The following is a 72,089-nucleotide window of genomic DNA, read 5'->3' on the forward strand; positions in this document are numbered from 1 at the left end:
TTTGTATATGGTGTTAGGTAGTGTTCAAATTTCATTCTTTTACATGTAGCTGTCCAGTTTTCCCAGCACCACTTATTGAAGAGGCTGCCTTTTCTCCATTGTATGTTCTTGCCTCCTTTGTCATAAATTATGTGACCATATGTGGGTGGGTTTATCTCTGCGCTTTCTATCCTGTACCATTTAGCTAGATTTCTGTTTTTGTGCCAGTACCATACTGTGTTGATTACTGTAGCTTTGTAGTATAGTTTGAAGTCAGGGAGCCTGATTCCTCCAGCTCCATTTTTCTTTCTCAAGATTGCTTTGGCTATCCGGGGTCTTGGTGCATTCTTAATAAACAGCACATCTTTAAAATCTTCTCAGACCATCATCATTCCTCTTAATATTCTCCAGCACCACAGCTATTCCCAGAAACTCTAACTTTTCAGAATTCCCTGCCCTCCAAAACTTCTCTGACAGCTTCCCCATATGCCTTTCCTCTCTATCTTCTCTCTTTCCTTCTTCTGTAGCTTATTATTATGTAGCTCCATGTAGCCTTTCTGGTTTCATTTGTTTTGTTTGTTTAGACTTACAATTGAATTTTGGATAGCAAACAATAGCCCCAAGCGGCCAAAAAGAGAGAATCCTTTCTCTTAAGTGTAGGTGGACTGTCAAGAAGAAGAGGGAGCCTATGAATGTCCGTAAATTAGTAATTATGGCTTCCTTACACAATTAGTTAATAATTTTATCTCTGTTACACTAATAAGAATAGTGTGCTTTATATTGGAGTTTCCCTATTAGATGTGGAGGATTTTCTTAGGGGTAACTGGGGTGTAGATCCACCTGTGAATTCTGAAATAATAGATATAGAGAAGCTTTCTGGAACTGCTTTGTAGACTATTATTCCTCTAAATTCTACAGAGATATAGGACAATTTGATGCTTAGTCCTTTTGAGATTAGAGGAAATATGTTTTTAAATCTGTATCTTATTGTTAATTTTTAGCTAGACTCACAGCACATTTGGCCCCCTACATCTAGCTTGGGGGGTGTTATTTACACCATTTAGAAGACCTGAGGTAAACTGGACATCATCAAAAACACAGCCAATAAAAATAACATATGACTAATTGGGGATTACTGTGGGCCAGGCAACACCATGGAGAATTTAAGGGTAGAGAAGCCAAAGGAACGTTTTAGGGCTCAGGGGGTTAGATATTTACCGTAATGAGGGACCAGCTTCCTGAAGGGAACAGTTACAGAAAGAATGGTATGCTGGTACGGCAGGCATTGAGAGAGCAGTTGGAAAAGGGCATTATGGATTATTGTTATTTCTAATCACTGCGATCCAAGCAATCCAGAATTATGTACAGTTCAGGCATGCAATATACGTCTTCACAGTAAATGTTTCTATAAGCATATGTTATAAAAACTAGGAGTATAATTGTGGCATCAACTAATTTCATAATTTTTTTACAAAATAAAGCCATCACATGCTTCATTCAACAAGTATCTGATGAGCACTCACTGCTTGCCAGGTGCTGAGCTAGGTTTGGAGTTGCAGTGGAAAACAAGCAGACAAGGCCCTAGAGGTGGGAGACAGACAGTAAATAAGTAAACAGATATATAAAGAAAAGGGATTGTTTCAGATAGTGTCAAGTGTTATGAAAATAATAAAATAGAAGATGACCAAGAGGTGGCTACTATCTTAGACGTGGTGGTCCGGAAGACACCTCTGAAGAGATGACATTTCAGCAGGGACTAAAACGATATGAAAGAGTTGGCCAAGAAGATAAGAAGATGTCAGGCAGAGGGAACAGCTAGCAGAAAGGCCTTAAATTCGGTACATGTTTAGTGTGTCAAGAGAACATCATGAAAAAATTTTCAGGGACCAAGTCATGTGAGGCTTTATAGCTCTGGATTTTACTCTAATAGCAACGAGTAGATATTGGTGAATTTTAAGCTACAAAAGAAAATAATCTGATTTATGTTTTCAAAGGATCCCACAGGCTACTCTGTGGAGTATGAACCAAAGAGGTCAAGGGTGTAAGCAGGAATCAATTGGGAGGTTTTTACTACAGTCCAGGCAGAGGATAAATAAAGGTAAGAGTGAAGATGGTAAGAGGGTATTGGAACTGGGCAATATTTAGGAGGTTTGGCCAACTAGATTCTTGATGGATTGGATATGAGAAATCAGGAAGAGTGGAACTGAGGTTGATTCTGAGGGTTTGGGCTTCATCAGTTAGTTATGATGATTCTAATAACTAAGATGGGGATAACTGGGGAAAGATGATGTTATGGAAGTGGTGGGAGTTGGGGTCCATAAACTACCTATGCTTACATGGATGAGTTTTGCAGGAGCCTTGAATGCCCTTAAGTGGAATGAAAATTTTTGGTATATATTCACAGGGACTTCAGGTTGGGAGCATACACAAGTTTCATCAAATTCTTAAGAGAATTTGAAAAGTTATCTCCAGAAAGCAAAGTTAGGCAATTCCTAACATATTACCCTCTGGATTTTCTCTTTCTTCTTCCTTCTTTTCTGTTTATAATTATGTAAAAGCAGAAAAGAGAGTAGAGACTGAATTGTTAGTAAAGAAAAATATATGTAAAGAAAAGGACACATTTTGAAAGTTAGCTCTCTTTTTAATTTTACTTCATTGAGAATATAAGTACATATACAGGGTAGGCTTGAAAAGATTTCTGGATTCCATTTTAATTTCCTTGCTACATTTAAGATCCGTTGGCAGTCCTAGGTGTAGGCTAGTCTGTAGCATTCCTGGGCTCTCCTACTAGGCCAAACACGTATCTTCTCCTTCTTTGCCATGTCCAAGGGACATCTTATACCTTGGGTGTTTTGAGCTCTCCCACTGAGGTACAGCTAAGGGTAACTCTTGCACTCCTTTCTATAAATAGGCATTTTATCAGATGAGGTTCAGCCAAGGAAACAACACTATGAATAGAATGGAGTAAGGGACTAATATGGGTATTAGAACTTACACGATTGTGTGAGAAGCTGAGGAAATACAGGTGTGAATGTGAATACCTGGAGGATTAGAGAAAAGCCAATAACAAGGGACCATAAAGAGAGCTGTGGAAGGCTGTTGCCCCTGCATCTGGCAGTGGGCCTGAAGTCACCATAAGTTAGTAAGTCAGAGAGTCAGGAAGAAAAGTTGGACAGACAGTTGGGTAGAGCATGGGCACATTTTTCTTCCACAAGGACAAACTGGAACCTACACTGGTCACTCATTATGTCAAACTCCAAGGATGCAGGCCACCTGCAGAAAAAGTCGGTGCTTTTGACGGCCTTGCTACACATGCTACTTGCCCAGGAACTGGAAAAACTGAAGGAGGAGATCTTATAGGAATAAGAGAAGCTATGGGCCTGGGTGCTGCTCCATGTGAACAAGGTGAGCCAGAACATCAGGAACCACACATACACACACACACTCAGGTGTGTGCACATATGCAAGCATGTGTTGAGCAATGCCTGGGACGCTGCAGTAACCTCCTGCATAACGACTGCTGCTTCTCCCTTCCAAATCTCGTGCAAATTTCTCTAATGGCCAACTCTAAACTGAAACTACTAAAGGGAAGGGAATTCTGGGAGCCATAGTTCCTGATGAATTGACACAGTACTAAATTACCACAGTCATGTTCTTCACCAAACATACCATGAGAAAGAAGGCAGTGATTCACTTTGACCCCAATTATGGCCCTATTTAAAAAGACATGAAGTGGGCTTCCCTGGTGGTGCAGTGGTTGAGAGTCCACCTGCCGATGCAGGGGACGCGGGTTCGTGCCCCGGTCTGGGAAGATCCCACATGCCGCGGAGCAGCTGGGCCCGTGAGCCATGGCCGCTGAGCCTGCGCTTCCGGAGCCTGTGCTCCGCAACGGGAAAGGCCACAACAGTAACAGGCCCGAGTACCGCAAAAAAAAAAGACATGAAATGAGGTTGGATGTATTTAAGTATATGGAGTGTGATAGGACAAAATAACTCAATGAACTCAACTTTCTGGTTCCAACAACCCAACAATTTCATCTGAAGTTCTCAGACATTATGACTAGCATTAACATAGCAGTTTTTATAAACTTGGGCTACAGTTGTTAGTAAAATGCGGGGCTGGATGGACCACAGTGGTAATTCCTATGTGCCTATATAAATAAAATGGGTCAAGGTTACTCAATTTTATATCCTACCTAATTCTGCTACAGCCTATTATATCTAGCCTCACAGTAATGTTTTATAAGTAATCTTTGTTTGCTTTCTTGTCCCAACACTTTAATATCTTAGGAGGAAGTAATACGAAATTGATGTAGTTATTGGTTTTTCTACTCTGTGAACTGTAATTTCTATACATCATAGATCTCATCTTCTTTTAACAAAAAGAGTATTTATCAGCTAATAAGACACCATTTTCCTTTGATTAAGAAAAACTACCTTTCATCTGTGAGAGAATTTTCTGTCAAAAATATTATATGGCAAGATTGATAATATTAACATTATTTTCTAAGATGACATTTCATGTGAGATGATTTCCTTAATGAAGTTATGCAATCATTCCTATCTGTTGGAAAGACAATTTACACAGTAGCTAAAGAGAAGTCCAAATTTGAAATGAATGGCACACAAGAGAGCAGTTTTCACAGTCCAAGATCAGCCCTCAGAGGTTTACTTGAAGGATTATTATTATTTCTTTTACATATCAGAAGGGGAAAAATAATAAAAGAGGTGGGAAATATCATCCCCCAAATATATATCAGTTATTATAATACAAAAGTTGTAAAGAGAAAAATTCATATTAATTCCTTCTCCAGCTCCCCATAACTAAATTATTAATTAACTAAGAAGAGAAATGACAACTTTTGGATCACTCAGAGAAGCAAGAAAGAATAGAAAATAATGTGTTAATGTTTTAGTCAAACTCAATTCCAGCCCCCAATTTCTTATTTTTCAAAGAGGGAATATCTTAGGATATTGAATGACAAGTTACAGCTGACACATCAAGGGAACGGAGATACTTCTTACCAAAGTAAGGTGCCAGACCCAAATTCAGATTTTTAAAGGAAACGTTCACAAAATTCCTGGACCTCTCAGGTCCTCCATCCCTGATAGGCAGGGATTTGAGTGTGCCTGTTCCCTTTCCTCATACTCATTTGGATGTGCCTCCGAGAAGCCTACCGAGAGAACTTACTGCCTTACCTCTGCAGTGGTCAGGCAAAATGGCTGTAGTCTTGACTCAAGACTACAGAGAAGTCAAGCAGCCAAGAGATTGGCTCACCAACTGCTTTGATGGTAATGGCGGAGAGTTTCTTTTCTTTGGGGATTGGCCTGCACTCTCAAATTTGCCCAGGTAAAGTCTACATGAGGGTTTCCCATGGCCTGGAGGTGGGTAGTATATAAGGAAGAGCTCACCTTGGATTCAGTCCAACAGGGCTACAGAAAGGGATCAAGGGGCCTGATCCACAAGGATAAGATCTGTGTGGACCCCGATTTCTAGAGGTAGCAAGGGCAAGAAGAGTCTAAATCTACCACTCAAATAGAGATCTATCCATTAGGAAACCAGAGGTGAGAGGCTCCAGTGATGGGACTCTTCCAAGTACCCACAAAAGCACCTATGAGAGAGTCAGCCCTAAATATTTCTCGATCCCAGGACCTCATATCTAGCCCACCAAACAAAGTTCAAGTAAGGATTTTCTTATTATCTTTTTCTTTCTCCCTTTCATGGTCCAACCAAACCTGGAAAGGTCTAAAGCCAAGGTTAGCAAGCTGGCAACTAAATCCAGCAATAGCTGAGAGAGGGGAAAAGATGTAACTCTTAAGTTAAATGCAGAGTTTCTTTTTTTTTGCGGTACGAGGGCCTCTCACCGGTGCGGCCTCTCCCGTTGCGGAGCACAGGCTCCGGACGCGCAGGCTCAGCGGCCGTGGCTCACGGGCCCAGCCGCTCCGCGGCACGTGGGATCCTCCCGGACCGGGGCACGAACCCGTGTCCCCTGCATCGGCAGGCGGACTCTGAACCACTGCGCCACCAGGGAAGCCCCAGAGTTTCAATTATTATACAGGAACCAACACTCTAATTTCTGAATCCAGACAGTGTTTTGGGCCTTCAAATGTCTTCAGGAATGCTTATTATCTAAGAGTGAGTGGAAATCTTAGAACTCTAATTAAATGGTGGGGGGGAAGCTTCCATCATTGAAAAACTTTAAAGAGATAATGGGAAACAAAAAAAACCCCATATATATATATATATATATATATATATATATATATATATATATATATGTTTTATTAGGTCTTATGCTTAGGGCTTGTTCAATGTAAAATGTAATGAAAGCGTAAAATATTTAATTTAAAGAGATAATGGGAAGCCAAAAAATGTGTTTTATTAGGTTTTATGTTTAGGGTTTGTTCGATGTTAAAGTAATTAAAAAAAATCATTCACATATAAAGCTTATACCAGCTCTATCCTATAATGCTCCCTAGAGTAAACAACTTATTCTTTACTCTCTCTAGACATAGCCTTATCCTCTCCTTTGTTCAACTACTGCCATGTCCTTCTAACTCATCAGAAACTGTCTTAGCATTCTGTTAGGTCAAGGGATAGTGGTGGGGGGGGCTATGCTTAGTGTAATTGCAAAACATTGTGGGTTTCCCCCAGCCTAAGTATTGTCACATACAAGGTTTAGAGCCTAACCTTTCTTACTAAGAAGTATGTAAAAGCATTACACAGAATAAAAAGTTCTATGGATTATATTAGCTTTTGATACCTTCATTTTTTTCTCCTTTGTTAGCACTGAGTTTGGTCAACAAAAATGGGGTATATCCAATATATCTAATATCCTCTCTAATAGATATTTCCAAGTCAAATAAAATACGGTCTGAGAAAAGGACCTAGTGACTGCAATTTTTGTGAAATAGTAAGAACAGAATTAAAGTTCTAGTGAATTAAAGACTGAATGGGAGATAAGGAAATAGATATAAGAAATTAATACTAAAATATCTGGGAGCTCTGCAGTACCAAATGAAAGATTTAGTGCTGTTGCAAGAACTAGACTAAATAAGTAAATGGCCAAAGGAATTATTACCGATTTAAGTTTTTAAAAGTATATCTCTTTTAAGTGTCTATGACCCTTAAGAAAGGTTCAAAAAACTGTATATATTTTATGCTCTATAAAACTCTGTTTTTTTAAACATCTTTATTGGAGTATAATTGCTCTACAATGGTGCGTTAGCTTCTGCTGTATAACAAAGTGAATCAGCCATACGTATACACATATCTCCATATCCCCTCCCTCTTGCGTCTCCCTCCCACCCACCCTGTCCCACCCCTCTAGGTGGTCACAAAGCACCAAGCTGATCTCCCTGTGCTATGCAGCTACTTCCCACCAGCCATCCATTCTATATTTGGTAGTTATACTCTATAAAACTCTTGAACAAAATGAGTTCTCAATAAACTTCATTTCCAACCATATCCTCCAATAAGTTATGTGTTCTGCACCATCTCAGAGTATGTTCTGTGCCATGAGTCTAAGTAGGCTATATAATGAGTGCAATGTGTACAAATGCTGTTCCATTCCAAAGCTGTAGCTTAGCTTACCATGTACAGAGTGATAGTCTAACACACATGCCTAGGACAATGATTTACATATTCTTACAATACCTTTTTCTAGAAGAGAATATTTTAGCTGATTAATTTATGATGTGGTAGTAATAAACAAAATAATACAGGAATAAGCTAATATAAACATTAATTTCCTTATTTTGAATTACTATTCAAATTATCTAAGAATTCTATTTCTCAGTAAGTGATTACTGCTTTATGAAATATCAGTAATAAGTAACAAAGAAAATGGTTTAGGTAAATGAGAATTCAATACACTACCAACTTTCCTGCTGCATGAGTACCCTTGTTTTGGACAAGCAGGAAGCATCATTATCAAAGGCCCTTCTGATAATTCCACTGCCATTCTTATACCTGTAGATGATTAAAAGAAAGTATAAAAAAAAGAGCACTCAGTGACTCATAGTATAGCAGAAGCCCCTTAAAATATTTTCTTTCCTCTAGTACAAATGGTTGACAATGGGGGTCTTCAAAACATGATTCAACTATTTCTTAGGATTTCTATATATATATTTCTAAGAAAATAACCTTTCAGTGATACCCTTCAAATTAAAAACAGGGTGCATTAAAAGCAAAGCAAAATCATGTTCAACAGAAATAAGTTTTTTCCACTCACTATGAATTCAGGTATCAATAATATTAAAATTTGCTTCTTTCATTAACACAACTACTGTTCTTAATTATTCTTACTTAGTTATTCCAGTAACCAAGGCAGTGTTCTAGCACATACCTGAGTGTGTGGGACAAATTAGGAACTTGGTAATTGTTACATGAGTGAATAAATGAAGAAACTATAAATCCTTAGGAAGAAAGGCAATAAATCCACTTTTTTTTTCTTCACATAGGCCTTGTTTCAGGACAATAATTACATGATCTGAGGCCCTTACTTTGACAATACAACATTTTAACTTAGAGATGAAGAACTTAGATGGTGTATAGCTCTCATTTGTTCAGTCCATTTACTTTTATCATCTAGGAAAACTTCATTTTATCGTAGAGTGTAAGACCCAATTTATAATGATTCTCAGAGTAACAATATTTTTAACAGTATGAAACTAAAAGAATATTTGACGTTAGTTTTGGGGATTATAAGGCTGTGAGTGAGAATAACTTTATGCCCCACTTCAGGTAATTCATATGTCATAGGAATTAGCAATCTAGCTATTGTCTTTCCTAAAAAAAATAAATTAACTAACAAATATTCAGAGAGTATATATTGAGCCAAAGGACCTGTTAGGAAATATAAAAAAGGGTAAGGTGTAGACATCTGAATAGTTGATGGTAACATATCCCCTTAAAAAAAAATCTTTTCAAGATCAAGGTGGCAGTAAGATATAAAGATGGAATGTCCAAGAAAGGAACTTTATAAATGTGTCCATCTGAAACATGGATACAGCAGTCATGCTGAACCCATGAGGGGATCTTGAATCCAGTGATCTGATTAAATCTGTATGTTTAAAGGGAAAAAACCCCCCCAAACTCCTCTGGAGATCATATGGATAAAGGACTATAGTGAACAAGACCGTTGTGTTGTATTATTTTCTTTGTACATGAAAGCTAGTGAAACCTGCTAAGTTGGGTTATAGAATCAATAAAGTAATTAAAGTTAGACTGAATCTTATAGAAACAATGTCAGCTGCTACCTTCTCTTATACAAAGGATGACAAAAAGCCTCCGCTTCTTTCACATATTCCCCCCCATGGAAGGATCTCCCACACTCACGCTTGAATTTTTTTAGTAAAAGCTAGAGCCTTTTATTTATTTCACAATTAGAGATAAAAACTAAAAGTAAATGCCCTGAGAATCAACACACTGACTTAAAATCACATCAGCTTGTAAAATGCAGGTATCGAAGCTATGCCTGAGATCCAGTTTTGATAGGTACTGTGAGGGGAAAGCAGAAGGGTACTTAGTACCTGTAGTAAGAAGAGGCAATTAAAAGAAAGGGAGTGGGGGATGCAGAAAAGGGAGGTTAAGAACTAAAAAAAAACCCCAATTATTTCAACGTTCTATCCTTGGGGTGGCTCCAGAAGAGGAACTGCAGAGAAGAAGCATTTTCTTAGGACGTACTAGTAAATCCAATTTAATGATTACTTCTTGCTAACCTATATCATTATAACAAAAATTATAGATGATGAAGAGTATCAGAAAGTTAATATCACAGCAAATGCTGAGGTAAATTACCTCTTGAGTAACTATATTAACAGAGAGAAGCAGGATGATTATAAAATAGCATTATAAAGTGCTAGACTTCTTAATTATATTTGTTCATTTTATGCTTAAAGTAATAAACTACACTAAAATGTTTATTAGATTAAATGTAATGTGGTATTCAGGATTGAGTCCTGGAACAGAAAAAGTTTATTGTTGAAAAACTAGTGAGATCAAATAAAGTCTATAGTTTGGTTAAGAGCACTGTAGCAATATTAATTTCCTAGTTCTGACAAATGGTTATACAAGACGTTAACTTTAGGGCAAACTGAGTAAAGGGTATATAGGACTCTGGGCTATCTGTAACTTTCCTGTAAATTTAAATTATTCCAAAATAAAATGATTATTAGAATGCTTATTAGTTATTTTTATTAGAATAACTCTAGTTTACAACATTAAAAAAATCAAACTGTATGTATGCCACTGGCTCATTTGAGACTATTGCTTATTATGCAAAATTCTCTAGTGACTGAGTTTAATGGTTTGCCTGTACTTTAATCTTAGCAGCCATGGGGAAGGCATTCTATCCACTCAGTGGCAGAACTAATAATAGTTTCTGTCAGTAATGACTTATGCATCAGGGTCATTTCACCTCATGTTCATTTTAGCCCAACATTTAAAGGGGACGATTTACATTTCGTGTTTCTTTTACTATCTGGTAACCAGAGCTGTAATAAATATTTCAGGCACTGATGGTGTCTTGTTCAAGAAAAATATTATGTTTTCTTATTTGTTTATAGTACCTAATGTTCCTCAGTATTTTGAGATGTTTTTATATCAACTTCCCATTTATTTTTATCTGCTGTTATTATGCTCCCACGTAAATGTTATGACAAGGAAAACAATTTGGGCTTGTGTTCACTAATAAAAAAAATAAACCTTAGAAAATAAACAGACTGGGCTCAGCATAATTCTGAGATTGTAAGACCTAGTAAAGATAATAATCCAAATGGCAGCAAATGTTATTAAACTAAACACCTACTTAGTAACAACCTAATTTCTTCCTTCCTTCCTTTCTTCCTTCCTCCCTCTCCCTCTCCCTCCCGCTCCCTCTCTCCCTTTCTTTCTTTCTTTCCCCTGCCGCGTGGCTTGTGGGATCTTAGTTCCCTGACCAGGGGTTGAACCCGGTCCCTCGGCAGAGAAAGCGCCGAGCCCTCACCACTGGACCGCCAGGGAATTCCCATCCTAATTTCCTGATTAATTAATCATTACAGGTTAAGTGACAATTATAGTTTTATTGATGGGGGTGGGGTAGAGGGAGGTTCAGTAGCAGGAAGGGAATCAAGACTGAAAGGAATAGTTCTTACACCGTGTATTTCCTAACAATCACTGTCATAAGTGAGGGGTAGAAATAGGAGAAGGATTCTCAGTTTTGAGTTCAGAAAGATTATTAGGCTGGCAGCGTAGTGCAGGGCCGCCTAGCAGGGCTGTGTACCTGTCCACTGCGCGAGGGCAGGGGGAGACGGGGTGGGTGGGGCGGACGGAGACCCAGTCACTCTGCTGGTCCTGCCCAGCTCGAGAAAAGGGAATCTAATTCTCACAAAGGCGCGCTGCAAATGAGAGTTGAATAATGACCCATAGTATCTACCGGACCCCTAGAAGCTATCTGACAAACAGTTGCAAGATTCCTTCCCCACAGAACACAGTGAAATTCTTACAGATCTCAGATCCTGACCTTTGGGTCCCAAATTTTAAATTCATTGTCTCTTGGAAGATTTTGCTGGATATTACTCAGCTGGTCAATGAATTAACAGCTTTCTTCCCAGTTGAGTTCCTGAGTCTTTTACGCGTTTGCTTTTATTGTCCGTGGGAGGTGTTTTGTTTTGTTTTTCCACTCTGCTTCGCCGAGAGTAAAGATTGAGGTATCTTGTGGTTTCCTCAATTAGCATAAAAACTCCTCCAAGGCAGTAGAGTCTCCAGTGCCATCCTATTCAAAATATTCCTGAGGTACCTACTCCGCACCTGACTGTCCCCTGTCACATTGCCGCTCAACATTTCCTCAGCGTTTCACTCAGCTTGCTTCTTAACAGACACCACCGTTCCCTCCCCGTGGGGCACAGCAAAACGCATGCGCACGTTTCCGTGAGCGCGCGCGCCTTACGGCCGCTGAGGCTAACCTGCGGCATCGTGCGGATACAAAACAGCAGCGGCGGGTGGTGGTGACGTTAGAAGAGCGCGCCGCACTTCGGTGCGAACAGCTTCCGCGGGAGTGAATTCTCGACCTTCGCGAGCATGGTGTGCTGCAGTCGGGTGTTGCTCAGAAAGGTCCGTGATTGGTGCCCCTCAGCCCGATGTCCGACACCTGGTGCCTCTAGCCCCACTTGAGGGCTCTGTTTCTCCTTTGCCTCCATCCCTCCCCACTGTTTTCTTCCTGGGGGCCTCTTTCGTGCTTCTTTTCTACTATAGTCCTCTCCTTTTCGCCCCTCAGGAAGTCGGGCTTGGCCTGTAAGGGGTGAGAAGGGCGTGTCTAGTCTACCGGGCATGGTTAGGACGGTGGTTTGAGATTTTTCGGGGGAATTGTGCGCACGTGGGATGAAGAGCTGGGGTAACTGCCTGTTGTTTATACATGCAATACGATGTATGTGAAGTGTAGGTTTGACTTTTTCTTTTGGCTCAAATAGTGTATTTTCCTCCTTTTAAGTAATAATATCCATAACTTGTTTTTACATATTTTTTCATTGAGTGCATTGTTATTAAGAGCTTTCTAAAGACAACTTCATCAGTAAACGAAAATAAGTAACTGACTTGCCTTCTTTCAAGAAACTAGGTCAGCTTTTGTGCAGTGCGGGTTTTAGAATCGTTTCTGTAAAAAATTTACAGTTGCTTTTCAAATTTAAAAACCTCTTTAAGATCCTTACTAGCAATGTTTTTTGAAACCTGCTGTCATCAGGTTTGGTCATTACCTTATTACTAAGGACAAGATTGAGATATTACTTTTAAGTTTGAGTTCTAAATCTATGAACCTGATAAATGTAGAGCAGTAAAAAATGTGTCACGTATTGAAAGGAACTTCAAAAACAGGAGGTTTCTTTTTGTCGGAGGAAAGGCATGGTTAGTAATACCATGGTTAATAAAGTTTTACTTTATTCAACCCTCTATTTTCCAGAAAACAGGTGGTCAGAAGAAGAGAGACTTGTGAAGGATAGTACTTGGGCATATAGGATAACTAATCTGTAAGCTAAAAAAATGAACTACTGCAGTTTTTGCTGGATACGTTTTTAAATGCTAGCTGTGTACCTTACTGCCATAACAGTCACTTCCAGTCAATGTTGTTTGCAAGGTGAATCTACCTCTTCACTTACCTGTGATGCATTTCTGATCTAGCTCTACCCAGCCAAAGCACAAGTTTGTCAGCCTCCAGAGAAAAATACTCTGGCTAGCCCTTAAGTTCATGTTTTGTGTATTTCTTCCACCCTTACAATACTCTGTTTCGTGATTATATTTGCATACTCAAATGAAAAGCTGTGCTTTGAATCTTTGCTGTGTAACTATCCACTGCAATCTCAAGTCTAGACAGATTTATCAGAATCAGCAAAGGAGCTTTTGATAAATGTGCTGCCTTACCCTATTCTCATCCCCTCCTCCAGAGTATCAGAATGGTCAGTGGAGTGTATGCATTTTTGAAAAAAGTTCCCAGATGTTTTCGATACTTAAAACTATCCTAAATGATTAAAGATGTGAAGATTATGAATTTAAGAAATTACTTTGTGAGGAATTTTGATAGCCCAGGGGGTTAAGACATAGGATCTTACCTGCAAGAAGTTCTTGATTTAGTGAGGGAAACAGAAATAAACCCTAAATACAGTGTATGATTTCTAGAGATCTAATAATAGAGATATAATCCAATTACTAAGAGCCCAGGAAAATCAATGGTAAGTGTTGGTTAAAGGAATTAAGAAAAACATAGGAAAAAATGACATTCAGGTGGGTTTATGATAGAAAAGAACAAATGACATTGTAAGTAGATGAAAAAGCATGAGCAGAATGCCATGGAGAAGTGACAGTATATTTTGTAGCATAGAGCAAAGAGGAAGAGGATATAGGAGGGGTTGAATGAATGGAAATGAAATGTGAAGGGTAGGTTAAGAGCTTTGAATATAGCACTGAGAATTTTAGACTTTATTTCATAAACAGCAAAAAACCATGAATGGTTTTTGAGTAAGGGAGAAACATGTTGAGAGATCAGATCCATTGTCAGAAAAATCGCTCAGGCAGTGAGACAGAGAATGTGTTGAGGAAGGAATGACTAGACATTGAAAGACCAGTTAGGAGCTAATGTAATGATCAAGATACTAGGGTAGTTAGTTGTGCCAAAAAAGGAAAGATAGTAGGGCTTCGGGAAGAGAAGCAGGTATAGTCTAAGATCCCCATATGTGGTCTCAGTGAGTAGATAAACTATCGTTTCATTATTTGTGAGAACATTGGAGGAACAGAATTTACCTAGGGAAAAGTTTGGTTTTGTTATATAACATGTATTTAGGTGACTATTATCCTTTCAATACCTAAGAACAAGTTATATATTTGAGGGGTTTCAAATATAAGTTAAATACTGATCTTGTTCTCAGTTGCTTTAGACTATTAAGCTCACATCTGGTGGAGATGTCCAACTAACTGGGATAGAGAATATCTCACCTAGGTGATAGTTACTGGTACAAACTGAGATCACTCAGGGGAGAAAGTCTAGATTGAAAAGTGGGCCAGTGTCATAGACCTTCAGGATTGGAAGGACAATTGATAGTGAAAAACAGGGTCTTAAGAGAGTTAATCTAATGGGAAAGTGAGGTCAGACAGGAGGTAAACTAAGAAAAGACAATAAATGTGGCATACGGAAAGCCATTTTTTTTTTTTAAGGAGTTTTAGTGGCAACAAAGAACTAGAAAGGAATTCAAAATTGGTAAGCACATGTGTTATACAAATGTCCTCTTTCTCTTTTTAAGTATGGAGACTTCATTGATAACCTGAGACTCTTCACCAGGGGAGGAAGTGGTGGAATGGGCTACCCTCGCTTAGGTGGAGAAGGTGGAAAAGGCGGTGACGTCTGGGTTGTAGCCCATAACAAAATGACTTTAAAACAACTTAAAAATAAATATCCTCAGAAACGGTTTGTGGCTGGAGAAGGAGCAAACAGTCGGTAAGTATTTAACTGAATGGTTTTGTATGAAATTAATTCCCCCCAGAAGAAGAAAAAAAAGTTGAGATAAAAATTTAATTGGTAATTTGAAGTAAATAATATCCTGGATTTGTAACTGAGCAAAAATCTACTATTTTTGTCTCTAGTAAATATAAAAGATAGGTACTATGGAATGTTTTGACGTTTTTAAACTTTTTATCCTTTTCTTCTCCCAGTGTCTGTTTATATTCTTGTATACTTCCTTTGTAGAACCAGAAAATGATCTGAATCCCTACTGTTTTCTTCTAAAGTTATCTTTGACAGTCTTTAGGAAACTTTCTAGAATCTTAACTGGCTACTCCACCCCACTACAACCCATAGTTCTGCCAGCATCTTGTAGGCAGTACTTAAAATTTAGAGCCTGTTTGCTGCTACATCTCTTGAATGTTTTCCTTTTGACTCTGTTTTGATTTTCTCTCTGTGACAGCAAAATCTTCCCTTTGTTTTTTGTTAATGTTTGCTATTTTCTGTGGAACATATTATGTTGGCCTCAAAATATGAGAAGAATTTTTTCTTTCACTGTAAAGAAAACGAGGAAAAAAAATTCTTAAAGCTTCCATCAAAATGCAGTCTATGGTTCCTCAGGCCTCTGTCATTCTGTTGTTCCTTAGGAGGTGTTGGTATAAAAGTTAGGCTTTCTGTTCCTTTTTTCTTTCCCCTTCCCCAAGGAAGTGTTTGGGTATATTTATTTGTCACAGTCGTAGAGGATGTAATGTGTCACTTGCTTGGGTGATGAGTGTAAGCAAAGGATAGAGCCTGGATATAGGCTAAACACCCTGTAACGCAGGGTGAGGAATGCCCCCAACAATAAATTATCCTGCCCCAAATATCCAGCAGCATCCTCTGCTGGTAAAGGAATCCTTGGAGAAACCCCTTAAATTTCTTTTGAGCATTTTTGTTTATGAATAGTCTTTACAGGGCAAATTTTGTGAGCCCTATATTAGAATTCAGCAATCAAAGCTTTAAGATCAGAATGTTGTTTTATTATTTTGATGTTACAGGTAGAAAATAACTGCAGTTTATATCCTAAAGTAAAATTTTTCATCATTTTATAATTTCTTTTGAAAATTAAGGTTGCTGTGATTCCAACCTTATTCTGTGTTTAGATAAGTGGCATGCTAAAGATGGTGTATAATGTTTAAATGTTAAGAAAGATTTAAATAGAACAGTTACTGCGGTTGTGTGTTGGAATTTTTAGAATGTAGAGGCTTAAATCTAAAGGATCAATAGGAGCCAACTGGATGAAGGGAAGGAAAAAGCATTACAGGAAAGATAACAACATGAACAAAGGCCCAGTGATAGAAGACAAATACCAGTATAAAACACTAAAAGAAGCTCAATGTGGCTGGAATGCAGAAAACACAGAATGGAGAGGAAGATGAGACTAGAAAGATAGGTACAAGCCAGACCTTCATCGTTTCTGAAATACTGCAGTATTCTCCAAATTGGTCTCCTTCTCCAGTCTCAGTCATCACCTCCAGTCCATTCTTTTTCCAATTATGTCTACAGTGCTTTTTCTGTAACACCAATTTATTAATGTCACTTGCATATTTAAAATCCTTCAATGTTCCCCATCAATCTAAGATAATATTCAAACTCTCTAACATAGCATATGAGGCTCTTCGTGATCTGGACCACAGTGTCTTCCACCCCACTTCTGCTATGCTTACGCTAGAAATAATTATTTCACGAAATACCTTGTTCCCTCCTAATCTGGGGTGTGTGTGTGTGTGTGTGTGTGTGTGTGTGTGTGTGTGTGTGTGTGTTTGGTTTGTTTTTCTTTCTCTTTGCCAGCACTTTCCTGCCTTGAGTATCTGGCAAAATCTTATTCCCCTTCCGAGACTTGTTCTACCCGGAAATAACCACTATTAACCTTTTCATGACTTTTCTAAGACTTTTGTGTGTCTCTACCCAAATGTAATTAATTGTGTCTGTAAAATTGGGGGATACAAAAACAAGAGCACAAAATTTTGCAACCTTCTCTTGTAACTTTTTTTTCCATTCCAGAGAATTGTTAAGCATGGCTGCATAGTCTTATAGTATTGGAAATAACATAAATTATTTTGTCATTCATCTATTTAAGTAATTATTGTTTTTTTTTACTGTTATTGTCACAATGCAGTACACATCTTTGTGTATATAATAGTTTACATGGTTGTTCAATTTTTTTTTTTTTTTTTTAGGATAAATTCCCAGAAGTGGAATTACTAGTTAGAAGCTTATACCACTTTATCCTCTCTTGAGCAGTTTAAGAATCGCCATATGAGCCTCCTATAATTAAAGTACTCTCATTTCAGGTCATTTTTTAAAAAGCCTTGTTATTCACTGGATTTTCCATTTTTTTTTCTAGTTTATTCATGTTGCAATGATCTCTTCCTTTCAAACGTACAATATTTTAGTTCATTATGAGTTAGTTAAAATGACTTTTGGTAGTTAGCTTAGTAACTTAAATCATTACTTAATATTATTTTTATTGAGATACAGTAGTCTAAAATGCAAATAAATAAATAGGGATAATTTTATTTTTTCTCCATTATTTGGCGATTTAACATCTGCATTATAAGAATTGGTTGCTAGTCTTCTTTGTATACCATTGTATTTGCTTGAAACATCAACCATTTAATCTAGCAGATTTTCTTTATGTTAATTTAGCTTTATTTTTTTATAGAGTTAGTGCACTGAAAGGCTCCAAAGGAAAAGACTGTGAAATTCCTGTACCTTTGGGTATTTCAATAACTGATGAAAATGGTAAAATTATAGGTAAGTGTATTGTAGATTCTAAGGTTGTGAAAAATGTGCACGTTTTCTAAAATTGAGATCTGTGGGGAATAGCACCTCTTAAGTTTCAGGATTTTTTTTAAACATTAAGTATTTTAGCTGCTAGTTTATAAAACAGCTTTTAAAAACATTATATAACAGTTCAGAGTTAGCTGCTAGATTTAAAATTATTTTAGAGATGTAAGAGTATTTACTCGGTTTTAAAACAAATAACTAGCATTTTTTCAACCACTTGCAAAAGTGTTTTCTTGGGGTGAGATTTTTAATAGAAATTTGATGCTATCGTTTAGCCCTTTAGATTTGTAAACTGGAATTTCCTGGCATCTGTTTCTGAAAGAAAAATGTCATTAGTGATTAGCTCCACTTACTAATCTTTGATTTAAGTATCTTTATCTCTCTTTTTAAGGAGAACTCAATAAAGAGAAAGACAGAATTTTGGTAGCTGAAGGAGGTCTTGGTGGTAAATTACTTACAAATTTCTTACCATTGAAAGGCCAGAAACGAGTAATTCACCTTGATCTAAAACTTATAGCTGATATAGGCTTGGTGGGGTAAGTATCATTCATATTTTTATTTTTATACTTTCAGAGAGATAGTTCATGAATAGGAAGTAAATATAAATGGTAATTTGGGGCCAGCATTATTTCTAGTTCATGGAATTTGTGTATTGTTGTGTACTTTAAGAATATGCTGCTTAAAAAAAAAAAGAATATGCTGCTAATATTGCCAACATAGAGTTTCATAGTCACTATTCATTTGTCAAAGATCATAGCAACTGAATAGGGCAGTGGAAATGTTAGAAAATAAATAAACACAGGTCAATCAAATACAAAAGAATGTTACCAAGTATTAAAGAATAAAATTAGAAATCCAAACAAGCCACATATTAAAAAGTGTATGGAAGGAAATAAAAAGTAGGGGGAAAATGACCAAGATATTCTTACAAATCTTAATAGAGGTATTGAAGTATCATTAATCAGATGGCTAAAGGCCGGTACAGATGATCTCAACCATCAACTTTACACACTATTGAGCACTAAGCTGGATCTTGCTATGACTGTTTCCCTATCCTTCACTCTCTGTTTAGGAGCTGTCCATTCTCAGTGCTGCAGGCCTTCCAATGTTGTCCTCTTCCACCAGCCTCCATTCTTTCATCAAACAATGCTACTTAGCTGTAGGGTTTGCAGTGCTGGCACATAAATGGAGGGAGATAAATAGCAAGATAGAAAGTAGATAAAGGAAGGGAAAACTTCAGCTTTGCATGTCTCCTCTCCCTTCCTCTCCCAAGTCCCACTATAGCATTACACAATAGTCAGATGGAAGGCCTCAGGAAAAGGGAGGGGAAACTGCCGCTCTACTCCAGCTGCCAGTTCCATGCCTTGCTTTTCCATAGCTTCTTTCTAAGCTCTTTCATCTTCCTCTTCCCGCATCTCACTGCTTCTTTACCACACTCTTCACTCTGAATCCCTCACCTCTTTCCATGCCTGTTTAAGTCTTACCAGCAGTGGCTTAGAGTTCACAGAGGCCTCATTCCTGCTGAAATTGTAACAGAGAAAGATGTGATCCTGGCATTTAAGCTTGCCATTCGCATTTAATATTTTCAATGAAACATAGTTATGAGGGTTATGAGTCATAGGTTCTGTAATACTATATATTTTTAGGAACATTATGGACTTAATAGGGTTTTGTGGATAAGACTGAGAATCCAGCCATTCACTTTCTCATTTTGTAGGAAAATATGTTTCAGGTTCCATAGAGACACCTTTACAGCCTAAGAAGAACATAGCAAGGCTGAGTAGTGAATAAAAGTGGGATGGCGATGGCAGACTCAAGTGAGACTGTTTGGGTTAGAATCTCAAATCCTCTGGAGGCTGGCTGGATGGTTTTGGATACAGTCTCTCTAAAGCCTTTTTTTTTTTTTTTTCTCATCTTTAATAGTGGACGGCAGTAGTTCTCACCTTAAAATGTTATTGCTGACAAGATATTGCATTTGCAGCATAATACATGCCTTGGATTTATGAATGCTCGATGAATGAATGGTAGCTGCTATTATCATCATCATTGCCAACTTACTGGAGACCACATATAGTGATACACTAAGCTTTTCAGAAGTGGACTTGATATTAGTCAATAGCAAGCATCATGATTCTAGAGCACAATGTTTAACATGTATGCTGGTGCTTTTAAATTAGGTAACTATTCTTAAAAAGTTGCTAATGTGAATACCAGCATAAGCAGATGTCCTTTTAGCCGGTTTCAGGAATGAACTGAACATTAGAAGAAAGGTATCATATAACTAATACACTTGTACTGCTGTTTTCAAATCTGGTCTTTGCATAGGTTGGATTTCAGCCTCTAAAATTTTCATTAGGTACTTGTCAATAAAAGTCTCAGGTATCTGTTCTTCACCTGGTAGCTTCCTTTTTCTTCTTGTATTTTGATATCTTTGGAAATAGTTGCTTGCATTTTTCTGTGTTTAATCATTGTTATGAAAATATGAGGATATTAGAAATAAGCAAGTCCAACTAATGATAATCATGGCAAAAATGATTGCAATTTGCTTTTCAAAAAGTTACAAGAGCCTAAGTGTAACAGGATATAAGAAAATACTGTATTTCTAGGGGAAACAAGTCATTAAGAAATCTCACATAGTTTTATTCTAAATTTATTATAGAAATATTTTAATGAGAAAAATTGTTTAAAGATCTCCATTAAGAGCATATACATTTTTATAGAATTCCAAATTAATATTTGTAAAATATTACACCATTATTCCAAATGAAAATGTGGCAGAGTTTTGAAAGACCTTGATTTGAATGAAAACTGTGAAGACAGGGATCACGTCTGTCTTACTGATTGCTATATTTCTCCTGCCTAGTATATTGCCTGGCCCAAGGCAGTGCTCAATAAATATTTGTTGGATAATTTTTTTAAATTGAGATATAACTGACATATAACATTATATAAGTTTCAGGTGTACAGTGTAATGATTTGACATTTGTATATGTTGCAGAATGATCACCACCATTAATCTAGTTAACATCTGACACCATGTATAGTTACAAATTTTTTTTCTTGTGATGAGAACTTTTAAGATTTACTCTCTTAGCAACTTTAAAATATACAATATTATATTTAAAAAAATTTTTTTTTTCGGTACACGGGCCTCTCACTGTTGTGGCCTCTCCCATTGCGGAGCACAGGCTCTGGACATGCAGGCTCAGCGGCCATGACTCACAGGCCCAGCCGCTCCGTGGCATGTGAGATCTTCCCGGACCGGGGCATGAACCTGTGTCGCCTGCATTGGCAGGCGGACTCTCAACCACTGCGCCACCAGGGAAGACCTACAATATTGTATTATTAACTATAATCACCATGCTGTACATTATATCCCCATGATACTGTTTTTACAACTAGATTTTTTTTTTTTTTTTTTTGGGCCACACAATGTGGCTTGCGGGATCTTAGTTCCCCAAACAGGGATCGAACCTAAGCCCTCAGCAGTGGAAGTGCAAACTCCTAACCACTGGCCTGCCAGGAAATTCCCCACAACTGGATTTTTTTTTTTACCTTTTCACCACCTTTGCCCATTTTGTAACCCCCTCCCCCCCTGCTGACACACACACACACACACACACACACACACACACACACACACACACACAAACATTTTCTGTATGCATTCATCCATTGATGGACACTTAGATTGCTTTCACATCTTGGTTATTGTAAATAATGCTGCAGTAAACATGAGGTGCATATATCTTTTTGAGTTAGTGTTTTTGGTTTTTATTCTTTTTGGATAAACATCCAGAAGTGTAATTGCTGGATCATATGGTAGTTCTATTTTTAATTTTTTGAGGAACCTCCATACTGTTTTCCATAGTGGCTGCACCAATTTACATTCCCATTGGTTGAATAAATTTAATGAAAATATCTGAATGAAATTTAGGAAATCATCTCTTAAGTGGCCCCCATTCCTAGTACTTTCTTTCATCCATTGTGGGCCTTTCTTGAGGGATATTTAGCAATAAAATCAAGGCCTTTAAAACAGCCATGTAGTTTAATCTAGTATTTCCTTATCTAGAAATTTACCTCAAGAAAGAAATTAAAGGTATATGTAAAGGTTCACTTCAGCGTTTAAAGTTTTTTTAAAGAAGCTTGACAGGGCTTCCCTGGTGGCGCAGTGGTTGAGAGTCCGCCTGCCAATGCAGGGGACATGGGTTCGTGCCCCGGTCTGGGAAGATCCCACATGCTGCGGAGCGGCTGGGCCCATGAGCCATGGCCGCTGAGCCTACGCGTCCGGAGCACGCAACGGGAGAGGCCACAACAGTGAGAGGCCCACATACGGCAAAAAAAAAAAAAAAAAAAGCTTGACAAATAATTAGTGCTCATTTGCAGAAAGAATAAAAGAGTTGAATGTTTATCGCACCATTTGATGTTAAGGTGACTTAACATTGGTGTATGTCTTTCTAGCTGTATGCGTATTTTTTGCAGAGTTATTTATAACAGTAAAAAATTTGAGACCACCTAAATGCCTAACAATAAGAAATTAGTTAAGTAAATTACACTACACCCTTGAAATGCATTCACCTTATATAATTCAGTTTGAAAGGAGGCTGACCAACTGTGAATAGTCTTTCAGCCAAAAAAGGAATCAAAGCTGAATCTGATCAAAGCTTCATATCTACCAATTTATAGGAGCATGTTAACTGACATCATGGGCATCAGCAGAAAAATCCAGACTATGGCAAAGAAACTACAGGACAAATGGCCCAGTTTCTTTAAAAATAAAATTGCAAAGGGGAAAAACCTGGAGAGGGAGCCTGTACCAAAAGAAATTTCAAAGGCACATCAACCAACTGTAATATGCAGACCTTATTTGGGTCTCTGTTTAAAGAAACCAACTTTAGAAAAATTATTAAGAATGTATTAATATTTGTTTAAGCTAGGTGATGGCTAAATAGGATTCATTACTTTGCTAGTGAAATGTCCATATAAAATGTTTTTTTTAAAAAATACAAAAAACAATATAAGAAATATTTTGTCAGTATTTGGCTAGAGATAGTGAATTGCAGGTATTTTTATTAGTTTCTTTATGTTTTTCTATGATTTACAAGCTGTTTTTTTTAACATTATTTGATTTACTGTCAATACTGAAACATCTTTAGTGTTCACCATAAATTTATCTTTACCTTTTCTATAAGTATATTTTGTTCCTCAAGTTTTTCAAGATTATTTTAAATTTATACTCTACTTTTAATCCCAGCAATATTCAAGAAGTCTGCTTCTTGAAATGTTAGGAATTCAGAGATAAGCAAGTATTTATAATGCTGATATTTGTTGTAATGTATAAATTTATTTTCTTGTTTCAGATTCCCAAATGCTGGAAAATCCTCTTTGCTAAGTAAGATTTCTCATGCAAAACCTGCAATTGCAGATTATGCATGTAAGTATAATTTGCTTTGTTTTTTTAATGTGTAGAGGCAAATTTTTAAAGACTAATCTTCGAGTATGAAAAAAATGATAACTGGGGTAGCCTTAGTTTGAAAACTCTTGGCAGACAGAGTACATGTATTTCCCATTAATCTTTGAAACCTTTAAAGCTCTCAGCAAAGTTCCTAGTACTGCCTATTAGACACTTTGTTGCATTTATTTGTCTGTTGTATAATCATTATTCAGTTTAGTTAACAATTTTATGAGCACCTACCCTTTATCAAACACTGATAAATGCTACGAAGGCAGAGATCAATTCCTTCATTCATTTAGCAAGTATTTATTTCTAGGAACTATCAATAACAATAAGTTCTGGAGTTACAAAGGCTGGTAAGCAGAAGTGAATACTTCTTTTGTTTTGATTTTTATTGAACTTACAGACAAGTGGGGGAAGGCGCATATCTCACTAATGAATATAAGAGAATGTGATATGGTTCTATGAAAGAGTGTAGGTGACTGCTTTAGATTTCTTTGGGGAAGTGTGATGATGGGGCTGAGATATGAGCAATAAATATGAGTTAATTGGTGACAGACAGTGGAGGTGAGAGTCTTTCAGTCAAAGGAAATAGCATGTACACAAAGACTCTGGTGGCAGAGAGTAGATTTGTTTGTCTAGAGAACATGTAGTAAGGGGAAGAGGGAATCAAGATGAGGCTAGAGATGCAGGTGGAGACCTGTGATATAGGCCATATAGGCTGTATTTGATCTCTGTGGCTTAAGAGTAGTTGATAGCTTTTTAACAAGGGAAAACAGTGATTAGATATGCTTTTCAAAAAAGATCTATTGGCGTGTAATGTAGAACATGGAGTGGTGTGGGACATAAATGGATCTGGAAAGAACAGTTAGTAGAACTGGCTGTTGCAGTAGCTGGATGAGATATAATGGAAGCTTAGACTAAGAGTAGTGAATGAATGTGATAGGATCTTTGCCATCATTAAACAAAATGGCACAGATTGACATTAACATGGAAAATAAAATTAAACCGTTCTAAAATTGATAAAGTAGAGTTAATTTTGTACTAACTGCTGTAAATCACATGGCCAATATTTATTGTTACAATACAGGGGATTCTTGAGAAGGAAAGAAGAAGAAAAGCAAAAAGTCCTAGGAAGGAGGCTAGGGCAGGATTGATGAAGCGTGAGGATAACTAAATGAGAAACGACCATAGAGAGATTTCACCCACAGCCCAAGTGATAGAAACCTAAATTCTGCCCCCATCCTCAGCACCTTTACCATGCTCCTTAAAGTTTGAGACAGGCACTTTGAGGCCCACTAATTAAATTACACCTGTGCTTTCGAAGATTATAAAAATCTGTATTTTGTCCTTTTCCAAGTATATGATAAATAGCAAAGATAATTATACCTTTAATTTCAACAAATGAGAACATAATCTGAATTAGGTTGTTCACAGAAACAAAATATTATTTATTTTATACATGACGCTAAGACAATTTTGAGAGTATAAACCTTTATTCTAGCCTCAATTTATTATTGTTTTTCTTTTAGTTACAACATTAAAGCCTGAACTCGGAAAAATTATGTATAATGATTTCAAGCAGGTGGGTATTTTTAAAATAAGACACTTGGTTAGTAATGAAAGTACTTGCCTTAGTGCTTAGATTTTATAATATTTGGGAGTTTCTGTGGTGTTAGGGGGAAAAAGTAGCAGGATTTTGTTTTTGATAAGTGAAGCCATGATCAAATCAATTCTGCTGACCACTATCAGAGTAAAAATATTGTATTAGAATATAATTTCTTGTTCATCTAAAGTTTGGGTCTAGTTTGTCGTTACAACATTTATTGTATCTTCATTGCCTTAATCAGTTTGTCCTCATTGCAAGTCCATATTTTACTGCCATATTTGATTACTGATTTTCATTTCCTAAAAACATTTTCTAAAGTTCATGGATGTAATTTTACTCCAACTTACTGTTTAAAAAAAATTTTTTTTTAATTGAATGGGATCCTCGTCTTAACTAGCTATTTAAAATTTATTTTTCCCTGCTACGGAAGAACTTTTGAATAATTAGAATAAAAACAAATTAAAAAGGAAAGTAACAAAAATTTTAAAATGTTTAATGTGTGATCAGCAGGTGCATCCCTTGGTATTTACCCAAATAAACTGAAAACTTACGTCCACTCAAAAGCCCGCACACAGATGTTTGCAGCAGCTTTGTTCATAATTGCCAAAACTTGGAAACAACCAAGATGTTCTTCAGTAGGTGAATGGATAAATAAACTGTGTACATCTCAATAATGGAATGTCATTCACACTAAAAAGAAATGAGCCATCAAGCCATGAAAGGACACAAAGGAACCTCCAATGTGTATTACTAAGTGAAAGAAGCCAATTTGTAAAGGCTACATACTGTATGATTTCAACTATATGTCATTCTGGAAAAAGGCAATACTATGGAAATAGCAGAAAGGTCAGTGGTTGCCAAGGATTAGGAGGAAAGAAAGGTTGAACAAGCAGCACACAGGATTTTTAGGGCAGCGAAACTATTCTGTATGATACTAGATACATGTCATACATTTGTCAAAACCCATGGAATGTGTAAAACCAAGGGTGAACCCTAATGTAAAGTATGGGCTTAAAGTGATGATGTATCAGTATACTTTCATACAATCCATTGACATAATTCAAAAGACATAGAAGATATATATTTATAATAGTGGTATAACAGTAAAAATTTTTTAAAACTTCAACAATTATATAGAATGTTAAATAATAATTAAAATTATAAGTACAGGATAATATGAATTTAGAGAACAATATTTAGAGGAAAAGACAACATTATTGGTAATTTTTAAGGGAAATCAGTAGAAAACCTCTGAAGAGAATTTCAGGACATGAGACCTACATGTACATTGCTTTGTCACATAGCTCCAACTTTCTTTAAAACTGAAATTTTTAACCACACAGGCAGTGTGTGTAGAGCAGTGTTTCTCATCCCTTACTGTACATCAGAATCATCTGGGTAGCTTAAGAATAACAATGATAAATGAAGCCTGGGCCCCCGTGATTTGAAACCAAACCCCTTGGGGATAGGGCTTGAACACCTGTAGTTTAGAAAAGTTTCTTAGATAATTATGGTGTGCAGTGAGGTTTGAAAACCACAAGTGTAGAATAATGGTTAGTAACTCTTATAACCTCCAAAAGGAGTACAGTAACACTATTTCCCTTACTTTTTAAGAGTGGTTAATAGTTCTGGTAGAATATGAACAATAAAGAAACAATGGTTCTTCAATATACGCAAATCTATCAATGTGATAAACCATATTAACAAATTGAAGGAGAAAAACCATATGATCATCTCAATAGATGCAGAGAAAGCTTTCGACAAAATTCAACACCCATTTATGATAAAAACCCTCCAGAAAGTAGGCATAGAGGGAACTTTCCTAAACATAATAAAAGCCATATATGACAAGCCCACAGCAAACATCATCCTCAATGGTGAAAAACTGAAAGCATTTCCACTAAGATCAGGAACAAGACAAGGTTGCCCACTCTCACCACTCTTATTCAACATAGTTTTGGAAGTTTTAGCCACAGCAATCAGAGAAGAAAAGGAAATAAAAGGAATCCAAATCGGAAAAGAAGAAGTAAAGCTGTCACTGTTTGCAGATGACATGATACTATACATAGAGAATCCTAAAGATGCTACCAGAAAACTACTAGAGCTAATCAATGAATTTGGTAAAGTAGCAGGATACAAAATTAATGCACAGAAATCTCTGGCATTCCTATATACTAATGATGAAAAATCTGAAAGTGAAATCAAGAAAACACTCCCATTTACCATTGCAACAAAAAGAATAAAATATCTAGGAATAAACCTACCTAAGGATATGAAAGACCTGTATGCAGAAAACTATAAGACACTGATGAAAGAAATTAAAGATGATACAAATAGATGGAGAGATATACCATGTTCTTGGATGGGAAGAATCAACATTGTGAAAATGACTCTACTACCCAAAGCAATCTACAGATTCAATGCAATCCCTATCAAACTACCACTGGCATTTTTCACAGAACTAGAACAAAAAATTTCGCAATTTGTATGGAAACACAAAAGACCCCGAATAGCCAAAGCAATCTTGAGAACGAAAAAAGGAGCTGGAGGAATAAGGCTCCCTGACTTCAGACTATATTACAAAGCAACAGTAATCAAGACAGTATGGTACTGGCACAAAAACAGAAAGATAGATCAGTGGAACAGGATAGAAAGCCCAGAGATAAACCCACGCACATATGGACACCTTATCTTTGATAAAGGAGGCAGGAACGTACAGTGGAGAAAGGACAGCCTCTTCAATAAATGGTGCTGGGAAAACTGGACAGGTACATGTAAAAGTATGAGATTAGATCACTCCCTAACACCATACACAAAAATAAGCTCAAAATGGATTAAAGACCTAAATGTAAGGCCAGAAACTATCAAACTCTTAGAAGAAAACATAGGAAGAACACTCTATGACATAATCACAGCAAGATCCTTTCTGACCCACCTCCTAGAGTAATGGAAATAAAAACAAAAATAAACAAATGGGACCTAATGAAACTTCAAAGCTTTTGCACAGCAAAGGAAACCATAATCAAGACCAAAAGACAACCCTCAGAATGGGAGAAAACATTTGCAAATGAAGCAACTGACAAAGGATTAATCTCCAAAATTTACAAGCAGCTCATGCAGCTCAATAACAAAAAACAAACAACCCCATCCAAAAATGGGCAGAAGACCTAAATAGACATTTCTCCAAAGAAGATATACAGAATGCCAACAAACACATGAAAGAATGCTCAACATCATTAATCATTAGAGAAATGCAAATCAAAACTACAATGAGATATCATCTCACACCAGTCAGAATGGCCATCATCAAAAAATCTAGAAACAATAAATGCTGGAGAGGGTGTGGAGAAAAGGGGACACTCTTGCACTGCTGGTGGGAATGTGAATTGGTTCAGCCACTGTGGAGAACAGTATGGAGGTTCCTTAAAAAACTACAAATAGAATTACCATATGACCCAGCAATCCCACTACTTGGCATATACCCTGAGAAAACCAAAATTCAAAAAGAGTCATGTACCAAAATGTTCATTGCAGCTCTATTTACAATAGCCAGGACATGGAAACAACCTAAGCGCCCATCATCAGATGAATGGATAAAGAAGATGTGGCACATATACACAATGGAATATTACTCAGCCTTAAAAAGAAATGAAATTGAGCTATTTGTAATGAGATGGATAGACCTAGAGTCTGTCATACAGAGTGAAGTAAGTCAGAATGAAAAAGACAAATACCGTATGCTAACACATATATATGGAATTTAAGGGAAAAAAATGTCGTGAAGAACCTAGGGGTAAGATAGGAATAAAGACGCAGACCTACTGGAGAACGGACTTGAGGGTATGGGGAGGGGGAGGTGTGAGTTTTGACAGGGCGAGAGAGAGTCATGGACATATACACACTAACAAACGTAGTAAGGTAGATAGCTGGGGGGAAGCAGCCGCAAGGCACAGGGATATTAGCTCGGTGCTTTGTGACAGCCTGGAAGGGTGGGATGGGGAGAGTGGGAGGGAGGGAGACGCAAGAGGGAAGACATATGGGAACATGTGTATATGTATAGCTGATTCACTTTGTTATAAAGCAGAAACTAACACACCATTGTAAAGCAATTATACCCCAATAAAGATGTTTAAAAAAAAAAAAAAGAAACAATGGTACCAAATAACCATTTACATATAGAATAAAACTTAAAACTACAAAGCTATACTAAGTCAATTTCTGCTGAATTAATATCCTTGTGTATTTTTAAGAATTTAGAAAATTGAAATTCTTTGAAAAGTTCATACTGAACAATATAATTTATGGAATTCTAAAGAGAATTTATGTGATTAGTAATTGTTAAACTAAGCCATAAAATTCCTAGATTGTTAAAGTAAAAAATGGGACTAATTTCTGATAACAAAGGACTTTGATTCTTAATACATTTATTTTGTTATAAAGGTATCCTGACTTTATAGAGATGCAGTGGTAATCACAAATTAAGAACTGTTTATAATTGAAATATCATGAAAATTGTTGGATGTAATTGTATTTGTGGTTTTCATTTTTTTTTTATTATCATACCATTTAATTTTGTGTTAGATATCAGTAGCTGACCTTCCTGGTTTAATAGAAGGAGCACACATGAACAAAGGAATGGGCCACAAATTCCTCAAGCATATAGAAAGAACTAAACAACTACTTTTTGTTGTAAGTCATATGCATATCAATGTAATGTTTAAATGAATGTGAGAACCAGTGAATTTAGTTTTCCTAGAAATTTTTTATAATAACATTTAAAGATAAAGTAGCAGCATATATTATTCCACTAAATCTATTTAGATAGGGGTCAGATACAGTTAGTAATCTTTATTTATAATATGGGGATGGAAGTGGCATTGTTTACTATGTCAGATTAAAGTTTGGCCATACTTGTCAGGCTTAATTCATTAAGATTTTCAATATACTACTAAATTATATAGGATCAATTTCCTACTTCATTTCTGGTGTTCAGTTATATATGAGAATGTCTGTATTGGTATAAATTGTTGAATCTGTACTAGTTTCTCATTAATGATTGTGGTTTTATCAGAATAATTATAATTATCTTAAAACGTCAGTTTCTCTCATTTCGAATTACTAAATTACCAGTAGAGTATAGATTAAGAAATTATTTTTAGCTTGAGCGAGTAAAACATTTCAAAACAGAATTGTATAGCTGTTGTTCTTATGTTAAAAGCAGTCTTTTTCCCTTTTTTTTTTTAGGTTGATGTTTCTGGATTTCAGCTTTCTTCCCAAACTCAGTACAGAACTGCCTTTGAAACCATACTACTGCTTTCAAAAGTAGGTTTTCTGTTTTATATCTGGTCTAATACGTAGGCATATAGGACTGTATGGAATAACGTATGATAATTCGAATAAATATATAGTCTGCCTCTACCTTTTTATTTATTTATTTTTTTTGCGGTACGCGGGCCTCTCACTGTTGTGCCCTCTCCTGTTGTGGAGCACAGGCTCCAGACGCGCAGGCTCAGCGGCCATGGCTCACGGGCCCAGCCGCTCCGCGGCATGTGGGATCCTCCCAGTCCGTAGCACGAACCCGTATCCCCTGCATCTGCAGGCGGACTCTCAACCACTGCGCCACCAGGGAAGCCCTGCATTTCTTTAATGAGAAGTGATGTTGAGAAATGTGACTAATGATGTTGAGCATCTTTTTATGTGTTCATTAGGCATTTGTATGTCTTTGGAGAAATATCTATTCACATTCTTTGCCCATTTTTAAAATGGGTGGTCTTTTAATTGTTGAGTTGTAGGAGATCTTTATAATTTAGATACAAATCCCTTATCAGATATATGATTTGCAAATATTTTCTCCTATTCTTTCAGTTGTCTTTTCACTTTCTTTAGGTTGTCTTTTGAAGTACAGAATTTTAAATTTTAATGAAGTCCCCTTTGTTTATTTTTTCTTTTGCTCATGCTTTTCATCAGATATACGAAACCACTGCGTAATCCATAGTCACAAAGATTTACTTCTAAGCATACTTAACTTTTTCCAAGAATAATACAGGTATAGCATTAAGCTGTCACTATCTAGTTCTGAATTTTATTTATGTGCTTACTAGACGTCCAGATATCTGTATTTGGCTCTAGGCACAAAATCACAACTGTCTCTAGGATGTCATATGAGCTAAAATGTATTAACATATGACTTAACTAGTAAGCATTTTCTGCATTTCCTTTGTTAATTAGTTTTGTGGGTATTGGGACTTACTGCATTTCAGAGGTGAGAATGGGCCCTAGATTACCCAGGCCTATAAAGTAAAGAAAGACATTACCAAATAGGTCATTTATATAGATATTGTAATAAAATTATTTGGCTTTTCTCTTTGGCTTAAAGGAGTTGGAGTTGTACAGAGAGGAACTTCAGACAAAACCTGCGCTCCTGGCAGTTAATAAAATGGACTTGCCAGATGCCCAAGATAAATTCCATGTACTGATGAACCAACTCCAGAATCCTAAAGGTAAACCCATTCATTCATTTAGTGCCAATTTAATGAATACCTGCTATTTGCAGAGAGTGCTAGGTACTATAATCAGTGGAAAAGAAAACTGAAAGTTGCCACTCTTAAAAAAAAGTATGTTTGAAGAAAGAACACATACCATATGAAACTTCTAAATAACACTGTAAAAAATAATATCCCATTTCAGAATGTGTGATATGGACAATAAGTTAGAGGAGACAGAAGGAAAGAAAGATTAATTTGAGCTGAAAATGTCAGGCATCATCAAGAAGTAAAACTTAAAGTGGGCTCTTAAAGAGTTAATGGAATTTGGATCAGAAGAGAATAAAGTCAGCATCTACCTGTGAAGTCTGTTAACATATTTCACCAGTTCTAGAACTTCATTCCCCTAGTACATCATGAATTTTAAAACAGAGCTAGTAGTTCTAAAAAGAGGTATGGGGCTTCCTTGGTGGCGCAGTGGTTGAGAGTCCGCCTGCTGATGCAGGGGACACAGGTTCGTGCCCCAGTCTGGGAAGATCCCACATGCCACGGAGCAGCTGGGCCCGTGAGCCATGGCCGCTGAGCCTGCACAGCCTGAGCCTGTGCTCCGCAACGGGAGAGGCCACAACAGTGAGAGGCCCGCGTACCGCAAAAAAAAAAAAGAGGTATGTATCTTTGCAGTGCCAGGTCTGTAGATCTCCGAAGAGTACTAATCTTCTAAAAAGAACTTGAGTCACTATGTATGTGTGGTACAGAATAATAGATGCTGTTACTCCAAAAGGATTTGTTTGAAATTTGTTCCTAAATGGACCATTATGTGTAAAGAAATTTAAAGGGATTCTCCATAGTTTTGAGTATTGACCTTTGCAGAACACTCTCTATCGTACAGTGATGACACTTTCATTTTTCTGAGTCTAGTAGAGGACCTTTTGCACAAATGAGGAAAGTAGGGTGGAAGGTAAGTAGTTAACATGTTTTTAAATAGACCTAATCTCTCTTTTTATCCTTGGGATAAAAATTGGGGAAACTAAATTATAATGTACTAGGACTATCAGGCAGCACCAGAAGATCCTCTCTCCCCTCTCAAAATCTACCCCACACCCCGTATAATTTACATATTGGGCTGTCCTTGAGTTAATAAGTTACTTTGGGATGTAAATATTCTCTGGAATATTTATAAATAAACCTTTATTCCTTAATGTCATTTGCTTTATGAGGTCATTAGATCTATTTGCTGGCTGGTCTTGCAGAAAAGGGAACTTTCAGAGGAGGTACCACAAGGGAGGGTAATTCAGGAGTTTGTGGCTATTTTGGACCATCATAAAACAATGTAGTCCCCTCAGTGATAATTCCTGAGTTAGCCTCTCAGACTTCCTTGGGGGTAAATGAATCTCAGAATCCAAGCTCTGTGTTGGTTTGGCTAACCTCTTTTAGGCAGCCTTTCCAGTTCATGTCAGTGTTGATCCATCCCATCAGTATGGCATCCCTACTTCTGTTGCCTTGGTGGCAGGGAAGAACGAAAAGTTATATAATGGCTGTCAGCCCCTGTGGGGTGATAGATTGGATTCATCTAAAATGATGAATTGAACTCCTTGAACTCTTTTCAATTTTAGTATGGCTCATAGCACCAGTGATGATAAGCCATTAGGACAATTAAAGGCCACCTGTGTGCTGAAGCAGGCTAGAATATCCCAAATCACAAATGATGTTATGTTATAGGAAAGTTCTTTCAGAAAATCTATGTTGTCTTACTTTATTGAACCGCCCCAAAACAAAATTTATTGCTTCTGTAAGTAAATCATCTTCTGTGATTCATCTTTTACTTACACTTAATTTTGTTTAAAATATATTCATGCAACAAATATTTATTAAGTACCTGTCATGTGCCAAGAACCTTACCATTGTCACTAGTAAAAACCAAAGGTTCTGAGACCTTATTAGAAAGAGAAGGAAAAAAGAAATTTAAAATGCTTAGTTTTCGGTTCACTGGTTCACAAATCAAACCTCTAGCATAGTTTTGACTTACTTACAGAGACAGTGAAAATCAGCCTAGTTTTGTGTTCTTTGTTTCAGATTTTTTGCATTTATTTGAAAAAAACATGATTCCAGAGAGGACTGTGGAGTTCCAACACATCATCCCCATCTCTGCAGTTACTGGAGAAGGAATTGGTGAACTAAAGAATTGTATAAGGAAATCTCTGGATGAACACACCAACCAGGAAAATGATGCATATCATAAGAAGCAGTTGCTTAATTTACGTATTTCCAATACAATATCTTATAGTGAGCTACCATCAAAGAATGCTGTTACTAGTGCCAGAATAGATATAACTTGAATATGTTAAAAGTGATACTGAAATTGCGTTCATTTGGAAGCTTTTCCACAGACATACTTTTTAGAATGTTAGTTGTTACTAACCTGGTGTATATGCCATCATTCAAGAACCATACTTTTTAAAGATGTTTTGTAGTTAAGTCTATCAACAGTAAAAAAAAGTAACTGAGGGTTAAAAATGACAGTTTATTATTTTATGGCCAATTCACCTATAATAAAATCCTATAATATTCCTGTACATATGTCTCTAGTGAGATCATTTTTTTAATTATATAAAGGATTCCTTATGAGCAATTAGGTTTTGTTTGTCTTTAAGTCTGTCATGTACCTGGTTCTACTAAATATATAATAGTTCTCTTTTTTGGAAAACCTCAAACCCTAAATTTGAACATATTCAGTGATAATAAAGACCATTGATAATCAGTAGATATATCTTTGTGATTTCAGCTTTTGGAAATTTTTCTTTCTTAAGTATAAGATTATTTTTTTTTTTTTTTTGCGGTATGCGGGCCTCTCACTGTTTTGGCCTCTCCCGTTGCGTGCTCCGGACGCGCAGGCTCAGCGGCCATGGCTCACGGGCCCAGTGGCTCCGCGGCATGTGGGATCCTCTCGGACCTGGGCACGAACCCGTGTCCCCTGCATCCGCAGGCGGACTCTCAACCACTGCGCCACCAGGGAAGCAGCCATGGCCGGGAGAGGCCACAACAGTGAGAGGCCCACATACTGCCAAAAAAAAAAAAAAAAAGTATTTTTTTCTTGCTTTGGACACACTGATGTATATCTCATTTTATTGTGTCCTAGTCGTTTCACTGTCTACTTTCATATTTTAGTAAGGAGAATAAATAGGAAGTACAATATTAAACAGTATTATCCATCATCAGTATATTCTCAGGAGATTATAATTTCTAAATTTCTGCCTGACTTTCAAAAATACTTACATATTATACATTTTCTCTTAATGCATTTTATTATAAAATATACATGTTAATTGTGAAATAAAATAAAATTTAAACAGTGCAAAAGCATATAAAGTAAAAAAGAAAAGTTCCCATCTTTCTGCATCAGGCTCTCCAGTTCTCAGAGAAAACCACATGTTCTTGCAGAATTTTTTAATGCATATATCTTTTTGCCTAAATGAGTTCATTATATAAGACTTTCCAAGGTTTTTTGGTTTTTACAAAATAGTAGCAAGTTAATGAGCTTCTAAAAATTATTCTTCAGTGCTACTTTTAAACTATTAGGAATTGTTTTGGAATTTAAGGCTAAGTGAAGCCTTAACATGTGGCTGTAAGTGTTAAATAAAAATGGCACTATCATTCTACTTAAATTTCTTCTGATGTGACAATGTGAGTGACTTCTTACAATTGTTATTTCACTTTTATTTGTTCTGTTTTCTATTCCCCACTCCCACCTCCCATCCCAGTCCCCAGATCACTGGCTTTTCTTGTGTTTCTTTTCATTGCATGGCTATTTATTGAGTGTCTCCCCTGTGCCAGGCACTGTGCAGGGCGCTGCATGTCCAATGTTAAGGAGAATAGACAGGACCTGCTGCCCTCATGGATCTCACGTTCAACATCAGAAGCTGCAGGGGATTAGAGCACTTTACAGCAAAGGAGTAAGAGTGAGGAAAGCGTTTGGAATTTGAACATCTTTACTGATCACAGTGACCATGTTTCATATTGGGTACGTTTTACATTTATAACTTGAGTGTCATTTTTCTCTTTTTCACTTCTATTGTTTCCTAAGTATGAACAAGTAGCAGTGTGATGACAGTTTGATCAGGTGAATTTCTGAAGTTCTGACACCATAATCTTATTTTTTGCTGTGGCAAAGGATAGTAGATGTGTGTTGAGGACTAAGAGGAATTGTAGCTTATTTGTTGTGTCTGTATTGCCCAGGTTACCACTCCACGACTAACTGAAACAGTTTATGTAACTCACTAAAATGTTCCATTATTTGTATTTTCTTCTTACCAAAAGTGTACTCTATGTACCTTTTTCTGATGGTTGATTTTTATTCTAAATGAAAGAAGAAAATCTGAATTCCTTTTTTATAAAATAAAAAATAAATTTTAAACACTTAAAGATTTATTTTGAAATATATATTTTAACTGCCATTTATTTTGTCCTTAATACTTTTTTGTTAAAAAGTATTGTTATAATACTGAATCCTTAATTGGATCCTTAACTGTTGTAGTACTGAATGGCCAGGGTATCAATACACTGTGTTTAACAAATTTTTACCAAGTCCCAGTCATTCTTGCAGAGCTTGCTATTTCAGAGTCATTTACCATCATAAATTACAAATTTATGCTACCAGACACTGTCAAGTATCCAACTGTGAGGTTGGATCTGTGCTCTGAAGATTTCACCTATGAAAAAAAAAAATTCAGAAACCTATTGTTCTTTTTGTAATATATATCCATATTATTTATCATAGCGAAATGACCTTTTTGTAAAATAAATGTTTTCTTTTAAGTGGTAAACATGTATTATATAATCAAGGGGGGAAATTTGCTTTCATAATGGGCAAAATTAGGTCAAGGGTATTTTATTTCAGGATTTATCCAGTTAGTTTTCCTGTAAAGTTATGTTTTTTTTTAGCTCAGTGTTCATTTGCTTTGTGAGGATAGAGGTCAGAGAAAGTTAATGAAAACTACAGATTTGGTTTTCTTGCTAAAAATGTACACAAAGACATGGAGTATTTTCCAAGTAGTTTCACAGGGTTTTTGCAAAGTTCAGATAAAATATTCAGTTAACAAAGTTAAGTTCCATCAAGAAATTTGTAATACCATTGAGGTACATTAAAAATAATGTTTCAGGGCTTCCCTGGTGGCGCAGTGGTTGAGAGTCCGCCTGCTGATACAGGGGACACGGGTTCGTGCCCTGGTCCAGGAAGATCCCACATGCCGTGGAGCCGCTGGGCCCGTGAGCCATGGCCGCTGAGCCTGCGCGTCCGGAGCCTGTGCTCCGCAACGAGAGAGGCCACAACAGTGAGAGGCCCGCGTACCGCAAAAAAAAAAAAAAAAAATAATGTTTCAAACCAACAGCATAGAAATATACTTACAAGTTATAGCTTAAAAAACAAAATGAAAATGGGGAATAATATAAATTGGTAAACTTTATACAAAAGACAATTTAAAAATATGGCAACATTTTTTTTGAAGTCCAAATCATTAAGTTGGATGGTAGGTACATGAGTGTTTTGGGGGTTTTTTTGACCTTTTTGTGATCTAAAATATTTTATAATTACAAAAAAGTATTTGCCTTACAAAAGTTTATATACCTTGGGAATTAAGAGGTAAACCTAGTTGATAAATATTGGCAGACAACATGCTACAATCTTTACTGCAGAGTTTAATGATGAAAAATATCTATTTTTTTTTCTTAAAGAGATATTTCAGGGAAGCGTTCTATTTATTTTCTGTTTTGTGATTGGAGGTAGCAAGTACAGGGAAAGTATCAGTGGACTCTTTTTAGCTTTTTAGTGAGTGTCACAAGCCAGCTGAAGGAAAAGCAAAATCAAATAGCTAATAGAAATGAGAAAAGGAGAAAGAAAAGTATGTTTGTTGGAAAGTTGGAGTATTTCCTTGTGGATAACTTAGGAGTAAAAGATGGGCTCATTGTCTCAGTTGGATGAGAAGCCAGCGGCAATTTCAACTACCTTTTCTGACTATAACCACTAATTTTAGGGTGTCCTAATTTTATTTTTATTTTTATTTATTTTTTTTTTTTTAAAATGTTCTCACTTGATGATTATGAGCGAACAGTTCTATTTTTTATTTATTTATTTATTTATTTTTGGCTGTGTTGGGTCTTCGTTTCTGTGCGAGGACTTTCTCTAGTTGTGGCGAGCGGGGGCCACTCTTCATCGCGGTGCACGGGCCTCTCACTGTCGCGGCCTCTCTTGTTGCAGAGCACAGGCTCCAGACGCACAGGCTCAGTAGTCGTGGCTCACGGGCCTAGTTGCTCCGCGGCACGTGGGATCTTCCCAGACCAGGGCTCGAACCCGTGTCCCCTGCATTGGCAGGCAGATTCTCAACCACTGCGCCACCAGGGAAGCCCAGGGTGTCCTAATTTTAAAAAAAAATTTTCTGTTTCTCATTGTAAGACAGTTGCTTAATTAATAGTTGTTGGGTATTTGGAAGACTTCAAAGGAAGTAATCTCCTTTGTGTATATTATTAATGTGTTCATAATAGAAATGAAATTTTTTGGGGTACCCAGATACCAAGCTATGTGAAGCATAGGTGTTATCTGAATCATGTCCTTTCCTTTGAAATACTTGGAATTTGAAGAACAGCATATGCAATTTATATTACAACTAATTCTGGAGCAAATATAGCAAGGCAGTTTTTTCCTATTTATTTTGTAAACTCTGAGTGCATTGAAAATTGAAAGCAAAGGACAAGAGCTTCCTTTGTTCATGGCACATATTTCAATATATTTTTCTGAAATTGTCAGTATCTTCTGACCAGTGCCTTCATTTTCTGATTTGTTGTCAAACATTGTTATTGGTATTATTTCTATATAAAAGGCTTTAGAAAGGCCATGGTGTAATATTCTTATATTAAGAAAAAGGATATGATTATAAAGCTAAAACATACCTTCAGTTTTATTTGTTTATGGTTTGCTACAAATTGAGGGAGATTGAAAATATCTTAAATCAAGAGCAGACATTGAGTAAAAGCTTATGGCTTTGGATGGATTTGAAGCATGATTAAATGATAGAGTAAATAAAAGCCTCTGGTCAACCAAACCCTAATGGAGGGAAATAAGAGTACTGCATAATAATTGAGCCTCAGCTTCAAAAACAAATCTTTCTGTGAACTGGTACTACTCCCAGGGTCAAGAGAAATAGTAAGAACAATACTGAGCACACATGGCCTTTCCTATAAAAATATGAACCAGAAAACTCACAGACTTAAAAGAACCATTAATGTCATAATCCCAAATTTGCAACATGTTCATCAGATGTTTAACATACAGGTTTCTCTTTAAAAATGGGGTATATGGGCTTCCCATAAAGCAGAAACTAACACACCATTGTAAAGCAATTATACTCCAATAAAGATGTTAAAAAAAATCCATACAAAAAATAGTGGTGGTGGGAGGAGGGGTAATAGGCATGGTAAAAGACAAACGATTTAAAACACCTGCAAGCAATTCCAGGAAAAAGCCTTCAGTTATTGTACTTTAAGCCAATTCTGTTGTACGGTCCCGTCCCCTTCCGGCTCCCTCCCCTCTTCACTAGTAACTTTATTAAAGGTCAGGAACAAGTGCTGTAGTCCTAGCTATGTTATAGTAGAGGACACATTCCTAACAGTTTTTTTTTCAAGCAGGGGGGAGCTCATTCTGTGTGCTGCTGCAGCACTGAGGAACCGAAAAGAAACAGGTGCCCTTGCTCGCTCGCCTAACAATTTTTAAAGTGACATCTCACTGCTTGATTTATCCAGAACCTTCTTCCCTTATTTCCTGTATTAGTTTGCTAAGGCTGCCATAACAAAGTACCACAAACTGAGGACTTAAACAGCAGAAATCTTCTGTCTCTTCCAGTTCTAGAAGCTGGAAGTTGGAGATAAAGGTGCCAACAGGATTAATTCCTTCAGAGAGCTGTGGAGAGAGAATCTTCCATGCCATTCACCTAGCATGTAGTGATTAGCTGGCAATCTTTGGCATTCCTTGGCCTATAGAAGCATCACCCCAATTTCTGCCTTCATCTTTGCATGGCATTCTGTGTGAGGTTGTCTTCAGATTTCCCCTCTTCCTAAGGAAACCAGTCATATTGGATTAAGGCTAATACTAAGGACCTCTTTTTAACTTGATTACCTCTGTAAAGACCCTATCTCCAAATAACATTATATCCTGATGTATGCTGAGGGAGTTAAGACCTCAGTAGATGAATTTTTGAGGGACATATTCAACCCACAAGGCTTCCCTTCTTTTCTTTCTACACTTCCCAACTAATAGTAAAAATTTACTTCCCAACTATACTTGCCAACTTCCCAATTATAATGTTATCTATTATTTTTATTTGACAGTCTCGTCTAAAAACAAGTTTATGGGTTTTTTCATTAATCTAAGTTTGCTGAATTTCAGTCGTGGAGTTGGAGAAATACTATGGTGAAATATGACTAACATGGAAAAGGAACAGTGTGTGCAAGTTAATTTACAATTTGAGGTTGAACTGTGTAGTTAACTATGTAGTTTAGTGAAGATACAAATATTCAGAGCAGCGGGGAGGTAGGTAGGATTTGAGTGAGCAAAGAGGATAGTATGAGGTCATTTCAAGTTCAGGAATAGCTTCAATGAGCAGTTAGATCTTAGAGGCAGAAATCCAAAAATAGGAAACTGTCCTGAGTCTGGAGAATTCTGAATAGTGACAGCCATCTTTTAGGAAGATCTGCCACTTAACCACTTCTTGACTTTGGGCAAATTATTTAACCTTTCTGCATCTCAATTTCTTTGTCATTAATATGAGGTTATGGTAATTAAATTAGAGAGTCCATGAAAAAGTGCTTGGTATATATTCAGTGTTATCTATTATTTTTTTAATTGATAATACATGTAAGGAAACTGTTAAAATATCTTTATGTGAAGAAGTGAAAGCAGCTGGTGGACAGTGAATTAATCAGATAAACTAGAAGAAAGGTAGAAATGTTGATGTTTCCATATCCAAGGAAGAAAAGTTTAGGGAAAAAAGGTGGTCTGAATTGTGTAATGTGGACCTGAAGCCGGTGGAAGAGAATTAGGACCAAAAAGAAGCCTTTGAATTCAAGCAGAAAGAGGTTATTAGTGACTGTAGGGAGAATAATAGTCCCCTAAAGATGTCCTTCTTCTCCTCTCTGGAATCTGAAAATGCTCTGTTACAGAATTAAGGTTGCAAGTCAGATGACCATAAAATAGAAAAATTATCCTGGGTAGTCCAGATGGGTCAATTTTAATCACAAGGTTCTTAAAAGCTACAAGAGGGAGGCAGAAGAATGTAGGGTGAAATGATTTCGATATTGAAAGACTCAACCAGTATTGCTGGGTTTGAAGATGGAAGGGGGCCACAAGCTAAGGAATGAAGGTGTCCTCAGGAACTGGAGAAGTAGAAAGAAAAGGAGATTTCCCTGGAGCTTCCAGAAAAAAACACAGCTCTTGCTTCCAGAAAAAAACACAGCTGATACCTTGATTCTAGCCCAGGGAGACCCTGTCAGATTTCTGACCTCCAAAACTGTAAGATAATAAATTTGTGGTGTTTTATAAGCCACTGAGTTTGTGGTAACTTGTTGAAGCAGCAATAGGAAACTAATAGAGTAAACGAGAATCTTCGTAGAATTTTGGTGATGAACGGTATATTGCAGTGAACTTGGAAGCCAGGATTGTTAATTGCTCAAAGTCTTACCTAAAGTACTTCTGAGAATGATATTCCAACATTCTAGTCCCACTAGGGCATGTAAGTATTTCACTTCATCTTTTCCATACCAAAGGCAGGCTAAACATAGACCTGAACTTGATCAATAAGTCTAAAAATAGGGTTGTCTTCCCTTCCTTTTATAGCTTTAAAAAAACATATTATCAACTACATATACATCTCAGCTAAAGTCTGCTAACAAGGTAGTCATCAGTGACTGGGAAATAAATTATAAAATGATTTTGTACACAGTTATTTGATTCAATTCAGTTTTATAGATTAGAGAACTGAAGTTCAGAGCAAAGAATCCTGTGTCATATCGTCATCATCCATCTGCTATTGCCAGAGCTGGCTTGGAGCCCAGAGCCTTTTTGTACCCAGAGATCCTTTTCACCCAATGCTGTCCCTCTTTCTCATTGTTACATCTCTAGGTCTGGCTTTGGGATCGGATTGCTTCTGGCCTTAAATCACCTTACATCCTCTGAAGCAGTATGGAAGATGAGAAAGTGGTAGCAGTGCAGATAGTAGCCTTTTTCATTACTAACACATAGTCCCGTTACTAGAGCAACACAAAAATGTCAAATGGAAATAGCAAATATGTAAAGTCCTTATTGTGTGTTAGACACGTATACTGTCTATGTATAGTAACTCATTTAATCCTCACCATAGTTTCTGATATAAATACATTATTATTACAGATGAGATCCTGAGCTACAAAGAGGTTATTTAACTTGCCCAAGGTCATACAGCGGCAGAGTGGTATAGGGATGGATGCCATCTTTTACTTTCATTTAAAATTATGATGCTTTCTCTCAAACTTTTTATTTTGAAAATGTTCAAAGGTACAGAGAATTTGAATAGTACAATGAACACCCGTATACTTACTCTCTCTAGATTTAACGATTATCAATATTTACCACATTTACTTTATCTCCATTTATGTGTATGTGTGATCATGACACTTCAGCATCTGCCCAGGGCAAGGCCACCTCCAAATATGCCTCAATGGCATATTGATTGTTTTGAATTAAAGTTACTTGAGAAACAGCAGGTGGAAAAAAAAATGAAATAAAAACAAAAAAACACTGACCCTCCCTCCCCCTTTCCCACTGAAAGTGGTAAATAAATCATTTAGTGGGAAATATTTACTTGGGGACCCAACTCAAAACTATTTTTAGTTTTGTTTCCTTTAACTGTTTTTTAGACCTGTAACAAATCTGGACGGAACTGAAGGTGCTAGAGGAATGGTGGAGGTGGGAAGCGGAGCAGAGGGCGGGAGGTGGTCCCAGGATATTGCCTGGGACTGCCGGCCCAGTGGATTTTGGGAATTGTGGTCTCCCAGTCATCCAGGACATGCTGGTTTAGGGAACCTGACTACGAGTCCCAGAAGCCTCCGGTGTGGCTCACTGGGAACGCACTTCCTGGGACGCGGAGAGGTAGGCGCTGTAAGAGCTTCCTCAGTGTGGGCGAGTAAAATGCTCTGGATGTGAGAAACAGGTAGGTCTGGTCAAGAATGTTCTAATTTCTGGGTCTTTTGCATAAGTAGCTGAGGATTTTGTGTAAGGTTGCTTAAACGACGGGAGTCATTTAGCCTTGAAAAATGCTGACCACATTTGCGGACGTGAACACTGAGTGAGGAGGTGTTTGGTAGAGCTCTAAAAAATTATTTTGGATCCAGGAGTATGAAAATGGCTAGGGGTCTGGTCGGGGCAGCCAGGGGCTTGGGGCTTGCCTGGCCGGGTGTGCGGTGTGGAGCTGCAGGTTGCTATTTTTGAATCAGCAGCTCATGCTGGTTGTGTAATGATGACCTGCTCACTGTTCAACCCACTCAGTGTTGCAGAGATGGGTTTTTCTGAGAGCGTTCATAGTCATTGTTGCGGTCTCTTTCCATTGGTTCTAACCTGGAAAGCTCTTTTTTTTTTTCTCTTTTTTTCTGCTCGCTCTGGTGCTCCTGAGGACACAGCTCAAAGGGAGTGAGAGGAGGGTGTGGGGGAGGGGAGGCTTCTCTGGAAGCTTGATTTGCTTTCCTCTGAAGCCCACGTTCTGTGTTACAGGCTTTGCAAGAGGCTAGTCATGACATTAGAAAGCCAGACTTGGTGACCCCACTTAAAAATGATTGCTCAGAGATCCTGTTGTGTGTTTTCTATTGTAAAAATGATTTCACTTAACTTTGGATTGAGCAGTTGTGCTTGAAACCAACCCAGACATACATCTGGAAAAGAGAAGAACAAAAACAAAAGCAAAAAAACCACCTGATTGAAATCACTTCTGTGCAGACTGTTGGGAACATCATTCTACTTAATGATCGTAGTAGGGCTAGTGATACAGCCTTAATCCAGGAAGTTTTCAGGTGTTTACAAGTTTTCCTTCTCATCCTCCTATTTGAGGTAAATAGTATTTGAAGATGAAGTTGTTGATGCTTAAGAAAGATATATGGAAACGTTTAAATGGCGGCTTGAGCTATTGGTGGAGCTATAAACTGAAAAAAACATTCTAGATGCAAATCTTAGTAGGCACAGTGCGAATCAGCTTGGACTAGTTTTGTTGTCAGTATCCTTTTTAAAGGTATTAAAGAAACATCATGGGGGCTTCTCTGGTGGCGCAGTGGTTGAGAGTCTGCCTGCCGATGCAGGGGACACGAGTTCATGCCCCGGTCCGGGAAGATCCCACATGCCGCGGAGCAGCTGGGTCCGTGAGCCATGGCCGCTGAGCCTGCGCGTCCGGAGCCTGTGCTCCGCAACGGGAGAGGCCACAACAGTGAGAGGCCCACGTACCGCCAAAAAAAAAAAAAAAAAAACATCATGAATGTCTTTTATGACAAGACAACTAATCACACAGTGTTTCATTGGCCCTCCATTCTTTCACTATAGTCATGAAAGGATCTAAAAAATTCATTAAATATTGATCATCTATTTCCAGGACAGTAAAGTGACTTTTATCCTTATTTTTCCTATCTGCTCGAATCACAAAATGAGGGTTAATTTTTTCTTCTGTATCTCACATATAGATATTGTGTGAATTTAAGAATAAACTGCCTTTTTTTTTTTAACTCATTAACCACCTTTTTTGGTTTAAGATTTCATTGATTTCAGATGATTGCTAATTATTTCTCCTAATGCTCTGTGAATTCAAATTGAGTTTTTAAACTAGTACCATTTTAATCTGAAGTACTTTTCCTGTTTCTTTAGGTCCAGATCATCTGTGCTGTGTGTTCAGATGTGCATATATTTCTTCTAAGTTGATTAAAGTTTTAGAACTATCAAGTACCTCAAAGAGTAAGTACATTCCTTGATTATATCTCTTCCTTTTGCTACCATATATCAGATGACACTTTTTTCTCTTGTTTAACAAAATAAAGTTATAGGACAGACCTCCATTGCAAGTGCTATGTTGATGATCTACAGTTTCTAAGAAAACCCAAATTATGGAAGAATTACGGTAGAAGGGACTGCTAGTGTTACTACCAAGGATTAATGTAGCTGCTATCACAGATGTATGCTTACGTAGCTATTCCTTAGAATTGTTCCTGAAACAATACAATAATGGATCTGGGGCTTCCCTGGTGGCGCAGTGGTTGAGAGTCCGCCTGCCGATGCAGGGGACACGGGTTCGTGCCCCGGTCCGGGAAGATCCCACATGCCGCAGAGCGGTTGGGCCCGTGAGCCATGGCCGCTGAGCCTGCGCCTCCGGAGCCTGTGCTCCACAACGGGAGAGGCCACAACAGTGAGAGGCCCGCGTACCAAAAAAAAATAAATAAATAATAGTGGATCTGGTAATTCTTTAAGCTCTTAGCCACTATTCCTGCTTCAAACTTCTTTGAACTCTATTCCAAACCACAGGAAAGGTATTCTTTTGAAAATATTTTTATTTGAAATATCTTTGATAACCTTTAATTGTGTACAGAAATTTATCCGTCTACTTCTCTGCAAGTCATTGTGGAACAGTTAGATGACAGATGTGAAGTGGGTGTTTTGAACAGAGTTCTTGTCTGATTTGGTCAGTAACTACTCTCAAAGAGAATGTTCTCATAAACCTACCAATAATCATTACAGACTTAAATTCCTGACCCTATTCTGCTTTACAAAGGGCTTTACTATATATGATCTCACAGCTACCTTGGGGGACATGTGAGAAATTTAAGATGCGGAGGACATAGGTGACTTTCCCAGTTTGCAAATAGTAGTTTATGACTTGCATATGAGTCTTGGGGTTGCCTGGGTTGCAATACCAAGCTGCCTCCCAGATGGAAACAGCAAGCTGACACATCTGTATATACAACCCAGCTCAAGACTGTCAGCCAGCTAGTGTTCATGGGTGCTCCTCAGATTGCTAAACTGTGTTCTTAGCCTTGCACATTTGCTGCAGTCGCTAATAAGGGGTTTTCATATGGCAAAAAGATGTTTTTTTCCTCATTGGGAGAAATATTTTAAAGAGGAAATAAAAATATAATAAATTGTTTAACTTTGATAAGCAAACATTAATTTTATATATGAACCAGTCTTAGTGGCAAGGGGCGAATCCCGTATGTAACATACCTGTTAAGTTGAAAACATGAGAATCAACAGAGCCATAATTGATCGAATCTCTAACCACTGTGGAAGTTAACCAGTGTTGCCAAACTTAGATATTTGTTTCTACAAGCATAGACTGTTTGTAAATACCTGGTAATGGCCTCATCTTTCTTGGGAAGTTTCTGGGGGAAGAAAATGAACTTTATTTTTAAAAATGAGAGGCTTTGGCCAATAAAGAATGGAAAGCAGGGGCACATTCTAGAAGCAGTTTGAAGGCTTCAACACACAGAGTATGAATGAATGAAATGAGTGGAACTGATCCTAGAGCAAATTTTTAACTTTCTGTGCCCTGACCATACTCACATGGACCTTCCATTTGTTTGTTTGTTCATTCATTCAACAAATAATTGAGTGCCTTCTATGTGCCAGTGTTGGACACAGTGAAAAAAACAGAAGGCTCTCTGTCCTCCTGAAATTTACAGTCTGGTGAGGAAGATAAACACTGAACAGGGAATATAAGAATAATCACTGCTACCAAAGAAAAAGTACGAAGGTGTAACTAGGGGCAGGCGGAAGGTGAAGGGTGGGGGAAGAGACGGGAAGTTTAGGGTCAGACTCCCTGGAAACCAGAAAGATGAGTACGAGTTAGCTAAGCAAAGAATAGGATGGGATTAAGAAAGTTCTAGGAGGAAAAACAGCATGAGAAAAAGCCCTTAGCCAAGTTGAAAAACAAAATTTGAGAAGTTAAAGGAAAAGCAGTATGGCTGCATAGACTGTAATATGTAATGTGGGAGAATGACACAATAAGGAGATTGAGAATCTGGCAGGAACCAAATGGTGGGATTTAAAACTTTGGAAACTATGGAAAAGATTTAAAACTTTATTCTGAGGAAGCTATTCAGTAGGAAGCTATTGAATGGTAAGAAATGATCAGATTTGCATTTGAGAAAATTATACCAAATTCGAAATTAATTGGTATAGCTCTAAGAGTCAGCATTATCTTTCAGTTTTAAATCACTAAACATATTCCTTTTCTCAACTATCCCTATAAAATTGTTACTTCATCCCTCTAGTGAGATATACTACTTACCATCAAATCATACATATGTGGAGTTAAGAGCAGGGTATATAAAAAGTACAGCAGCCAAAGAAAGTTACAAAGAGCAAGGACATTAATTCCAGCACTGAGACTGAAATTTAGTTAAATAGAGGTTAATAGTATTTCCCTTCTGAGAAATGCCATGGTATACTTGCTGGCTCTCTAAAATAGGACTGTTGGGCTTCCCTGGTGGCACAGTGGTTGAGAGTCCGCCTGTTGATGCAGGGGACACAGGTTTGTGCCCCGGTCTGGGAAGATCCCACATGCCGCGGAGCGGCTAGGCCCGTGAGCTGTGGCCGCTGAGCCTGCGCGTCTGGAGCCTGTGCTCTGTAACGGGAGAGGCCACAACAGTGAGAGGCCCGCATACTGCAAAATAAATAAATAAATAAATAAAATAAGATAAAATAGGACTGTTCGTTAGTCTCTGGGATCTGAGCTAAGAATACTTCAGCAGACGCAAGTTCAGGGGACTGATATAACACTTGTACTGATTTGATGCAGGATAAATTTGAACATACTTGATACTGAAATAGATATTGACTATTGACCCACCTCTGTTTATTAGTGTCATTTGATAGTCTGTAGGCTAAGAACTACAGAAATTATTTATCAATAACAAAGTCATTCATACTGATCTTGTTTCTCATTTCATTTGCGTTGTAGGAATTAGGGGTACAGGGCAGCTTGATTGAAGAAATCTCAATCACATTGATACTCCAAGTAATTGTCCCCTACCTCTGAAAGCAGGAAGGAATTGTGATTGGGTTAGGACTTTGCATGGGTTATGTGAAGGAGTTCTGAAGCTTTGAAAGAAACTGGGGGAACCTTTTTCCTTACGTCTTCACAACATTGATTAAATCTTCATTCTCTTTCATTGCTCAGTTGTTCTCTAACACTGAATGATACATTTTTATGAACAGGTATCTTATTGGGTCACTTTGCTTAATACCTAACAATAATCACTTGATATGTAATAATCAGACATCTCTTTCATTATCAGCATTTTGAGTTCTTATAAAACAGCATATTTTTTCCCTCAGTCTGACTGTTAACACACTGGGGCAAGGTCCAGATCTTAATGGCCTTAGTGTCCCTCTAGGGCCTAACAGAGTGTTTTGCATGTGCTAGATACTCAGTAAATACCTGTTGAATGAATGATTGCTTAGTAATGGCTACTTCCTTGTGCAGTTCTACGTCATTAATAGCCTACCTTTGTGAGTTGCTGTGGCCTTGGGCCGGGGCCCAGTATTTATTTATTTACATATTCCTAAAATGACTCTTGTGCCAGGCACTGTGCAGGTTACTTACAGTATACTGGGGGGACAGGCGAATGAGCAGAAACCAACAGGAAGCTGGATTCTAGAGACTGACAACAGTAGTGGCCTTTTCCAGGGTAAACATCCTCAAACTTGCACCAGAGTTTCCATTGTTGGACTAAGGTGGTCGGTTGGTTGCTAAAATTAAGCATTTAAAATTTGCAGGAAAAAATAAATTAGGACCATAATTCCTCTGTTTGAAGTATTTTCATCCTTAACATTTTCTTAAACAATTACTACTTTTGGTAATATTGACAGAAGACAACATGATAAACAAGTAGTAAACTAAGAACAGAGAAACTTAGAACTAGTTATGCTTAACTTGAGGACTTTAAAAAATGGTCACTTGTGCTTAAACTCTGATTTTTATATTGTACACTTACATATGTGTGTGTGTATAGGTATGTACACATACGTGTATGTTTTCTGCTAGTAAAATTATTCCTAGTTCATGTGATTGTGTTAAATATATAGTAAATTAAAATAGTCTGTTCTGTTGTCTCATAGGAGGCATGATGGAAGGCAGAGAAAATACATTTGAGTGGTGTTTGGAGAGTGAGTTTCAAACTCTTGAATAAATAAAGGTGAATAATATACTGGTTTTTATAATTTGTCATATACAGAAAAAGAACACAGCCTTTTGAGATGAAAGGCCTGGCTACCTTTTTTCTTTTTCCTTATAATAGCATTAATAGAGATAGGTTGTCATTACTTCAGAAATCTCTGTATTCATTTTATATGAGCAGTAATAGTAGACTAACCAATCATAGTATATTAGTATAATAACCAATAGTTTAATAACCTGAAATGCATGCCCATCATCTTGAACCAGTCAGGAAGTAGATGAGTAGAATAATTTCAGGGACCTTTGTTCTCTCTTTTTCGTTTGAGTAACTCATTGGAGAGGAGTCTATTTATGTTTTGTGATTTTCTGGTATGCCCGGTATATAGGAATGAGATGTTTGCTTTTTTTTAATTTAACGTTTGTTCAACAGATGTTCTTTGAACTGCTCCAGGATGCCAGGCACTGAGCTGATCACTGAGTGCTAAGAAGTAGTTAACGCTTGCATCCCACTTATAAGGCGCCAGATGTAACTTTAAGCATTTGACATTATACTAACTCATTGAATACTTAGAAAACCCTGTGAGGTAGGCACAGTTACTTTTCCCATTTTACAGATGAGGAAAATGAGGCACACGGAAGTATTGTTGTTGACCCAAGGTGTCTTTGGTCACTTGGCTAGAAAGTGAGTAATTGCGGATTGGAACCCAAGTAGTCTGGCTCAGAGTCTGCCCTCAACCACTCTGCTGCCCTGTAGTGCTTCTTTCCCTATGCCTTTGTCTTTTATGCTGGTCCCATTTTACATTTGCGTGAGCATTTGAAGCCGAATTTGTGTTGTTTGTAGTTGACGGTTGATGAGTGCTTTGACCCTATATATTTGAGTGTCTGACACATCAAAGTGTTTGATATGTGGTTGTCGAATGAGTGATTTTGGACAACTGAGAGAATTCCTGATGTGATGTTAAGAGAATCTGAAATTATTTTGGTGGTTCCTCTGATTCACTGTGTAGAAAAATACTCATGTGTGAAGACTTTAGTTGCTATATGACCCAGGCAGTAGTAAGCGATCGTGTGTGTGTGCAGCTGTGCTCTGAGGTCACATGCATGTGTGCTTATATACATTCATATTGTACATGGAGAGGAGACAAGGGACAGAATTTCCCTGTTTGCATTGATGTCATTGGTTGTGTTTCCAGTCAGCACCATGCTCTCCTATTGTCCCCTCATGATTTGTCCTCTTGTGTGTCACCCCCTAGTCTGACTGGCAGTACTGCACAAGCCTGCCTGCCATGGGCTGTCGGGATGTCCATGCAGCCACGGTCCTCTCCTTCCTGTGTGGAATCGCTTCGGTAGCAGGCCTCTTTGCGGGGACTCTGCTTCCCAACTGGAGAAAATTACGACTGATCACGTTCAACAGAAATGAGAAGAACCTGACTGTTTACACAGGCCTGTGGGTGAAATGTGCCCGGTACGACGGGGGCAATGACTGCCTGATGTACGACACTACTTGGTACTCATCAGTTGACCAGCTGGACCTGCGGGTCCTCCAGTTTGCCCTGCCCCTCAGCATCCTGATTGCAATGGGGGCCCTGCTGCTCTGCCTGATTGGAATGTGTAACACCGCCTTCAGATCCTCGGTGCCCAACATCAAACTGGCCAAGTGTCTGGTCAATAGTGCCGGCTGCCATCTGGTGGCCGGGCTGCTGTTTTTCCTGGCAGGTACTGTGAGCCTCTCCCCATCCATCTGGGTCATCTTTTATAACATCCATCTGAACAGGAAGTTCGAGCCAGTCTTTATGTTTGACTATGCAGTGTATGTCACTATTGCTAGTGCTGGGGGCTTGTTTACGACTTCCCTTCTACTGTTTATTTGGTACTGTGCATGCAAATCTTTGCCTTCTCCTTTCTGGCAACCGCTGTACTCCCATCCTCCCAGTATGCATACATATTCACAGCCCTATTCAGCACGCTCCCGCCTCTCTGCCATAGAAATTGACATTCCAGTAGTTTCACACAGCACCTAGTGGGGAAATAGTTGCTAAAGAAAACTTGTAGCCTCACATTTCCCTTGTGCAAGGAGCTATTTTGGACCTATATACATTTTCCTTTGATCACAGTCAGTGAAGCCAAATTAGTATGTCTTAGTAGGATGAAGTGCTGCTAGTTTTTATGAAAAGTACAATATTTAAATGTGAATCATTCCTTTTATCTTCTTATGCTAGAAGGATTTTTAGCCTCCAGGTTGATATCTGATCAGTTATTTCGGTGGAAAGGACCTGTGTCTCAACTGAGGTGATTTAGAGCAACATAGTAAAAAATGATTGCTAAGAGAAGCTCTTATAAGCGATCCTTATGAGTATTTCAGAATGTGTTTTGTCCTTTTGCTATAATACCTTAAATTGGGAAAAAAGGGCAATTTCAAAATAAAAATCTTTTTTCAGGTAAGGGTGATATTTTAACAGTAGCCAGTCTACCAGCTTAGGCTGTAACTTTTCTTACTTCTTTCTCGGGGCAAAATGTATTGAATAGAGTTCGGTATTTTGAAGATGACTTTCTTTTGTGAGTTCTTATCTTCTACCTCATGCCTGTGTTTAAAAATAAAATGTATTTTAAGTGATGTCAGAGAGAATAAACCTAACATTTAAAATATCTATTAGTATGGATAACATTTAACATAATTTTAAAAGTTAATAGTTCTATAAGTTGTATTATTAAAGTGTGCCATGCGATGGGTTGGTGCTTCCTCTGAGGCAGAAAAACTTTTCCCCAGATATCATCCACCAAGTGGTACTCATGCCCACGTATAATCTCTTAGTGACTAAGAGAAAGAAATAAAGAGGCCCGAGTGGTTAGTTCTCCTTTAGACAGTGGTAGGGGACAAGCATCTGTTCTTCAGTGACAACATCAGAGATTCATTCTGGTGACTGCCTTTTGGGTGATGGGTGAAGTGAGGCATGACTTCACCATGACTGCATTCACCCTTGATTCAGTTCCTGCCTCCATCACTGATTATTTTCTTGAGGATATATCTTTGCCCAACACTTTACTAGGTGCTATAGAGGATACATGCAAAGAATGAGATCTGGTCCCATCTACTAAGAAATTTTAATTTAATAGAGAAGATCAAATTGTTATCTGACAATTAGGGAACAGTCTGACTTCAGTGACAGCTGGTCTTCACTTCTCAATCATTGATCTAGGAATATATTTCACCCAGAGACATGGCTTTCTGGCAGACAGGCTTATTGTACAATACCAGCAATATTTAGAACCCAGAAATTCAGTTTGTTAGATCCTTTAGAGCACCTACATTAGCCTAGACACTGTAATAACATGATATCAGATTCATAAGAATGGATGGGCAAAAGTGGTAAAGATTAAATTGTTCCCTTTTCACCTCTGAAAGTATGACGATGTATTAAAGAGGGAGGAATATTTAAAATCTCTCTTCTAATGGGGTAACATTTAGAGGAAACCATGTTAACACCGAGATGAATGCTTAGAAATTCAGGGATATTGGGTGTTTACCCTTATGAATTTGAGCTGTTTATTTGATGTAATTTGCTACACATTAGTGCTATGTTCATGGGGATTTTGTTCTATTACCCATTACAAAATTCACAGACAGCTAGTTGCATGGCTAACAGATTATTGTGCCTCTTTTGCAAATCTGAGTATGCTTCTGGTACTTCTGTGGATGTAAATGGTACTTTTGTTTCTAATTACAAACACTAGTTTATGTATATAGCAAATAAATACAGTTGTATAATTTTTAAATGCCATCAGTTGAAAGCACGCAAAACTATGGTTTTCTTAGCTATAGCTTCTGATTTCCTTCAGTTCTTTTAATTCTTCTCAGATATAGCTGAGTCTTGATCATTCCAAGACAGCGGCAGGTAGAATTTTGAGATTAGTATTAATTTCCCCCCTTTGCTAATTAATTTCTGTCCCCTCTCTCACTGAAGTTGTCCAAAAGTGTCAAGAGTTCCACCATTCTTTGTATAAACAATGTTAAAAGCAGACTCAGCCATTAATATTCTAGACAGTTTTTAGTCCATGGGATCATGTATATAAAATGTTAAACTTTTCCTGTAAGAATCTTTCGGATTCTTTTCATAATCTGTAGCCTCTAATTAGTATTTATTATAGATTCACTTGGCAAAAGAAACAGTTGTTTCCCTTATTGTCGTTAATATTTCAGATTTGCTATCAGGAGCTATTCTTCAAAGCCATCAAAGGAAATCAAGTATTTATCATTCTTTTTAATAACTTTTGAGCATTCATCAGTCTATCATTGTGATGCGGGATATCTTTTTTTGTTGTTACAAGTCTCTTAATGTTAAAGGCCTTTTACAGAAGTTTGGAAAACCTTAAACGTAGTATGATCCACCAGATCTGGTTTATCCAACCATGGGAGAAAACAAAACCCTGAGCTTACTTTACTTGTAAATAAATATACACTATAATAGATAATATGTTTGCTGTAAACTGCAATGTAAAACCTCGATAAAACTGCACTGTACTTGATGTTTATTAAAAGATGTATTTTTACAAGTTTCTGTTTCTATCCTCATTTCGTCAGTGCTTTAAGTTGAAATATTTCGAGAAATGTTTCTCAGATATGTGCAAATTGAAAAAGACAGCACCACTTAAAGCCCTGTAGAATAGCAATTGGAACAGAATTGGAAAACTTGGCATTATTATCTCAGAAGCATCAGGACCCTTCATTTCTAAGAGTGGTCTTAGGAGTTTACTGGACTATTTCAATATTCCACAAAAAAAACACCAAATAAAGTCAAATGTGCCAGACTTGCCTCATCGATGGAGTGTTTCAGCGATCTGTGATCTTGGAGATTGGGATTTCTCAGATGGTTAAGTGGCAGATCTTTCCTTATTCTTCAGAACTTGAGGTTAACAGGAAAAGCAATCCTAACAGGTAAGTCACCTCAGAATTTCTGGAGCCTGGAATGAATTCTTAGTTTTCTGCCTCCTGGTGAGAGCACTCACAAGCACTCCTCACTGAACCCAAGGCTCTCTGGTGGGACATTAGATGCCAGAGCCGTACGTTGCACTGGAAATCCAAAGCTGCTTCAAGCTGGCCATCCCCATAGCTGATTATACTAACGTACCACAGTCCGGAGCCTGCCCCTTGGTTGCACAGTCTCACTGAGGGTGGCTGAAATGCTAGAGAAACTCTTCATGCTAAACAAATTCACAAGAGACTGATTTACCAACCAGAAGTGAGAAATATAGATGCCTTGCAACCACTATCCAAGACCAGTGTTTTAAAAATACACCCTACACAGAGCTCCTTGGAGAAAGGACTGATTCTACTCCTGGGGTAGGGAAAGTACAAGATTAGCCCAGCGTCTTCTGTAAAGAAAATGGTCAAAGAATGATGGGGATTTACCCAATTGCACAGAAGCCGGCTTAAAGAGATTCCCACTGGCCAAATCTGGGACAATCTGAGCATCAAAATAAATAATAGTAATGGGTTATAATCCATTGAATAAAGCAAAAATCCATGCATCCCTACTGATACAAATGGGAAGAAAGAAAAGTTGTTTCTTACAGTAAAATACCAAATAATAAATATGGAAAAATAGATGGAGTTGGGAAAACATCAATAGAATTGAAACTAGTTGATGAAAGTTTGATGAGAAAGAGGATATTTACGTTGTCTCAAAATACTGCTCCACAAATTACTAATTCCAGAGGGAAAAGTAGTAACTTTATTAGTGGATAAACTTGGCAGACACACCCTTAACCAAGTGATTAAATTTATCACCAGTACAACAAACCAACACCATGCACCTTCTAATATGATGCAACAAGAAGGTCAGATCATTGCTTTTGTGGTGTTTCCATTAAAAATACATAGCTTGAGACTAATCTTGAGGAAACGTGCAGTTTGTCAGTTCCACTTTTACTTTTTGCCTCCTTCTCTACCTCTCCTAATCTCACACCTCTTCATTTTAATAGAAAAGCATAAAACCTTACAGTCTAAGTTGTCTCTAAAATATTTCCTACAGTAACTCTTTTAGGAGAGAATTTGAAGAGCTTGTGTCAGGTTTCTCTGGGGAAAAAAAAGGAAAGGTCCTTGCAGAAGAGATGTAAATCAAAGTGACAGAACCACAGGACTCATGGGATCTTAATTAGCTGTGCCATTTCATTGCTTAGCAGTATCTTCAGTCCTGAAGTATACTGATAGGTTAGCCTAAGGGCTATCTCCCCTTCTTTCCCCTCCCCCACACTGGAGTAACCTTTCTAGGAGAAGGTCATTCTCCCTGTCCCTGGTGGGTGTCTCACCACCCTCCAGCCCAGGAAGGTTCTCTGTCAGTGACATAGCATGCCAGAGCCCTTTAAAACCTCACCGCAGGACTGTGGAACTCAGAGAGAAAAAGCACAACTATAGCCTGCCTAATAGTCATATCCAAATCTGCTATTAACAGGAAATTTGGGTTTGTTTGAATTTGTTTGGAAATATTCCAGCTTTCCAGACTGTTATGTGAAACAAATCCTTCAGCAAATTTTGACGAAGAAAATGAGATGGTGAATGAGGAGAGAAATTTTTTCTTATTTTGTATGAAAAACCCAGTATGACTGGGTCCTGTTAGCAGGAATGTAGTAATCATGATTTTGAGTGGTCCTTGTTCATTAAAATCCTCTATAGAAAAAAAATATAGATTCATGTCTCCAGGGTTTTGCTTTATAGAAAAAAGTTAACAGCTTCTCATTAAGAGAAAAGGCATTATTGATACTTCAACTGCTTTATATATAGTGGCCTCGCTCCAAGATTCACTCTTTAACAGTTTGAAAGGGTACTTCTAGTAAATAAATCCAGATAATTCATTTAAATTTAAAAATAATTTTTGCCTCTATCCCCATGTCCCTTTTCTTGTCCTCACTCTCAGGCTAATCCTGTGTTCTGGACAGTCCAGGTGGGGAGTTTAGCACCAGGAGGTTTCTGCAGATAGTGGGGACCCCGGGTCCTGGCAGTCCCCCTCTGGGGTGAGCAGGCGCGTAGGAAGCCTGTCTTTCCCTTTGCTAGCCACGTGAATGAGGGCTTTGGCTCATGTTCTGACCTGCTGACTTGCTCCTGGCTGTTTCTGCTTTAACAGCTCGAAGGTAGCAGTGGATGCTGGAGCCCGGTTGTACTGGCCGGTTGTGCACATCTCTTCCCAACTCCTCGCCCAATGACATCATGTTGGTAGTTTGAAATTGGCCATGGTGGAAGTATTGATGCCACAGAAATTGGCAAATGCTACAAGTTAGAGTTTGGGTTTTTTTTCCTTTTTTTTTTCTTTCCTCCCTCCCTCCCTCCCTCCCTCCCTGCCCTCCTCTCCTGGGAAACTGGGAATTATAGCAAGTGCTGAGAGCTGTAAAACCTTATCTGTGATAAAGGGACTCTCTGAAATAGACTTTTAATGGGTCTCTCTACCTCCAATATTGCTCTATGTCCCTCCCCAACACCAACCCATCCTGTACACAGACAACAGAAGGAACCTAATGAATACAAGTATGACCTAATCTCTCCTCTACTTAAAATAATTCAGCAATTACCTCTCAGAACAGAGTCTAAACTCTTTTAAGTCTGAGTGGTAGGTCTTGTGCAGTAGAACAGATAAGAGTTCATCAAAGAATATAGAGCCAGGAAAAACAAACTACCTGGCATAGCACAGCCACACAAGTTATCTAGAAAGAGATTTTTTTCACTGTGTCCACAGCTGATGAGACTTTTAGCAATTATTGACACAATATCTCACAAGTCTAATGTGTAACAATGCAAATTCAAGAATAAATAATAGGGAATATCCCTTCTCAGGGACCTCTAGATTGGTTACATACATTATTCAAGGAATTTCTGTTTTATGGCATGATGAATGTGATAGCTAGCCTTTAAGATGGCCCCCAATGATCCCTGCTTCCTGGTATTCATATCCTTATGCAGTCCTTTCCCACACTGAACAGGGCTGACATGTGTTACCAATAAAATTTTGCAGAAATGATAGCCTGTGACTTCTGAGGTTATAGGTCATAAAAGATGTAGCTTCTGCTTCTCTATCTTAGATCACTTGCTCTGAGGGGAAGCCAGCTGCCATGTTGTAAGGACATACACAGCCCTATGGTTAATTTAGGAAGAACCAAGGCCTCCTACCAACAGCCAGTACCAATTTGCCAGCCATGTAAGAAAGCCATGTTGGAAGCAGATTTCAGATCACTGCATCCCTGGCCAACATCTTGATTGCAACCTGATTGAAGGATCCCAAGCCAGAAACACCCAGCCAAGCTGCCCCCAACTTCCTGACCCACACACACTGTGTGAAATAATGCTTATTGTTGTTTTAAGATGATGTGTTTGGGGGGCAATTTGTTATACAGCAATAGATGACTAATACAAAGAGCATAAAGCAAATGCAGGGGGGCAATCTTGAGGAATATTTGTTTTTATGCTGTGAAGAGGTATTGTGAGATTTCCTTGCTCCATATCAGAAAAAAATCTCTCTCATGATCCCAGATTCCCTTGGAAAGTGCTGAATATTTTTTGCCAAAATGTGGTAAAAGAGCCTAATCTGAAGTGTGTATGTTGGGGGTGGGAGGTGAGAAAGATCTGAGCTTAGGTTGGGAGCAGAGTTCTCTCTAATTCTGGTAAGGTTATAAGTGACTGCCTTTGTTGTCAGGGAAATAAATTGAAGAATAAACATTCATGGAGTTTGGAATAGATGTTAAATGCATTTACAGTCAATCTGATATTCATAGTGGTTATGTTGTTCTCTGGTTACTAGGAACAACTAAACCATACCTGTAAAAAAAACCATTTGTTTTTATCTAACCGTCCAATTATTTCTGGGGTCAGCCCTTCAGGAAGAAAATAAAACTGATAGTTTCCTAGGTAGATGATGAAATAGCTTGATTCTGAGACTCATTAGGCTGTTGAGTTGACAAGTAATACCTCCCTTTGGTAGAACAAATAACAAGATAAAAGCCTGTGGCAGCAATTGTGAGATAAGCATTGGGAGAGGGAAGCTGAATTGTATTGATATTTCAGTGCAGTAAAGTTAATCTGATTGCTTTCCTAACACTTGGCCTGTAAAGGGGGCAAGCTAAGTGGATTAGGATGCCCAGAGGGCAGCAGCCTAAGGCCACTGAGCTCCTTGGTTGGGGAATAAAAGAGATTCATAGGAGAAAATGAGACCCGGGTTGGGGATGGTGGGCGGCAGTGGATGGCTGGGCAATGGAAAGCATCAGAAGCCAACTTTCCCTACACTTTTTAGGTTGCTTCTCTCCCCACCCAGCCTGTACAACTTGTCAGGCACTAAGGTGGAGAACACCATTAATGCTAAAGTGGAGTAGGGAGAGACTAGTAAATTCCACCACCACCACCCCCACCCCCCGCCCCCCCAGGTGGAACCGCAATGCCAGTGGAATTAAACTAGCTTTGACAGGGAACAGAGCAAGAATTAAGGAAGACCTAACACCTTGTGGTAAATAAGAATTATCTATAGTTCAGCTCAAGTGAAATTCTTGCTTTTAGAAGTGATACCATGAAAGAGTGATGAACAGAAATTCAGTTTATTCGGAGAACAAAAGTATGTGATTGTTAAGGAAGTAAAGGGATCAAAGTTTAAGATGTTCCAAAGAGAAAAATGGCAAAGAAAAAAGAAAAATCATCTTTACTTAGAAAGCCTGCTATTGTCAGTCACTTATCAAGAGACTGGCAGCCTTTTTTTTCTGTGTTTATATATTTGTTTTTGTTTCTACAGATGCCTCTGAATTTTTTGTTAGAAGCAAAGTCACTCTCACTGCCAAGAGAAATTAGCAATGCTTTTACTGTGGCATAGAGACAAATTATACCAAGGACATATAAGAAGCACCCCCCTGCGCTCCCCCAGCTCCTGCTGGATCTGTGCTTTTGGAAGGCATTGTGTCATGAGGGCAGTACTGGCTTCGTGGGACCTGTGCAGTCACGTGAGGCCCTGTGCTCAGCAGGACACTACCCTTGGTTTAATAGTCTGGTTGCTGCCTTGAAATTCTTAATTTGTTCCAGTGGGATGTAGCAGAGATAGCATTGGATGTGGAGTTAGGAGCACTGAGACCTCTGTAGTTCCAGGTCTTGTCTCACTAAATGGGCAACCTTGCGCAAGCATGTGAAAATCCCTGCTCCCATTTCTCAGTTTCTACATCTGTACGTTGAGACCAGTAACATCCACCTTACTTCTTTTTTTTTTTTTTTAAATAAATTTATTTATTTATTTTTGGCTGTGTTGGGTCTTCGTTTCTGTGCGAGGGCTTTCTCTAGTTGAGGCGAGCGGGGGCCACTCTTCATCGCGGTGTGCGGACCTCTCACTGTCGCGGCCTCTCTTGTTGTGGAGCACAGGCTCCAGACGTGCAGGCTCAGTAGTTGTGGCTCGTGGGCTCTAGAGTGCAGGCTCAGTAGTTGTGGCGCATGGGCCTAATTGCTCCACGGCATGTGGGATCTTCCCAGACCAGGGCTCAAACCCGTGTCCCCTGCATTGGCAGGCAGATTCTCAACCACTGTGCCACCAGGGAAGCCCCACCTTACTTCTTTTAAAAGGTGGTTGTGAGGGTGCAATGGATTTTTCTTTAAGTTCTGCTCACTCTTACCTAATGTTGGGGCTGAGAATGAAGAAGGTTAAGCAGGGTGTCATGTCGCATATCAGAAGCTTCCTTTATAGATGGTTTGTGTCCCCAGAAAAAACAATAGTGCAGTCCATGCTAATGTTTGGATTTAGATAACAAGTATGTCTCTCTTCAAAATGCATTATAAGTTCAAGGGAACACAAATTGAGCCAATAGTTATAAGACCTGCCCCTCCCCTTTTACTACAATTTTAGGGGCAAATATGGGAATGAGAAACAACTTATTTAACTTGGGGAAGGGGCCCAGTGAAAAGTTGACGCTGCTTTGATGGACAGGAGTTTGAGTGGGTGGAGGAGACACTACAAATTACTCAGCCCTTGGTGTCGGTTGCACAACATTAGGATGTATTTAATACCACTGCACTGTCCACTTAACCATGGTTTAGATAGTAAACTTTATGTTATGTGTATTTTACCTCAATAAAACATTTCGAGAAAAGAAAAGTGGTAAGCTGGACTTGGCTGGGTTGGAATTTGTGGACCACTGCCCTAGTGGATCATCATGGGTGCATCCCACTTAGAAGACCCCTGGTCTATAAGAGAGAAGGGTGTGTATTTGCACAGTTCTCCAATAATATGACATAAAATAAATTAGGGGAAAAAAGAGACCTGTCCCTTGAACAGTATAGAGCTACCACACTGTTCTTCCATCATGTTAGGATAAAGATGCAGCCCCTTACCCTTTAGTTCTAGGACAGGAAAAATGGAACATGGCATGGTCCAGGAAAAGGTATTACTATTTCATCAGTTATAAACCATGTCCATCTGAAAGAGACATGTGCCAGAGCTGTGAGTGGGTTCTACTCTGAGCTGGGGGGTAGGTGGCTAGGGGCCTGGGTGCTAATGTCATGTCTAGCTTTACAAAATTTGTCCACAAACTCAGTAGGCAGACTTATTTTCCTCTTTTTGAAGTGCCTAAGGTTAAAGATATTTAATTTAGTTTGACCTGTAGATTGGATAGAGAAAATTGATAATAGACTGTTAGTATTTTTTATGCCAATCCAAAAAAAGTAATTCTATAGGAGAAAATCACATAAAGTATGTAAACCTGCTTTGAAAATTGTAGAAAGCACCATGGACTGAAGGTATTAGGAACTGACTGGTATCTATAGCTAAATATCCTTACACATATCACTTTGTTAATGTAATTCCTTGCAGATGAAAGATTTTTAAAAAGCAGCTGTATCTTCAGGTTTGATATTCCATATTTTGTTTTGGCAAGGTGAGATCTTCTTAGCCCTTTTCATTACTATGATTGTATTTTATATTTGATATAAAACTAAATTAATGAGCAACTACTTGTAAAAGTTATCACCTAACACTGTTGATTCACTTTCCTGTTTAATTTGCATCTCCTGCTTTCTTTGGTGAATTCTTATTTTAAAGCCAAACATTTATTTAGCCCTATGTCTACATGCAGTTGCTTATATTTGGAACTTCTTAATTGGAACTAAATATGGATTATGTTTCGATATTTGCTTTAGCTATTCGTTTATGAGTACAGAACAAATAAATGGTATCTGTTTCCTAATATATTTGTGCTTATTTTCTTTAGATCAACATAAAATAATACAGCTCGATATAAGAGCATTAGGAAATATCTGTGACAATACAGATTTTGATAAGCCAAATGTTATCTAGGGTCATACGTTCCCCCAAAGTATTCACATTTCTCAGAAGTAAGATCACACTGAATTGTGTTGTATTTGGCTTAAAGGACAATAGAGTGGACATGCAGAGCCCAGGCTAAGAGCCACTGCTTTCTAGTGTGCTGTCACCCCACCTCATCTCTTTTTCTAGGCACTCTTTTTATGGTTCTTTCACAGTGGGCCTTGTTCTTGTTTAAACCCAATGAATCTTTAAAACTATTCAGCAATAGTACTTGAAGGGTCACCTCATCCAGAGGTATTTTACAGTTAACACTTTTAAAGATTGGAAAATCTTAAACTCCTCAAAATTAATCTTCAGTGGTGGAATTTAAGGTATTATGCATGTCTGTGGTGAGATTCTTTGAAGCCTGAGTTCCTCCTGGAAGCTCCCAAATCACATCATATAAGCCTATGCCATTTTAGTGCATTTTAGGCTAAAATTTTGTAAAAACATATTAAAATTCATTGAGACTTCTTTATGAGAAAAACATTTTTAAAAAAGATAATTTGAAGGGGCTTCCCTGGTGGCACAGTGGTTGAGAGTCCGCCTGTCGATGCAGGGGACGCGGGTTCGTGCCCCCGGGAAGATCCCACGTGCCGCAGAGCAGCTGGGCCCGTGAGCCGTGGCCGCTGGGCCTGCGCGTCCAGAGCCTGTGCTCCGCAGCGGGAGAGGCCACAACAGTGAGAGGCTGGCGTACTGCCAAAAAAAAAAAAAAAAAAGATAATTTGAAGATCACTTTGTGAAATGTTCTGTTTTGCAAAGTGCTTTGTGATAATATTAAATTGTCCTTGTTGTAGAGTTGCACTATGTGGCATGTATACATACCAATTATCTTAAAGTTGACTATATATAGAAAGTTCTTTCTAGCCTTCAAATTTGATTGATCTACCTTGGCTATAGCTTTATTTTTGTGGAACAATTGTGACATCTAGTGGTTATTCTAAGTAATTGTAAGACATGGTTTCACATGTTTTCCTTAAATTCATTTAAATGTGAGAACTTGCTATATAAACCACACTATAACAAATATTCTTATACACACCTTTTACATACTTAATTATATGGGATAAAGACAAAGGAGTGGAATTCCTGAGTGAAAGGATGTGTGTATTTAGAATGTTGATATTATCAATTCACCCTCCAAAGAAGGTTGCACCAATTTATACTCCTACTGTAACTGTGAATACATAGTTCTTCACATCATACCAACAATGGCAATTACCAAAAGTTCATTTTTGTTTTAATTTTCGTTTCTTTATGAATGGGCAGTTCATCTTTTTATGGCTTTTTTTCCTTTTTCTTTCTTTTTTATTTTGTATGGCCTTTTTTTTCTTTATCAGTGAAGTGCCAACACACATTGAGGAAATTAGTCATTTATCTGTAATTTGTATTGAAAATATTTTTCCCAGTTTGTCATTTATTATTTATACTTTCTGATTTTTTTGTTTGTTTGTTTTGCTTTGGAAAGGTTTAATATTTATGTAGTCAGGTATATCAGTTTTTTCCTTTATAATTTTTGTTTTATGTCATATTTTAAAAGGCTGTCTCCTCTCCCAGAGGATAAAAATTAAAAATTGTGTACGTTTAGTTATGGAACATACTCATGTATGTTATTTATAGTTTTTTGTTTTGTTTTTTACATTTAGTCTTTTATCTATGTGGTATTTTAGTAAAGTAGGTGACTTTGTTTTCCCCAACAATGTAAAGGAGATTGGTAAATGTAAATATAGCTCTTAATATTGAGATAGGTTTCCATACTGATGAGAAAAGGTGTCAAAAATATGCAAAGGGTAGAATAATATTGATAATATGATTCCTTTTATGTAGAAAAATTATTTCCCTGCAAAGGCACAGAAAATATCTGAAAGGATGTATAGTACACACATTTAGACATGGGCACACATACAATATTAGCAGTGGACACTTCTAGGGAGTGCACATGAGATATTGGTGAGATAAGTAGAATTTTACTTTTGTCTCTATGGCACAGTTTTCTACAACTTGAACATATCACCATGAACATGTATTATGTATGTTATAAAAATTATTTTAAAGTAATAGTTAATAACATGGGAAGATATCTTAGAATATGTAGTTAACTGAAAAAGCAAGTTATAAATGGTAAGTAAAACATGATCCCACTTTAGAAAATAGAAGAATGTCTGTGTAAAGAAAAAAGACTGGGTGGATATACACCAAAATGTTAACAGTGATCTCAGAGTTGAAGGATTTGGGTAATTTTTATTGCTTTCTTTTATACTAATTTCTATTTCCCAAATACTTTACAGTGGACACATATTATATTTGTGATTATAAAAAGCAAAAAAATATATATATACTAGAGTTGATTAATTCCTGTGTATGGATCTCTGTAAGATACATTAACTATAATTTCATGTAGCTTATGGTTTACTTACCCAAAAGCCTAGCACTGTCCACTCTCTCTTCCCCACTCCAACAACCTATTTTATCATTAAGAAGTTTGATTCATCAGGCATTTCTTATAAAATAAGATGATATACTCCTTAATAGTTTTAAAAGGAGAAATTTCTGGTTCATGGAGCCAGAAGATAATTGGATACAAAAATATCTGACATGAAGGTTATTTCCTCCTCCAAATTTCAGTCATGCAAGACGTCTTAATCCTAGGATTTCTCCTCTGTACGTGACTGATTTCATCTATACTTTATGTGGAATAAGTAGCAAATACTTTTGACGTTCTTTGAATTCTTTTAAAATTATATATATAATTATACTCAGCCTTGTTCCAGAAAGGATTTAAAGTCATTAGTAAAAACACACAAAGTTTAAAAATAAGTAAAATGTAACTAGATAAAGTAAAATATAAAATAAGTGGATGAAGAAATCAGGACAAAGAAAATATGAGAGAAGGAGAAAAAAAAATGAAACCACAAGATGAAATCTGTCCCTTAAGAGCCGTCACTGTTTTGAGGGTGATCTAACTGTCCTAAATAGCTCCCTCACCCTCCAAGAAAGAGACCAAAGTTGGGAAGGTCAAGCTATGCTGAGAATGAGGCCAAAGGGAAATTACTCGGTGCATGAGGTTTATATATGACAATAACAGTGGCCACAGCTTCTACTGAGGCTTCCTATGGGTCAGGAACAAGGCTAAGCTCTTTAAGTCATGGTTTTATTTCGTCTTCATAATAACCCTATTCTCAGTGGGGGACATTTTTTCCTGTTTGCCATGTTTCTTCTCCACTCTCCAGGTTCTTCCCTTGGGAGTGCCTCTTTGGGATTCTCAAATGTGCCCCTCATGTAACTCCTTCCTCCTCAGGACGAGCTTGGGAGAGTTGGTAAGTTTGAGAGAAGGAAAAGCAGCAGCAGCTCATTCCCCAGGGAGACCTGTTCCCTAGTCCAGGGGGTTCTCTGCCCCTCCATACACACTGGAGAACCCTGCCCCTGTACTCCTGGGGTTCCAATGTGTTCCTCAATTCAGCTTTATCTGTAATATGCCTGACACTGTACACAATTCCTTATCTGAAACTCCTGGGACCAGGTGGGTCTCAAATTTAAGAAATTTTCAGATTTTAGAAAGGTTATATGGTTCATTTACAGGTTCTGGAACAACTCCTCATTGTCAAACACATTGTTATTTCTGCAATAAAAGGTATGAATATTCACACAGAGTTGGATAAATTAAGACTATATCATATTAAGTCAGATCAGATTTTATTGTCAAATGAGTTCAGATGATGTTGGATTTTGCTGCCAAATGAGTTACAGAAACACTTTTGATTTTTAGAACTTTTTGAATTTTGTATTGTAGATAAAGGATTGTTTGGCTGTATTTTGATCTCCAACTGTGTCTACTTTCTCAGTTGGTTCCTGGCTTGGAGGGTAGAGAAAGGTAGAGGTAGATATACCACGAAGGTAATATAGCTTAAGTTTCAGGGCTCCTTCTGTGGCCCTATAACTGTGTATTTATAATTTTATATTCTTTCTCTTAAAGAGATCCCTCAAAAATATAAACTTCAGACCCCACAAAACCTAGGTCCACTCCTGGGGAGAGGTACGATTGCCTTCTCTAAAACCCCAATAGCCTAAAGTTAGGTACCGTCATCATCTCCATTTTACTTAGGAAGAGACTGAGGGAAAGAGGTTAATAAGTTGGCATCAGTTACAAGTGGCAGAGTCTGGATTCAAACCCAGACAGTGGAACTACTGAGTTCTTGCTTTTAACCACTGCCTTTCTACATCTGTAGATAAAAATTTAAAAATAGTTGACATTCTCTTTCCAGTTAAAGTAACTCCCAGAGGATAGCCTTTATCCCAACAAAAATAACCTAAATCATCTTAATTTCTACCAAACATCTCAGTCTGATAAGAGAAGAATGAAAATTTTCAAATAATATCCTCTAGTAACTTAGGAAAAAAAGCACTAAACTAACATCTCTGTACACTTTCTTCTGAAGAGAATCCTTAGGATTAAATCCTCTTTGTATATTATCATTCCCCTGATATCGAGCCTTTGATATTAGGCAGAGTTTACTCTTTTTCCCCCAAAAGTGATTGTGTTTGCACTCCCCCAACATCTTAACTACATGGCTTTTCATAACATTCAGTCTGAGAGTCAATGAAAACTGTGTACACAGAATGCTCTAACATTTTTACAACAGTAAACAGTCTCACATTTGCATTACCTCATTTATTCTGCACAGCAAGCCTGTGAGAAGGATAACCAGGGAGTACCTGCATTTTATTGTACAAAAGAAGAAACTGAGGATGAGAGAGGTCACCAAATAGTGGTAAAATTGGCACCAGGACTCAGGACATTTTTCTCTCTAGTCCAGGGCCACGAAAACCACTTCTGTTTTAAGAAAGCTGGAGAGATAATTTTCTCCGTAAGGGGAATTTTTAGAAGGTTATTTGCCTAAAGAGCATCAACTCTGGTCACGTAGGTTCCAACTTGTTGCATGTTTCATCTCTGACTAAATTGCTGGTGAAGTGCCTAAGAAAAACAAAACCATTCACATCTTCATACTTGGATTCTCCACTTGGCAAAAGAGAACAATAAAAAAATTTTTGTCCTATTCCTTACAATTACAGTGGCATTTAAAAACATTTTTTATAACATATAAATAAAGTTATAGTAAATAATGATGATCCCCTGAAGAAAATAATAATGATATTCACCATCCAGCTACAACACACCTTATCATTTTACCATATGTTTGCTTCAGATTTTTTCTTAAGTAATAAAGTCCCAGTGAATGTTTCCCCCGTCCCATTCTTTTCTTGCACTGCTCAGAGGTAACCAGCAACCTAAAATTTTTACATTAATCCATAAATGTTTATATAATACTGTAGCATTTAAATTTTTTAATATGTTTTGTATCTATATAAAAAGATAAATTATCATTTATATAAATATCTTGTATCTACCATTCTGCAGTTTATTTTTTACAGTCAGTGTTGCTGTGGGAATTATGTTGATATTTGAAGCTGATAGATTTATACCTTTAGCTTTTATGATATTGTAGATGGGACCTTCGTTTCAATTACATTTTCCAATTGGTTATGACTAGCATATGAGAACACTATTGATTTGGAATCAAGAAAACTTTTTGAACTCATTTATTCTCATAGCTTGTAGATTCTCTTGGATTTTCCATGTGGGCAATCATCTGAAAATAAGAACAGGCAAGCATTTTTAGAATGATCATATTTCTCAGTGTGACCTGCTGTTTTGCAGAATAAAGAGCTCCTAAGGATATCTGATTTCTAAAATAAAATCAGTCTCCAGTATCTACAAGCATATGTTCCAATGCAGATATTCAGGAAGTGCTTTCTAGTCCCCATCCCAAATGTCTTTCTAGAAGTATACTTATAACCATGTTCTTTTCTTGCTGTGTTACCCAAAGACTTTATTCCTTGGTGTGACTACAAATGGAGCACCACAAGGCCAAAGAATTGGAAGCAAATGGGTGACTTTTATTTCAAGAAGAGCATAGTATCCCACTTAATATCTGTGATTTTTATAGAACAGTGGACTTTGTGGAGAAATCGTCTTTAGATTTATGAAGCTCCTAATCACATTTCTCTGTAAACAGAATGAAACAAAGCTGTTCTCTTTTTGTTTGTCAGTAAAAACAAGTTGGAGAAGAGCTGTGAAGTCAACATCATCTGTTCCTATTGAGAAGAAAAATAGTCACATAATGAAAATCAAGGTCAAAGACCCATTATCTTTGTGGCCATTTATTCTGACCACCTATCAGTGCTGGGCAAAATGATCAGTAGTCTTAATAAAGCAAGAGTCTCCTGGGAGAACATAGTCTGGTTTCCATGTGAACTGGAAGCCAGAGGTTTAACTGTATATCCTTTCTTATTATTTTGAACTGACATTGTTCTTTGTTTTTTAATTTATTTTATTTTTGGCTGTGTTGGGTCTTCGCTGCTGTGCGCGAGCTTTCTCTAGTTGTGGCGAGTGGGGGCCACTCTTAGTTGCGGTGCATGGGCTTTTCATTGTAGTGGCTTCTCTTGTTGTGGAGCACAGGCTCTAGGCTTGCGGGCTTCAGTAGTTGTGCTGCGCGGGCTCAGTAGTTGTGGCTCGCGGGCTCTAGAGCGCAGGCTCAGTAGTTGTAGCACATGGGCTTAGTTGCTCCGCGGCATGTGGGATCTTCCCGGACCAGGGCTTGAACCCATGTCCTCTGCATTGGCAGGCAGATTCTTAACCACTGCGCCACCAGGGAAGCCCTGAACTGACATTGTTAAAGGACATTTCCCCCCAAACTTTACTCAATAGAAAATATTATCTTATAAACTCTGTGTGTCAATTAGAATTCTTTGGATGCAAACAATAGGAACTGACTAACTTAAGGAAAAAAGTTATTGGAAATATCCTAGGTAGCTCAGAGAGTCAAAGAAAATGTTGAACAGTTAGGCTTCAGGAAGGAAAGGGATGAAGGCAGCTCTGGGGATCTGGGTAACAGGAACGAATGGACAGTCTCTGCAGATAACTGCCACGTGTCAGCTTTACACATATTCCTGTCTGTGTCACTCCACTCAAGATCCAGACCCCTGGAAAAGAGAGACTGATTTGCCTGACTTGTGCCAGGTGGTATGTGTGTTGGTGGCCGAAGGAGGGTAGCAGGGAGGTCACCTTCACTTCCAAGTCGTTCCAGGACTACACGTGCTGGGGAAGTTCCCAAGGGAAATCAGGGTTTTCTTACCCAAGAAAGGAGGAAAATTGCTGTACAGGAGCACACAACAGATGTCCATTTCATTCCTCCTTAGTCTGCTTTTTATGAAAGCTTCATATAGCAGTCTCCCGGCAGAACCTCCTGGCAATTGCAGGACAGGCATATAGGACCCCAGAAGGAGATGACTCCTGTGGAAAATAGGCTTGAGGATGCTGGGAAGGGAGCCTCCATCAAGTCCACTGGGGACATCAGGCCATCAGCATGGACCTTAGTCCTTTTAGAGAAAGTAGCCTTATGACACACATGAATAATGGGGCTGAGCTTTCAAAACTGAGAAGAGCCCATTCGGTGAGTACTTATGGTTAGGCTGAACTGTAAGGCTTCCAGGAAAGCAAAAAGGTACCCTAAAGGGACTTACGAAAAAACAAAACACTTCAGCCTATTGTTAGAGCAGTTAGCTACCATAGGAGACTTCTGTGGTGCTCGTCTCCCACTTTGACACTCGGCTTGACTATATAGCCAAGGTTCTTCCTAAAACTTCTCTCGCATCACCCCTGTTTTGCTTCTGCTGCTGCTCCTGTTGCCTTTGCCTGTAGAGCAGGTAAATGTGGAGACTCCAGAGTGGACTGCCTGGGTTCAAATCCAGACTCCTCTGCCTATTTTCTGGGTGACCTTCTGTGCCCCTATCTTGGCTAATATGAGTGACTGCTGCTGCTTTACCACTTACAGCTCTCTAATCTCCTCCTTTCTACATAAGATTTATTAAGATAGCCAATCATAGAATTACCCCCATTTCCTGATAGCATCCAATCCAGAGAAAAATCCTGCTTCCTTAAGCTCTTCCCAAGGCCAGATCCTTTAATAAGTCCTTTTAAACATGCACTCACTGAGATACCCCATGTTTCCCCATACTGTGCATCCTCCCTCTCTGTAATAAGAAATAAACCCAACTTGTTCAACTACAGATGTGTTCCTGGTGGTCTTTAACTGGAGAGTATTGACACACTCATGGGTTTTGAAATTTCAGTGGCCTGGTTTGGCATCCTGGCTCCACCACTTACCAGCCATATGACCTTATAGACATCTTAACCTATCTGTGCCTGTTTCCTCATTTGCAAAATAGAGATAATTATAACACCTTTCCATCAAACTGTTATGGTTTTAACATGTAAAGAGCTTAGGACAGTGCCTGACACATAATAAATAATCAATAAATATTTGCTATTATTATTGGTTCAGTAATAGTATCATTTTCTTTATCTAATGGACATGCTAATTCTAAGATTTGCATTTCATTTTGCCTTTATCAATTGGTGGAATTATCCTTGATTTTATTCCATGGTTCTTGCCAAGTCACATAACCTTAAATTCCAATGTATGCATGCAAACCTGTGCATGCACGCATTTGATGAGAGGATGAGAGGATGAGAGGAGGGCCTAACATTTACGGAACATTGCATACCAGATATGCAACGATATGAACAAAAGCTAAGGAGATTTTTCTGAAAAATTTTTCGAGGCTAGATGCAAAAATTTCCAGCAGAACTGCAAACAATCTGCTGAAAGAAGGGGCCATTCAGCCATCCTCCTGAGGAAACTGAGCCTGATTTAAGTCTGAAGCAAGGGTTTAGATTTAATTTTCCTGCTAGGGGTAGGTAAATTCTCTGCCAAAGACATGACCTTCAGGTTTTTTTTTTTTTCTTTTTTTCTGAGCAATGTCTTTTAGATCCTGCAAAACAAATTCAACTCACATGAGAATGTAAATCAAGTGAGGATATGAAATCACATATGCTTCTTACTGGTTCCATAGAAGTATGACAGCAGAGTTTAGGTTGCAACAAGCTTCGAGGTATCCGAGAAGACCTTTCATTTCAGGGCTTGAAATGATTAAATGATTAAAATTGCTCTTTAATAATTAAATGTGCCATCTGTATAAGGCAGAGTGTGACCTTTCACCCAGGGTCTCTCAGGCTGTTCTAGAATTTCTGCAGTTGGCACATATGGTATCAGAAATCCATTGCTATTCTTCCTTTGAAATATTAGAGGAGCAGACTTAGAGCAGCTGTTTTTGTGCTGCCAGATTTCATTGAAATGTGGGTTTTAAAAGCCCTTGGCTTGTCATTTTGAGTTAGCTTACCTTAATCACAAATTTCACCATAATACAATTCAACTGATGCCTGAAACTCAATATCACGGAACATTTGCTGAACAATGCACTGAATAACAATGACCAATCAGAATGTACATTTTCCATTGAAATGCCGTTTTCATGTTATACGTGCCCTCAGAAATGTCTAATAGATTATAAACATTCCTTTTTTCTATAACAACACAGTACCAAGAAATCAATCCCCACCATGCTTTCTTTCCCCTGGTTGGGCACATAAAAAAGAATGTGACATTTGGAGAACTATCTGCTCTATTACTGCAATACTACTGAAATATTGATGGCAGCCCTGTCATTAAGACAACTGTAGTAATTAGACAGCAAGTGATGAGTACAGTTGCGGGTTTGTCTTAAACGTCTTATCGGACAGCGTTTACACACTGAGCAGTGGTCCGCAGGTAAAATGGCCTGAACAAAAGAAACTGGTCACCAAAACACCACTGTTCTTTTGTTCAGGCCATTTTACCTGCGGACCACTGAGCTGTAAACGTTGTCCGATATGACGTTAAAGAGAAAGACAAATACCCCATGCTAACACACATATATGGAATTTAAGAAAAAAAATGTCATGAAGAACCTAGGGGTAAGACAGGAATAAAGACACAGACCTACTAGAGAATGGACTTAAGGATATGGGGAGGGGGAAGGGTAAGCTGGAACAAAGCGAGAGAGAGGCATGGACATATATACACTACCAAACGTAAGGTAGATAGCTAGTGGGAAGCAGCCACATAGCACAGGGAGATCAGCTCAGTGCTTTGTGACCGCCTGGAGGGGTGGGATAGGGAGGGTGGGAGGGAGGGAGATGCAAGAGGGAAGAGATATGGGAATGTGTGTATATGTATGGCTGATTCGCTTTGTTATGGAGCAGAAACTAACACACCATTGTAAAGCAATTATACTCCTAAAAAGATGTAAAAATAAATAAATAAATAAAATAAAAATAACAAAAGAACACTGGTCACCAAAACATAATTTCTCTATGTGTTTGGGGGAAAGGGGCATAGACACCAGGTTTGACAGTACTCACTAATTAATCTGTAGTATCCTGGGGACTTTTCATCTGCTTGCCTTCAACAGGCTGTTTAGTTATTAAAGTTCAGCTGTTAGACAACATTCAAATGCTATAAATTTTGACTTCAGTGTTTCCATTGGAGATAAACTCAGTTCACTTCCATTAATAACCTATATGGGAAAAGTATATGAAAAAAGACTGGATATATGTATAACAATCATTTTGCTGTACACCTGAAACTAACACAGCATTGTAAATCAACTATACTCCAATATAAAATAAAAAATTAAATTAAACAAATAAAAAATAAAAGTGTGGACTTCCAAAGCCAAAAGCAAAGATAAGTGAGCTAGTCTTATTTTTTTTTAAATATTGCAAATTTAATTTTTAAAAGCTAAATTCTGGTGGAAAATCTCTTAGATTCTGCTATTTGAATTTGTTTCTCATGTACACTTATAGCCAGCAGTCAGGAAAAATTATCCTGTTTGTGTTAGTTTTTTTTAATTCCTAGTATATAGCCATGACTGATCCTTTTTTTTAATAAATTTATAAATTTTTATAAATTTAAATGGGACCTAATGAAACTTCAAAGCTTTTGCACAGCAAAGGAAACCATAAACACATTGAAAAGACAACCCTCAGAATGGGAGAAAATATTTGCAAATGAATCAATGGACAAAGGATTAATCTCCAAAATATATAAACAGCTCATGCAGCTCAATATTAAAGAAACAAACAACCCAATCCAAAAATGGGCAGAAGACCTAAATAGACATCTCTCTAAAGAAGACATACAGATGGCCAAGAAGCACATGAAAAGCTGCTCAACATCACTAATTATTAGAGAAATGCAAATCAAAACTACAATGAGGTATCACCTCACACCAGTTAGAATGGG

At 37.8% G+C, this 72,089-nt stretch overlaps 2 protein-coding genes across 5 annotated transcripts; both read left to right on the top strand.

Annotated features, from left to right (window-relative positions):
• Window positions 1-11,965: 11,965 nt before the first annotated feature.
• Window positions 11,966-51,837, top strand: GTPBP10 (GTP binding protein 10). Its single transcript, XM_032642403.1, has 12 exons — window positions 11,966-12,072; window positions 14,745-14,938; window positions 17,646-17,737; window positions 18,162-18,306; window positions 23,131-23,204; window positions 24,758-24,810; window positions 29,416-29,523; window positions 30,079-30,156; window positions 31,211-31,334; window positions 33,390-35,334; window positions 44,236-44,322; window positions 49,792-51,837. Exons 1-10 carry the CDS (start codon window positions 12,040-12,042, stop codon window positions 33,650-33,652), a joined length of 1,164 nt encoding a protein of 387 aa, XP_032498294.1. The 5' UTR covers window positions 11,966-12,039; the 3' UTR covers window positions 33,653-35,334; window positions 44,236-44,322; window positions 49,792-51,837.
• CLDN12 (claudin 12) lies at window positions 33,821-53,089 on the top strand. 4 transcript variants are annotated; one of them, XM_032642408.1, is made up of 5 exons: window positions 35,201-35,334; window positions 42,252-42,544; window positions 44,236-44,322; window positions 48,481-48,557; window positions 49,792-53,089. In XM_032642408.1, the coding sequence occupies exon 5, from the start codon at window positions 49,825-49,827 to the stop codon at window positions 50,557-50,559; it is 735 nt and encodes a 244-aa protein (XP_032498299.1). In that variant the 5' UTR covers window positions 35,201-35,334; window positions 42,252-42,544; window positions 44,236-44,322; window positions 48,481-48,557; window positions 49,792-49,824; the 3' UTR covers window positions 50,560-53,089. The 4 variants fall into 4 exon arrangements, with proteins under 4 accessions (XP_032498295.1, XP_032498299.1, XP_032498297.1 ...); XM_032642406.1 differs by lacking the exon at window positions 48,481-48,557; XM_032642407.1 differs by lacking the exon at window positions 42,252-42,544 and having other exon boundaries at window positions 35,311-35,334.
• The last annotated feature ends 19,000 nt before the right edge of the window (window positions 53,090-72,089 follow it).

The sequence above is a fragment of the Phocoena sinus genome, chromosome 9 (assembly GCF_008692025.1).
Source record: "Phocoena sinus isolate mPhoSin1 chromosome 9, mPhoSin1.pri, whole genome shotgun sequence".
Taxonomy (NCBI): Eukaryota; Metazoa; Chordata; class Mammalia; order Artiodactyla; family Phocoenidae; genus Phocoena; species Phocoena sinus.

Excerpts from the sequence above, each read along its gene's own strand:
- GTPBP10 (XM_032642403.1), top strand. The coding sequence starts at position 12,040 with ATGGTGTGCTGCAGTCGGGTGTTGCTCAGAAAG. Across the intron at positions 12,073-14,744 it reads GTCGGGTGTTGCTCAGAAAG|TATGGAGACTTCATTGATAA; the intron begins GTCCGTGATTGG and ends TCTCTTTTTAAG. Across the intron at positions 23,205-24,757 it reads TGCAATTGCAGATTATGCAT|TTACAACATTAAAGCCTGAA; the intron begins GTAAGTATAATT and ends TTTTTCTTTTAG.
- CLDN12 (XM_032642404.1), top strand. The coding sequence starts at position 49,825 with ATGGGCTGTCGGGATGTCCATGCAGCCACGGTCCTCTCCTTCCTGTGT.